Source organism: Natator depressus, chromosome 4 (assembly GCF_965152275.1).
Source record: "Natator depressus isolate rNatDep1 chromosome 4, rNatDep2.hap1, whole genome shotgun sequence".
Taxonomy (NCBI): domain Eukaryota; kingdom Metazoa; phylum Chordata; order Testudines; family Cheloniidae; genus Natator; species Natator depressus.
Window position 1 is genome coordinate 41,068,838 of NC_134237.1, and position 72,089 is coordinate 41,140,926.

The 72,089-nt window shown below is 40.9% G+C and overlaps 2 protein-coding genes across 3 annotated transcripts; one reads left to right on the forward strand and one right to left on the reverse strand.

The window, feature by feature from the left end:
* Positions 1-15,441: 15,441 nt before the first annotated feature.
* LOC141986387 (uncharacterized) lies at positions 15,442-26,717 on the reverse strand. Of its 2 annotated transcripts, XM_074950822.1 has the most exons (6): positions 26,533-26,717; positions 26,209-26,233; positions 23,808-23,963; positions 20,992-21,120; positions 20,765-20,902; positions 15,442-17,397 (listed from the first exon to the last, which is right to left on the reverse strand). In XM_074950822.1, exons 1-6 carry the CDS (start codon positions 26,700-26,702, stop codon positions 17,308-17,310), a joined length of 708 nt encoding a protein of 235 aa, XP_074806923.1. In that variant the 5' UTR covers positions 26,703-26,717; the 3' UTR covers positions 15,442-17,307. The 2 variants fall into 2 exon arrangements, with proteins under 2 accessions (XP_074806923.1, XP_074806922.1); XM_074950821.1 differs by lacking the exon at positions 26,209-26,233 and having other exon boundaries at positions 15,447-17,397; positions 26,480-26,620.
* An 85-nt stretch (positions 26,718-26,802) lies between these two features.
* On the forward strand, positions 26,803-39,213 carry BBS12 (Bardet-Biedl syndrome 12). Its single transcript, XM_074950820.1, has 2 exons — positions 26,803-26,921; positions 34,018-39,213. The coding sequence occupies exon 2, from the start codon at positions 34,024-34,026 to the stop codon at positions 36,196-36,198; it is 2,175 nt and encodes a 724-aa protein (XP_074806921.1). The 5' UTR covers positions 26,803-26,921; positions 34,018-34,023; the 3' UTR covers positions 36,199-39,213.
* The last annotated feature ends 32,876 nt before the right edge of the window (positions 39,214-72,089 follow it).

The window sequence follows — 72,089 nt, forward strand, 5'->3', positions numbered from 1 at the left end:
AAACAGATTGAAACTGAATCTATCACTGCTTCCATTCTTTCAAAAACAATTTTTTTCTGGAGCAGCTCCACAGAGGGCCAGCTATAAGCAGTGTGTGTGTGTACTCAGAGCACATGAAAAAGTTCTCAACAGTTGACAAGAGGGGGTGAATATCAAGAGAGGGAAAATTATTTTTGTAGTGACCCATCCACTCCTAGTCTTTATTCACGCCTAATCTGATGGTGTCCAGTTTCCAAATTAATTCCAGTTCTACAGTTTCTTGTTGAAGTCTGTTTTTGAAGTTTTGGCTCCCTACAAAAAGTAATTTTCCCTCTCCTGATACTCAGACCTTCTTGTCAACTCTTGGAAATAGTGGACGTCCACTTTGATTGCATTGACCTCATTAGCACTACAAAAGTAATTTTCCCTCTCTTGATATTCACTCCCTCTTGTCAACTGTTGAGAATAGGCAACTTCCACCTTAATTGAATTGGCCTCATTAGCACTGACCTCCCACTTGGTAAGGAAACTCCCATCTTTTCATATATACACACACACTGCTTACTGTATTTTTTACTCCATGGGTTTTAGCCCATGAAAGCTTATACCCAAATAAATTTGATAGTCTCTAAGGTGCCACAAGGACTCCTTGTTGTTTTTGCTGATACAGACTAACATGGCTACTACTCTGAAATCTTTTCTTTTTGTTTAATCATTATAGTGTGTTCTTGCTTTCTGTCCTTCCTAGGAAAAGGACAAATAGGTAAACACATGTGTAAAAGTCAGAGTTGTTGGCTGCCAGGCTCGTAATGAGAGGAAGAACCAGATCAATTAAACTCTGCTGGAGGCACAAGTGCAGCAGGTTAGCAAATAGGAACTAGATGCACTGAAGCAGGGCAAAAGCCAGAAACTTCAAGAGAAAAGTCGGGATAGGTAGGAAAGTTGTGTTTCAGAATTGGCTGGGAGTCTTTTTTGAGCCAAGTGTCATATACCATTCTTATATCCTTTGTTTTGGTTCTTTTCCCTGTAGTGGAGAGGACAAATAAATTCTATTTTTACCCTGACTATTTTGGAGCATCGTTCTCTGTAAAAGCTGACCAGGCCACTTGGCCTCTGAGACAGCCCTCAAAAAGCCATAAGATACCAACGTTGCAGTGTTTCTGCAGCACTTCTGTAGTCTCTGGAGTGTGATATTCCAATGGCTCCCTTCCTCCTATAACTTTAGACTGTTAATTAGCCTTTCTACTCCTCCTCCTCCTCCCTTGCACAGTAGGGGGCTTTTTGGAGGAGATAAGAGGGACCTATAAGCTCTTTGGCAATGTCTTCAGTTACCTTCCCAGCTCAGAGCATGTACTTGTATATTTGCCATTTACATTACCTTGTAAAACATTGCAAACCTCAAGCGTTCAGATGTCGTGAGCCAGGCACCAAATTATTAAATTGACTTAAAAATCATGATTTAAACAAATAAATCTGAACCTATAGAGTGCACTCCACATTTTAAAGCTTGTCTCTACAACCATGAGGGCTGCTGCTTCTTTTCTTTTTTTAAACATATATAATGAATGTGGAGATTATCATGCAATTTCTTGATTTCAGGACCTCGGGCTTTAAGAAATACACTAAAAATCATCACACATGATAAAATTGTGAGACCTGGCAATACTGTGCTGTGTCTTCCAGTATCAAATGTCTTCAAAACTGTCATGTTACAAGTATTAGATCATAGTTTTAGCAATTTGAATATTAGTTGTTGAATTCATTACCTGATGAATTTACTTACACCCCTCCCCCTTTTTAAAATATAATTCAATTCATCAATTTGACCAGTTCTCATTATAGACCAGTTATTCAGGACATGGGGTTATTTTTTCCCCGCTGTACATAATATGAGTTTATAGTGAAATATAAAAGGTCACTTTCAGCACTAGAATATCTGTAGTCAAATCTACTCAAGCAGTTTTTAAAAAGTAATACCTCACTGAAACCTTAGAAATAAGCTTTATTTAGATAAATGTATAATTACAGCTCATACTTAATAAGGGTATCTGCAGGAAAAGAGTAAATCTGTTCCTTTAGAATCTGTTTAGTCATGCAGATTATTCCTCCTCTGAAGTCCTAAATTTATCATAATCCTTCCCAGAGCAACAAATTGTGATGTCAAAAATAGTGTGTGGGGGGGTGATTCTCGTCTCATTTAGGCCCAGATCCTGCAAAGGCTAATGTATGTGTTTAACTTTATGTGCTGTGAGTAAACTCATTGATTTCACCAATATCTTTTATCTGGTGATAGAGACAAGCTTTCAAACTACAGAGAGCTTTTTTCTTCAGGGCTGGGGTCCTGCACCACAAGAAGCGTTGTGTGTAGCTCAAAAGCTTGTCTCTTTCACCAACAGAATCTGGTCCAGTAACAGATACCGCCTCACCCACCTTCTCTCTCTTATATACTATGTTTATAATGTTAAGAATAGACCCCAGAGAATGACAATCAGGCCCCAGATCCAAGTATTAGGTGTAGCACATGTAACTCTCAGGCTCAAATATCTGTCTTTAAAAAGTGCCCCTCAGACCTCTGTTGACAGCCGTTCAATTTAATAAAGGTACTCTTGCTGAACTCCCTCTGCGATGTTAGAACCCCTAGTGGGATGTACACTAGGAGTCTAGAACTGCTTGGATCTGGAAGATGGAAGCAGTACGCTCTTATAAGTGGAAAGGTGCATAGACCTGGACTGAAGTATAGTTTTATGTTAATCTTACTACTTCATTCATTTTCTGAAAGAATCCTACGTACCCTGGCGACAGGACTTGTGTGTGTGTGTGTAAATGAAATCACCCTTCAAGAAGCTTTAAAGTGCAGTACCACTCGGAATGGTGATTAAAAGTGGCATCATGAGGCTCCATGTTTGTTATGTCTCAATGACTTTTACATTGTGTGTGTGTGTGTTCAGTTTGCAAGTTAAAAAGAATTTTCCCCCGCTTTACTGTCAGCCCTGTAAACTAAACCTCAGATCTGCAAGGCAAATTGGGTGCTTTCCTTCTCTTGTCTCATTGCTGCAAAGGTTCTGCAGTCCTCGTTAGGCCACCAGAGACTCCTCTCCCATCCGTTTGCCTTCAATGGATTGCACAGATGTAACTGATTGAAACTAGTAAACAATTCTCTTGCTGCCATTTTTTAAAAAAGGAATAGTATCTAGCTGACAGTCAGGTGTGTTGGCTCTGCAAGACTAACAAGAATAAAAAGCAGTAAGCACTTTGTCACTAAAGTCATCAAGATATAACTGCTTATACACAAAGGGCCTAGTTCTTCATTAATTTCCACCATTTTTACGCTGGTGTAGCTCCACTGACTGAAAGCGAAGGTCAGACAGAACTCCAACTTGTAATATAGCAATCTTCCTTTTAAGAAGACAAGGCTACCATCAGACTGCTGACCTCCATGCTCCATTGACTGCAATGGAATTACTCCTTATTTACACCAGTCTGAGCAGAATCAGGCCCACAGTGCAGGTATGTTAGTGCCATTTTTACGTTCTCCCTTTACAAAGTAGATGCATACCCTACCAGGTACAATCAACAATTTTTGAACAATCTGGCACGTTTTTTTCCTCCACCTTTGCTTCTAGCAAACGTAGTATATGGTCATTATCAGGAAGCTTCTATTTTCTTCTAACTTCTGTAATATTTAGAGTTCTCAATTGTGCCTCCTACACTACAGTCTCTCCGTGTAGAGGGAAAAATTCAATTTAAAAAATATAGGTATTGTTTGAAAGGTTGACGGTCACTGTTGCTTCCCCTCCAAAACATACATCGTTAATGTATTCTCTAGATTAGATGTGACACATTACTTCTCACTGTGGCTTTGTCTACCAGTATTTGCAAATTTTCACTTATAACCTGGCAGTGATGGCCACCACTCCATTTTCTATTCCTAGTTGTAAGATGTAATGAACTTCCTAGCTGTTAGGCCTAGGACGTGTGAAAAGCCACAAGATCAGAAGATGTGAAAACTGGGATTCTGACTTGTTTGTTGGTGTTCACAGCATAACAGTGTAAGTGAGCTAACTCCTCCATATGTGAATCAGATCAACCCCCAATAAGTTTTTAAAATCTTTTTATCAACTTTTTTGTTTTGGTCTTAATTTTATCACAAATAAAGGAATAAACTAATCTTACTAGCGGGAGATACCCTTATTTGTTTGGAGAAACAAAAACATGATATTTTTGTATTAAAAAAATCTTTTATTCCTTTCATCATAGTCATTTCTGCAGAAACACAGTCAGAAATTTCTGTGTAGGAGTATGGATTTCTGGTAACAAGGCCACCTACACAAATTCACTGCAGGAAGTAGGAAGCCTATAAAGCTTCACTCACTAAGGACACAATTTTGCAAAATACTAAGTACCCTCTACACCCGTTTAAGTCAATGAGAACAGAAGGTACTGAGCCTTTAGCAGTACGTGATCAGGATTGGACCACCCTAAATTTTGACTTGATGAGTCGCAGAGCTGCATATATTTGTGTTTCTCAATAAAATTCAAGTATCTGCACAACCTCTCCCCAATCCCACCAGAATAAACAGGATCCTGTTTAATACATCTATAAAAGTTGTTTTGGTATTAGAAGGAATAATTTGTACTTAATTGTTTTATTTTTCTCCTAGAATAGGGGTGGGCAAACTTTTTGGCCCGAGGGCCACATCGGGGTGTGAAACTGTATGGAGGGCCAGCTGGGTAGGGAAGGCCGTGCCCCCCAAACAGCCTGGCCCTCACCCCCTCCCACTTCCTGCCCCCTGACTGTCCCCCTCAGAACCCCTGACCCACCCAACCCCCCTGGTCCTTGTCCCCTGACCGTCCCCTCCTGGGACCTCCCTGCCCCAAACCACCAGCCGCCCCCAGGATCCTACCTCCTATCCACCCCCGTCCCCTGACTGCCCTGACTTATCCACACCCCTGCCCCCTGACAGGCCCCCCCGGGACTCCCATGCCCTATCCAACCCCTCCCTGTTCCCTGACCACCCCAGAACCTCCGCTCTATTCGACTGCCCCCCGGGACCCGCTACCCAACCCCCCTCACCACCACACGTGTGCCGTTGCCGCCCCCTTACCATGCCGCACAGAGTGGCAGGAGCTCACAGACCCGCTGCCTGCATGGCGGTGTGGCTGTGTGGGAGGGAGAACAGCATGGGAGGGGCCGGGGGCGAACCTCCCGGACCAGGAGCTCTGGGGCCGGGCAGGACGGTCCCACAGGCTGTAGTTTGCCCACCTCTGTCCTTGAAGCTGTTTCACTTCTGGGGAAGGTTCAATTAATAACTAGATAGGGAAAGATTTCTCAATTCATATTTTCTCTTCAAATTTTAATTTTACAAGTCAGACTATACTATCAGAAAATCTTATTGTAAGTAGTATCCAAGAGAGCACTTTGTCTTTGCAGCAATCCAGTGCAACATATATAAAGATGAGATTTCATAAAGAATATTAACCTTCTACACACCATTTTTTAACAGAGGAGTGTTGTTCAAAACTGTCAGCAATTTTGATAAATGTTCAGTTTAGTGGTTTAGGAAAAAAGTTACCACTGAAAGCATATATTGAACTGAAAGATTTGACTACCATTTTTCTGCTAAAGAACTGCACACATCCAGAAAATATTGTCAGTTTGTATCTTATTTGCTTTGGTTTCAAATACATTTTGAAAATAAAACTGTATGTTAATCAAAACTAGAATGTACCCAACGTTAAAGGTACACTGTCAATTGGAAAAATCTCACTTCTGAATATTGTATCTACAATAATACCTTAGATTATTATAACTGAGAAGTTATTGGTCTTTCAGTTTGTTTACTTTGTTCATTTGGCAGAATTTTGTGCATAACTAGTTAACAATGGAGAAACTCACTAACTGAACAGAGCCTTACAAATGTCAACTGGTGAGGCGAAAAGCACTTAATTTTTTCAAGGAAATTAATTTAAATTTAATGATAAATTATATATGCTATTCAATCAGGGTCCTATCAGAAACTGGAGAGAGTCCAGGAGCAACACAAATGATGCAAGGTCTAGAAAAGCTGACTGTGAGGCAAGGTTAAAAACTAGGGATGTTTAGTCTTGAGAAAAGTCTGAGAGGGAACCTGATAACAGTATTCAAATATGTTAAGGGCTTTTATAAAGAGGACAGTGATCAGTTGTTCATGTCCACTGAAGGTAGGCCAAGAAGTAATGGACTTAATCAGCAGCAAGGGAGATTTAAGTTAAATATGAGGGAACACGTTCTAACTATAAAGGTAGAAACTATAGGCTTCCAAGATAGGATGTAGAATCCCCATCATTAGACGTTTTTAAGAACAGATTGGATAAATACTTGTCAGTGATGTCCTGCCTAAATGCAAGGAGCTGGACTTGAGGACCTCTTGATGTCCCTTCCAGCCCTACATTTCTGTGATTCTATGACTTTCATATAATTCCTCCCTCCGAAGGGGATGTTCTGTGTGCAAATAAAACTGTCTTTTCAAGAGACACCATCAGGTGGTCTAGGTCCAGCACTATAGGCTTAGCTTGAACAAAGAAAAAAAATCAGTTAAAAAAAATCTTAATAGAATGGTTCTGATGAAATGTTTTTTGAAGTCAGTGAAAACTTTGGATCGAAACAGCCCAATGCAGTGTTTACAAGTCAGCTTTATTAGATCTGTACTGGTTGTTTTGCCTTGTTTTAAATAACCATGATGATTAGTTCTTGCATAGCACTTTTCAGAGAGGAGATCGTTATCTTCAATTTATGGATGAGGAAATCAGGGCAAAGAGAGGTGAAGAGGAAAGCATACTGGAAAAGGTCCATCTAAAAGACTAAACGCCTAGAAATTTTATTGGTGATTAGGCCAATAAAGGGAAGATTTCACTTTCTCCAGTATTAACTGACTAAGCTTTTGACCGCCTCACCATCAGAAGCTCTGATGTAAGATGATATGGGGCATTCCTTTACCAAAGCATGTTTTGTTTACCAAGGAAGCCTATATTCTTATCTAATGTTTTTAAAAATCAGGATTTATTTTATTAACAGCTTGTGCTTCTTGTGTTTCAGCGCTGTGCAATGGGGATCTCTGCACAGGAAGAATGCCTCAATCTATAGAGCTACTCAATGCTTGCTACTCTATCCCTGAGGCTGCAGGATCTCCCCAGTCTCTTGAACATCCACTCTGTGGGGACAATGGCTAGAATATCTGTGTAACAGTAGATTCGCCAGTCCCATCCCTGATGTGATTATCATAGCAACAAATCCCCCTGCAACAAGCTAAATAAATAAAAGTGCAGTCTCAATATTTCACATCTATGCTTTTGAGTTTTTGCATATGTACATGCCACTTGGATAATTAGGCGTTTCCTCGATTTTCATGTACAAGTAGCTTGTGTGTACAAGTCAGAAAAAAAGTAGTAACTGCATGTGTAACTATTAAATTTGTGCCAAGAATTTCACACATTTACAGGTGGCTTTTGAAAATTTGATCCCTGAAGTCTTAACTCACCAGTGACAGCCTTGTTATATTTTCTCCTGGGTACTTAATTCAGATGAGCAACAAATGACTTGAACATTTACAGGTTCAGTACTTAGTGAGAAACTAACTATTGATTTGATGTTCTCAGTTGGAGATCTGTAAGAAATTTTTAATCTCTTTATCTGATCTCTTAATTCAAACCTCAACCAAGCAAGCTACTTTTTCAAGCTAATTCATTTTAGCCTACTTTCACTAGTCATTAAAAGCCACTGGGGAGGGAAAGTAGCATCACTCATCTTTAACCGTAGTAACCTGGATGCCCTCTAGTGAGACTGTCAAGTTCTTTTTTCTATCAATTCTTTATCCTCTTACAGAAATAAATGGAAGGGGTTGTACATCACTCCTTTAATGTGAAAACCGGGGAACAAGTCTGACAACTGATCTTGTTGTAGAATCCACAGTGAATTCCAAGAGTTTGGTGGGGAAATGAGTGAACAGAGATAAAGTAATTGCCTTCTGTTCGTAGTAAGACCATATGTTTACTTCTGATAGATGACCTCCAATTCTCTCTAATATCCAGTATGCAGTAAGTACCTTTCTGCCTTGACTATCAGCTCTGGCTGCACCATAAGCACTTAAAAAACTGAAGTTGTCCTCAAGTTTCCTACCATTATTGCCTGACCTTAAAGCTATTCACTAAGCAGGAAAGTGAAGCTAAGAGGGCAGGCAACTCAACAACTTTATATTGTGGGATATCCTCCTAATGGTTAAGTCAGAGTTTACCCTTTTCCACAGGATGGATAGTATGTTTGGTTGCCTATGCCAGAAGGCATCATAAGATGCCTGCTGATTAATTTATACAGGAATGTGTTTGTGGGTATTTGTCATGTCCTCAACTATTTGGTTCCATGTTTTTAAGTGCATGAGTTTTGTAAACGTGATAGGAAACTATGGCTTCGTTTTGTTAACACCCTTTATTCGCTTTTGAAACTGTTTATGAAATTTCTTGGGTCTGTATTTTTACATCTTTTGTGTGTGTGTAGTTAAATAAACCTTTAAAAAATTAAATACAAAATAATCTAGTGATTTTCTCCATATTAAGTTGAGTGAGAAGAACTGCCCATGCTGCTAGCTGGAAACGAAAGTCAGCATTCCTCTGGTAGTTTTAAAATTGTTGGGGTTTTGTGAGGGAGCGGAGGGGAGAATGTCAGCAAAAATGCACTGTCAATGAGCAATATCTCACTCCAGTGCGTTTGCAAAGATTGAGAACAGCAGTAGTTGATTAGGTGATTGTATAATACTACATTACCCCACCATCTTTGCTTTAATCATGGAACAATTTCATTCAAGACATATTTTCATTGAAGAAAATACATTTGACCAGTTTTTTCCATTTCTCCATCAGTTTCAGTAATGGAGAATTGTGTCTAATTATCAGATGGCGGCAGTTTCTTAAACATGTTACTATTTCTGCCCTTGAACCCTGCCGCTTGCATGAGCCAATGTCAAAATTTACCTGTTGACATTTCCTGTACATGAATTAAACAGTGAGGCTGCCTGGCAGTAGCCAGTGAATTGTACTCATGTTTCAAATATTATTATGTAATGTGGTTTCACTCGAAAGATTGAGGGATAAAGTTAGCTTACAAAAAATTAAGTAAGCTATTTATATATTTTAATAGCAAGTGTCCAGTCAATTTATTCCAAGTTTTTGAGATCAAATTCTAGTTGTCAGTAATACTCTGTTCTAAAAATTTGAACGCATGTAATTTTTTTCTGCCCTCCCCTACCTGCTTTTAGAATGACAAAGATGACTAAAATTAGCCTTAACTAAGGAGAGGCTATTATCTCTCCAGACTAAACTACATACCTGCAATGTCATAAATAGAACCTGCTCTCACAATTCTAAGAGCACAGATCCCTGCCTAGGACTAGAGCAACTGATACTGAAGGACCCTCGTGCTTTTGAGGCTACGGATGAGTCAATAGAAGACAGCATGCTCAAACATTTATATAGGACTCGATCCTCCACTCCATGCATCTTCTGTAGGCATAGCCAACTGAAATGTAACAACAAAAAGGGTGTCAAACATTACGTGTTGAGAATGCAAGCCTTTTACACCCACTTTGTACAGGGGTAGATAATTACAGAAGGTGAAGGTGAAGGCCAGTAAAGAATCAGGCTTGCTTCTGCTCCTACTACAGCTGATTGCAAAACTCCCATTGACACCAACTGGAGCATGATTAGATTCAATAGTGTCCAAAACAAACTTAATCACTGTGCTTAAAGAGCCATATAATATTATTAATCCCTTTTCTCTAAATACAGTTGATGCAGAACTTGATAAGGAGATTTAACCACCTAGAAAGCCTGAAGGAATAGTAACCCATTTTACATTTCCCAAGTTAGAGGAAGACAATTAGGCAAAAGTCAATTTCAAAGCAAGCTAAACTTTAAATGGCTTGAAACTTATTTTGTACAAAATTGTCTCTCCTCTTCCCCTAAAGGTAGGCTAGACATTTTTCTGTGACAAATCAATGTTCAAAACTAAAACAGCTGGAAGCTATTTGCAATCTAAAGTATGAAGAGGCTGTTGCCTCTCAATAGCACTTTACATTTGACAGATATCTAGATATTAATCAAATAGTTTCTTTTTTAAAAATGAATTCCTGACATGTACATTATCCAAACACAAATACTCAGTGAAAACCTGATCCCACTGAAGTCCATGGGAGTTTTGCCACTGACTTCAGTGTGGCCAGAATTTCTTTCAAATCATACAGAAATGCAAGTTAAAGAAGAACTCCGTAATACATTGAAAGTATTTCAGGCAGAACCACAATACTACAGTGTCATTTGCTGCTATAGATGCTGAAGGATTAGTCATGTTCAAACAACACAGTTGACCATGAGTGTAGAATGTCCCTGAAGTAGAGTTGCAATTTGTATTGTAGTGAAAGAACATAAGACTCTTGTTCTATTAGTTGCCAACCTATTGTGGAGCGCTTTAAATTAGTTTAAAAGGGGAGAAGTGACCTTAACCAAGGGTTAGATGTTGGGGGAGACAAGGAAAACTACAACAGAGTCATAGGAGCAACAAGAGGAAAATCAGTGGAGGAATCTGCTCAACATCTTTGATGTCTACACACAAATGCAAGGAGTATGGGGAATAAACGGGAAGGACGGGGCATAAGCTAAATTATGACTTAATTGGCATTACAGAATTACTCCTGGGGGAATTTTGTGCCATTGCGCATGCGCAGAATTAATGTCCCCCTCAGATTTCTTTATTCCCCCACAGAAAAATGACTTTCTGACAGGGAAGCAAAGGGAAGCTGTAAGAGCAGTCACGCACCACTCCCTAGCAGCGCAGGCACATTGTTTCAGGCACCCGGAGAAACCAGCGGAGAAGTAAATCACCATGGGGCTGGGAACACCCCAGCCACTAGCTCCACCCTGAGCCAGGATCTGCTGCTAGTCCTGGCTGGGCTGGAGGCAGGAGAAGACGGGACTTCCTCTTCCCCTATCTCAGACCCACCCCCCCAGAAACCTCCCCCAAAGCTCAGCATCCTCCCGTTTCCTGCCCCGTCACTCCTCAGCTGTGGGGGGATGGGTCACTGTACAGGAAGCTGCTCCCTGCATCCACCCAACCCCGTGCATCCAGATCTTCCATACCAAGATACCCCTGCCAAGCCTCACATGGTACATCCAGAACGTCCCCTAACCCTCCATACCCAAACCCCACCCCACTGAACCTCAACCCCTGCACCTGGAGCCCCCCCTGCACCCCATCTCTGCGCCCAGACCACCCCCTACTGAGCTCCCTGCACTCAAACCCCCACCCTGATGCCCCACTCCCTGCACCACCCTGAGCCCCCACATCCTGACCCTCATGCTACTGACCCCCAACTAGCTTCACCCAGACCCCCACCAAGCCCCACTTCCCCCAGCACTCAACACCCCTGCTGAGACCCCCACACCCAGACCCCTCTGCTGAGCCCCAGCCGTCTTCACCTGGAGGCCCCTGCAGAGTCCCATTGCCCCTGCACCTGGCACCTCCCCAATGAGCCTGTGCAGCCAGATCCCCCACCCCACCTAAACCTCCCCCTCGAGCTGCCTTCACCCCGATTATTCCACACAGACTCCACTCACCCCACATCTAGCGCCCACCACACATGGATCCTGCCTGCCCCACATCTGGTGTGCCTGGAGCAGAGGGGCAGGCCCAGGCCTTGTGCTGCAGCAGGGTCAGCCTCACCGCTGAGTCCCTATCTTGGCGTGGGGGGGGGGGGCAGAATGGGGTGCTGCAGAGTGATCTCCCACCTTCACGCAGGCAGTGGCCTGTGCTCCCCACTGCCATGCTGGAGCCTCTGCATTTATTTATTGAGAAATGCAACCTGCAGCATTTTGCAGAATTTTAAAATATTGTGCACAGAATTTAATTTTTTCATGCAGAATGCCCATAGGAGTACAGAATGTGTGTTATGACTAGAATGTTGGTATAGCAGGTTCAGAAAGGTCAAGCACGGTTAAAAAGGGAGGACGTGTTGCATTATACAATCAAGAATATATACACTTGTTCTGAGATCCAGGACATTGGAGCAGACAAGCTAAAGAGAGTCTCTAGATAAAGGTAAAAGGGGCAAAAACCAGGGGTGACATCATGGTAGGGGGTGTACTAGAGCCCACCAAATCAGGATGGGGAGGTGGATGAGGCATTTCTAGAACAAAATAACAGAAATCTCCAAAACATGAGAGCTGGTAGTTGTACAGATCTGTAGGCCTAGAACCCAGGTCTGCAGAGCGTGGGGCAGCTGATCTATGTTGCCATTGTGATGTCATACAGATTAGGCACAGGAACTGCTGCCCAAAGGATCCAGAAAGACAGCACCCTACAGCCTTCTTATTGGCTCATGCTCACTATTTAACCCTGGAGGATCTCCAAGAAGTTGTCTAGGCAATCATGCAGATTTTTGGCTTGCTGTGATTGCAGACCTCACCTTGCTTTCTGATCCCCAGTCTCCCATTTCAGCTGCCTCTGACCTTGAGTCTTGCCTCCTGATTCCAGCCTGGTAATTACCTCTGATCACTGACCCCAGCTGACTCTGACTCCTGCCTATTGATCCTGTTTATAGTGATTACTCTGATTTCTGCTTATTGACTGCAGCCTTGTGACTTGTGGACACCAACCTAGCTGTGACTGTTAGGCCAGATCACCTAAGCCCTGGTCCCTTATGGTAAGTAATGGGGGACTTTAACTGCCCAGACAAGTGTTGGAAATGTAATATGGCAAAATACAAAATTTCCAGTAAGTTCTTGGAATGTACTGGGAACAATTTAATTGTTCAAGAAACTGGAAGATGTATGCAGGGAGCCAGTCATTTTAGATTTGATTCTGACTAATGGAGAGGAATTGGTGGTGATTCTGAAGGCGGAAGACAATTTGAGCAAAAGTGATCGTGAAATGATAAATTTAGTAATTCCTAAGAAAGGAGTGAGAGCAGAATAATAAAGACAATTAACTTCAAAAAAGGAGACTTTAACAAACTCAGAGAGCTGGTAGGTAAGGGTCCCATGGGAAGAAAATCCAAGGGAAAAAGGAGTTCTGGAAAGCAGGCAATTTCTCAAATAGACAATATTAAAGGCACAACTGCAATCTGTCCTGAAGGAAAGGAACAGTAGTATGAGGCCAATATGGTTCCAGTAGGTGCTCTTTAATGGCCTGAAAATCAAAAAGTAATGCTACAAAAAGTGGAAACGTGTACAAATTGCTCAGGAAGGGTACAAAAGAATAGCAAAAGCATGTAGGAACAAAATCAGAAAGGCTAAGGCACAAAATGAGTTAGTGCTAGCAAGGTACATTAAAGGCAATAAATGTATTAGGAGCAAGAGAAATAAGGAAAGTGTAGGTTCTCTACTTGGTGGGGAAGGAGAGCTAATAACTGATGAAATCAAGAAAAATGATGTGTTTATTGCCTATTTTGCTTCAGTCTTCACTAAAAAGGTGAATGGTGACCACCTTCAACACAATTAATATTAACAACAAGGGGGAACACAAGCCAAAATAGGGAAAAAACAGATAAATGTATTCAAGTCAGCAAGGCCTGATGAAATTTATCCTAGGGTACTTAAAGAACTAGCTGAACCAATTTTGGAACTATTACCAGTCATTGCTGAGAACTCCTAGAGGATGGGTGAGGTTCTAGAAGACTGGAGAAGGGCAAACATAACTTATCTTCAAAAAGAGGAACAAAGAGGATCTGGGGAATTAAAAACTAGTCAGCCTAACTTTAATATCTGGAAAGCTCCTGGAACATAAGTACCTGGAAAATAATAGTCCATACTCAAAGAGTAGTTATCAGTAGCTTGCTGTCAGACTGGGAGGGTATATGTACTGGGGCCCTGCAGGGATCACTTCTGGATCTGGTACTATTGAATATTTTTGTTAATAACTTGGATAATGCAGTGGAAGTATACTTATAAAATTTGCAGATGACTCTAAGGTGGGAAGGGTTGCAAACACTTTGGAGGATAGGATTAGAGTTCAAAATGACCTTGACAAACTGGAGAATTGGTCTGAATTCAACAAGATGAAATTCAATAAAAACAAAAGCGAAGTAATTCCTTTAGGAAGGAAAAATCAAATTCAAAACTACAAAATGGGGAACGACTGGTGGTACTGCTGAAAAGGATCTGGGGTTATAATGGATCACAAATTGAATACGAGTCAATGTGATGCAGCTGCAAAAAAGGCTACTGTCATTCTGGGGTGTATTAACAGGGATGTCGTATGTAAGACATGGAGTTAATTGTCCTGCTCTACTCAGCACTGGCAAGGCCTCAGCTGGAGTACTGTGTCCAGTTCTAGGCTCCACATTTAAGGAAAGATGGGGAAAAATTGGAGAGAGTCCAGAGGAGAGCAACAAAAATGACAAAAGTTTTAGAAAACCAGATATATTAGGAAAGGTTACAAACCTGGACATATTTCTCTTTGAGAAAAGACTGAAGTGGGACATAACAGTCTGCAGATATGTTAAGGGCTACTATAAAGCGGACCGCAATCAATTGTTCTCCATGTCCTACTGCAGCAAGAGTGATTTAAGTTAGAAATTAGGAAAAACTTTCTAATTCTAAGTTCTCAACTAGGCTTCCATGGTGGTTGTGGAATCCCATTAACTGGAGGTTTTTAAGAACAGGCTGGATGAACATCTGTTAGGGAGGGTGTAGGTTTACTTGGTCCTGGCCACAATGCAGGAGCTTGGATTTGAGGATGTCTTGAGATCCGTTCTAGCCCTACATTCACTAGAAGTAAGATCTACTCCAATTCAAAAAACTGTCCAAAACTTCAGATTGCCCACATGCTCAGGGTTCAACTGATAGCCATATTTGGGGTCGGGAAGGAATTTTCCTCCAGGGCAAATTGGAAGAGGTCCTGAGGGATTTTCGCCTTCCTCTGTAGCATGGGGCACGGGTCACTTGCTGGAGGATTCTCTGCACCTTGAAGTCTTTAAACCATGATTCGAGGACTTCAGTAGCTCAGACATAGATGAGAAGTTTTTTGCAGGAATGGGTGGGTGAGATTCTGTGGCCTGCATTGTGCAGGAGGTCAGACTAGATGATCATAAGGGTCCCTTCTGACCTTAATATCTATGAGTCTATGAGACTGAAGAGGTTAATTAACAAGCTCGTCACTTTAGCCAGGCTACAAGGTTTCAGCATGAATAAGTAAATCTATATATGTTTTTCCTAGCTTCAGAATCAATCTATGTTTCACTGTGAGTAATGTGATTAGGGCAGGAAGAAACTAAATGCATCACAGGTAAACAAGAGTCATTACCCTTTTCCTGTTGCAACATTCAAAAACTGTACAGTCACTCTAACAAGTTCTGGGATTCCCCCAGTCTTCTAGAGGCTGAAATTTCCCTTTTTGAATAGAACTGCTTAGTGTAAGAAACTTTTAATCAGCATGCCAGGGAAAAAAAATTTATTTGACAGAATATTTAGAGGCTATGCATTTCTCTTTTGGAAAGTGTTATAAAATACAGAATTAAAAGTTTGTCCAGAATTGCTGTACACACAAATCAAAACAGTGATATTTAGATAGTACATTCAATTTCCTGAACTCAACTCCACAAGTAGTATACTTGCAAAACTGTTTTATTTCACTTTATACAAAGTTGAACCATGTATTTTAAAAAAAGCTTACAGTGCCATAGGTCACATCTACTGCAGTAGAAAAAGTTAACATTGACTTGATACAAATTAATGGTCTAGTTCATATAGGCTCAATTCAACACATAGGGCCATCCATGGATTTGAGCCCACCTCTATATAAGCTAAGTGTGGCTCAGCTTATACAGAGGAAGATCAGTACAGAGCCCAAAGCCAGAATGATTCTAACAAAACATATCAGCTCTGCATCTGCAAATCAAGAGTTCACATAAACTAACTCTCCCCACTTCCTTAGCTGGGACTAGGTCTCCCCTGCTGGGGCCTTGCAGCTGAAAAGCAACTGCAAGTGTTACACTCCCCCTTCTGAACTCCATTTAGGAGCTGTAATCAAGAGACACAGTTTAGGTTGTATGGCCTCCTTACAACTTTTCATTTGGTTGTCTGACAGTGAATCAAGGATGATAATTCCCTCTGGATTATGTCCTTAGATGACATGTTAAGCCTTACTGCCATATGCTTGTGTGCAGAAAGGAAATGTTGAGAAGCACCAGTTAGGCTGAAATTGGCAATACCTGGACATTCTCAAAATGAGGCCGCCTATAAAATAAAAATTAAAAAGCAGCTCCCATATGCATAGAAACCTCTTAATTTGCTAGTTCTTGACATCTGTATAGTATAACAAATTATTTCTCTACTTTCAAGGTGCTATCAGATTGTATGAAAGAGTTGTAAAGTTACTCTTGTGTACACAGCCTGGCCTTCAGTGGTGCCTACAGATGAATTTCACTCCAAGTACTTAAAAGAATAGTAGAAACTCAGTAATGCTTCAGACATCAGTACCTGGGAACAAGACAATGATTATATAGTACAACTTTGATAATCTAAACAAAATGAGAGAAACCAAGTTCAGACAAGCCAGATTTCAGACAATCATTGGATTGTGAAATGAAACAACATCTAGAGATAGCAAGGCATTTGGGATAACAGGAGTTGTACTGTACATGGCTATCTGCTACTACATACCTGCCACAGGGTCCCAACGCAACCAGCCACAGGAACAATAAAGATGGATATGCAACAGATTTTAGATTCCTTAATGGAAAAAAACATGGTAGCCACCAAACCTGAAAGGCTTACAAGAACAAAAATATTGGCCTTGTGCCTTTGTTTCTTTTGGAAGTATAAACTCAGCCTATAATTTAATTTTAATGCATTAGAAATATCAAAGAAGTCAACTCAGTTCATCTCTAGGTTTGCTGGAGAACATGTTGTATTATCGGCTCTCACATCTTAAATGAAGGGGCATGGGTGTTTCCAACAATGTCCTTTCTCTAAAGTGTTAGTCACTGAACTTTACATACATTTAAAAACAAAAACAAAAAACTGAGTAATAGTTTGACTAACTCTTCTTCTCAGCTTTCACTCCTGGGATGTCTCATTTCACTAGTTCTTCTGTCACCCACAGTCGTCTAGGCTATATAGACCCTGCATTTTTATCATAAAAAATAAAAGAAACACTATCCAAAAACGAAAAGAAACAAAAATACATCCCCTTTTAGGCTTTCTTTATATATTATGAAACATCAAAAAAGGGTGAAAGCTAATTTTTTTTAAAGTCTTTTCCAAGTCACCTTTTAAAACAACCCTAAGGGAAGGCAATAGCAAACATTAATATAGGCTTGTCTTCTTCATGATTCTCAAAAACTCTTGCTCATTTACTTCTCCATCTCCATCTCGATCAGCTTCATCAATCATTTCCTGTAAAGAACATTTAAGACTAACAACCAGACTCAATATACAAGACCTTTTATTTACTTTAAAGTCTGGCTGTCAAGCGATTTAAAAAAAATTAATTGTTTAATCGCGTGATTAATTTTTTTAATCATACAAGTAATCAAAACAGAACAACATTTAAATATTTTGGATGTTTTCTACATTTTGAAAAATATATTGATTTCAATTACAACCCAGAATACAAAGTGTACAGTGCTCACTTTATATTTATTTTTATTACAAATATTTGCATTGTAAAAAAACAAAAGAAATCGTATTTTTCAATTAACCTAATACAAGTATTGTAGTGCAATCTCTTTGTCATGGAAGTTGAACTTAAAAATGTAGAATTATGTACAAAAAATAACTGCATTCAAAGATAAAACTATGTAAAACTTTAGCGCCTACAAGTCCACTCAGTCCTACTTCTTGTTCAGCCAATCACTCAGACAAACAAGTTTGTTTACATTTGCAGGAGATAATGCTGCCTGCTTCTTGTTCACAATGTCACCTGAAAGTGAGAACAGGCATGGCACTGTTGCAGCTGGCGTCCCAAGATAGATATTTACATACCAGATGCGCTAAAGATTCATATGTCCCGTTATGCTTTATCCACCATTCCAGAGGACATGTGTCCATACTAACGACAGGCTCTGCTCGATAACAATCCAAAGCAATGCGGACCGATGTGTGTTCGTTTTCATAATCTGAGTCAGATGCCACCAGCAGAAGGTTGATTTTCTTTTTTGGTGGTTCAGATTCTGTAGTTTCTGCATCGGAGTGTTGCTCTTTTAAGACTTCTGAAAGCATGCTCCACACCTCATCCCTCTCAGATTTTGGAAGGCACTTCAGATTCTTAAACCTTGGGTTAAGTGCTATAGCTATGTTTAGAAATCCCACATTGGTACCTGCTTTGCATTTTGTCAAATATACAGCGAAAGTGTTCTTAAAATGAACATGTGCTGAGTCATCTGAGACTACTATAGCATGAAATATATTGCAGAATGTGGGTAAAACAGAGCTGGAGACATACAATTCTCCCCCAAAGAGTTCGGTCACAAATTTAATTAATGCATTTTTTTTTTTTTAAACGAGCTTCATCAGCACGGAAGCATGTCCTCTGGAATGGTGGCCAAAGCACGAAGGGGCATACGAATGTTAGGCATATCTGGAACGTAAATACCTTGCAATGCCGGCTATAAAAGTCCCATGCAAACGCCTGTTCTCACTTTCTGGTGACAATGTAAATAAGAAGTGGGCAGCATTACCTCCTGTAAATGTAAACAAACTTGCTTGTCTTAGCGATTGGCTGAACAAGAAGTACGACTGAGTGGACTTGTAGGCTCTAAAGTTTTGCATTGACTTGTTTGAGTGCAGTTATGTAACAAAAAAAAATCTACATTTGTAAGTTGCGTTTTCATGATAAAGAGATTGCACTACAATACTTTGTATGAGGTGAACTGAAAAAAGTTTCTTTTATGGTGCAAATATTTGTAATAAAAAATAATATAAAGTGAGCAGTGTATACTTCGTAATCTGTGTTGTAATTGAAATCAATATATTTGAAAATGTAGAAAAATATTGCATTTTGCACTCAACTGTCAACATGTGAATGTCAAGGCTGAACCATTTTATAGGTGTTAAGAGATGAAGGAGGATTTAGGAGTGTGGGAACAGTTTCTGATGCATTGTAATAGGGGGTTCTTTTTGGAGGGAGGAATGGATGATAGAGGCAGTTTTAAAGATTCACTTAGATGCACTGGGAGGAGAATAGGTTTTGGGGTATTTTACCAAGGCAGCTGGTGTGCTCAGAAGTAGCCCCTGGTTAGATACAAAAATGGATAGTAAAGGATGTAGGCTTCCTGAAATTTTTTCCCATTTTAGTGGCAGAGACTATTTGGGGAATGAATTTCGCAAACAAAAGAGTGCATTTCTGGAGTGACAGCATGTTGGTGTTACATGTTAGTAAGCACCAGTCCTCCAGATTGCCCAGGGTTATAAGGTTGACTAGAGCATTCATCCTGCAGTGTTTCAACTTTAACATCTGTTTTTCTGCCAAAGATGTTCCCAGGATTCATAATGGAATAGACAATGCATTGTCTTGATTTCAAGTGGATGGATTTTGGGAGCTGGTGCCAGGAGCCAATAAGGAAACCGAACAGATGATGATGGTCCCGTGGGACCTTGTCTCATGATGGCTCTTGGGGCAGTACACCGATTGGTAGAGACACTAACATTCAGGGCTTATGACAGAAGCTTTAACAATTTTGTGTAATTTCAAGGAGGGACGGCCTCCCTGTGATATGGCCTATTCCAGAGGACCAGATACTTCACTACATGTTTTTTCTGGCAACCCATGGGCTGACATTCTCTACCTGCTCCAGTTGCCTATCGGGCCTTATATTTGCTAGTAAGGCAACGGGTACCCAGATCCTTGTACTAGAATCTTAGTCTGGAGGTTTGTAATGAGATGGTTTCGAGACACAGGCCCTAGGCAGGATCCTTGTTGTCCCATCACTGTTCAGATGCTTAGGGATTTGGTGAAAGTTCTCCAGCAAATATGCAAACATGCATAGAAGGTGGCCTTGTTCAAGGCTGCATTCCTGGTAGCATTTCTTGGAGCTTTTAGAGTCAGTGAACCAGTGACTGGGTTGGTAAGGGATAACTCAAGAAGAGCTTCTGAGTACAGTGATTTACAGTGGGAAGAGAGATCAGAGGATGTTGAAAACAGATCGGGAGAGAGAGGGCAACATGAGTCTTTCATGCTACAGGAGGGGGATGAGGTAAGGATTTGTCCGGTAGAGTCATTAAGGACTTACGTAGCCTTGAGACAGGTGGGGGGGAGCCCCTCTTTATGTATGATGATGGAAGATCCCTCGCATCCAACCAATTTGTTACCATTTTAAGAAAATGGCTTATAATGTCCCTTACAAAAGGGACACAGTTATCAGATAAAATGGATTAGAAGGGAATTTAGAGGAAAGTTGGAGAAGTGGGGTTTGGGGAACCTAAAATCTGGTACAGCAGGGAGCTAACCCCTGTTTCTTTTCAGCCCCCTTCAACTTTATACGAGGTGAGGGCTGCGGGGTCCCAGCAACTGGCTGGCTGGGACTAGGTTGGATGGAGAAGGGCTTGACGGCAGCCTCCGAGATAAGTGGAAACAATTACGAAAATAATGACCCACACTGTGTGATTTATTGCTCAGATATTTTAGGTGAATAAAGTTGTGGCCTAATTAAAACATATCTATTGCCTCCTGTCTTTCTTTCAGAGTGACCTGACATTATGCCTGACAGAGCTAAAGGACTGGCCCAAAGTTTGTTGGGAAATTATTGGTAAGGTCAGAATTTACCTGCAATTCTTCATCTGTTAAATTCTCTCCTAGCTCCTTGGCAACTCTCTTCAAATTTTTGAAAGAAATCTTTCCTGTCCCATCATCATCAAATAATCTGAAGGCTTTCAAGATTTCTTCTTTTGAATCTTTCTCATTCTAAAATGAAATCAAGAAAAAATAAAAACCCATTGTTTAAATGTCCTCATTCATTTATCGCATTTGATTTTTCAGATGAAGTAGATTACCATTTTTTGGGTCATCATGGCCAAAAAGTCTTCAAATTCAATGGTGCCACTTCCTTCTTTGTCGATATCTGTGATCATTTTTTTAACTTCTTCTTTCTTTGGCTCAAAGCCTAGTGCACGCATTGCTACCTGTAACAAAGAGCAATTCAGTTAACATACGTATACAACAAGACGCCACTAGAATTATACTTAAACCATTTGCATTAAGCAGTGTTTCAGTTCTTTTCCTCAAACTGCAACGATAACTTAAACCATATAAATCACAAAGAAATTCTTATCTACATTTCTCATCCTTTTGGTAATGGCATTTTTCTTCTGGAGTTGAGTAGTTTTTTGTGACTAGAACACTCACCGCTCTAACAAAAACAACATAAATTTCTTACCTTGAAAATCAATATGTAAGTTATTTTATAGATGAACTGAATTGCTGAACTGGGACTTCAGTGAGAACAAGAGACCTGCAGAGGCTTGATCCTACTCCTATTGAACTGTATGGCAAAACTCCCACTAATGTCAAGGTAAGCTACTATTCTACTTATTGATATATAAACAGATAAAAGGAATCCCCATTCCTAGCTCTAGGGACTTTTGATATTTATTTAAAGAGAAAAAACAAACAAACCCAGAAATGTAACAACAATTGGGTATTTAAGGTCCTTTAAAATCAGTCAGTGTGACAGTCAGAAAACAAAATCCCCGCCATTTACAGGCCACAAACAAAATACAAAACATAACTTTACAAACGTGATATTTAGACTGTCATAGATGGAGTGAACATGAAGGTATTTTTAAAATTAAATTTTGTACCTGCAGTCTTTCAGCACCTTAGAACTATGCTTGCTGCTACTCAAAAAAATTATTTATATAGCATCATCAGCGTGCTAGGTGCCTGAAGCAAATTTAATTTAGAAAGATTACGTTCAGTTTCAAAAATACTTGGATTGGAGTGGATTTTGGGTATAAACACTCATTCTTTCTGAGGTTCAGGTAAAGGAAATAATTAGAGCTGGTTGGACATTCTGACAGAATGTTTTTCCGTCAGAAAATGCCAGTTAACCAGAAGTAAAACATTCTGTGGAAAAGTGTTGCCTCTGATGAAAATCTGTTTTGAAATGAAAATTGAAAAAAGCATTTCAATAAGGTTGAGACGTACCATTGCAACCTTTTCCAAACAGAACAGTTCTGATTTTTCCATTTTAAAACTATTTTGTTTCAAAATGTTTTTATCTTGTATACCAAAATATAAAAGGAATGTTGAAACTGGAATGAAGCATTTAAGTTTTGTCAAAATGAAATATTTCGATCAACCAAAAATTTGTTTCCTGGATTTCAGATCAAGGAAAATTCGTATTACTTTTTCTTTCCATGTCAGAATGGAAGACGTTTCAGAGTCATGAAACTCCTCCCAAATTGAAAAATCCAGTTCCCAAACAGCTCTAGAAATCATGAATGCATGTGATGTATTGAATTATTTTACCTAAGAAATATATTGCAAATTTCTGTTATCTTAGAAGCTGTTAAATTTATTGGTTCTAAAATTAACTTTTACATATTATCAATATTAATTAGACCAGCCAGATTGTGCTGACAAGGATTAGTGTTTAAAGTCACTGAAGTCAACAGGAGCTGAGAGTAACTCAGCACATCTGAAAATCCAGCCTGAGATTTCTCCAGTTGGGGACCAGGGCTGGATTAATGCAAGGGTTGTAGGGGCTACAGCCCAGGGCCTCAGGCAAAGGGGGACCCCGCAAAAATAAACCCATAATTGTATACAATTCGTGATCGACGGGTAGGTGACCACTGATTGATCCTGGAGCCTCTCCCAGTCGATCGCAATCTCCAGGCCGCTAAAAGTCCAGCGGCACAGCAGGGCTCAGGCAGGCTGCCTGCCTGCATGCCATGGCGCTCCCAGAAGCGGCCAGCTGCTGGCACGTCTCTGCGGCCCCTGGAGGGTGGGGGAGAGGCACCTCTGCGTGCTGTCCCTGCCCACAGCACTGTCCCTGCAGCTCCCATTGGCTGGTTCCTGGCCAATAGGAGCTGCCAGGGGGGCACTTGCAGGCAGTGCATGGAGACACGCTGTCCCCTTCCCCCCAAGGGCACGCAGAGATGTGACAGCAGCCGGCCGCTTCTGGGAGCTGCGTGGGGCCACAGCATGCATGCAGGCAGCCTGCCCGAACCCTGCTGCACCACTGGCCGGGAGCCGCCTGTGGTAAGCGCCTCCCTGCCGGAGCCTGCACCTCACACCCCCTCGGGCACCCCAATCCCCTGCCCCAGGTCAGAATCCCCTCCTGCACCAACCTCTCTCCCAGAGCCCGCACCCCTCACCCTCTCCTGCACCCCAACACTCTGCCCCAGCCTGGAGCTCCCTCTTGCACCCAAACTCCTTCCCAGAAAGAAACTAATATAACAGCTGGTCTAAGGTAAGAAGTAGGCTATTTTGAATTAACTTAACTATGTTCTACATGTTTTAAGACTGAAATGTAACCACAGAACAGCTTTGTTAATTAAAAGGCAAGTTTAGTATAGCGTTAATAGCCTCGATGCCATAATTGTGATCATTTCGTTTTAAATTAGAGAGAGACTTGTATACAGGCGCACCAAAAAATCTAATAGCCCTTGGCCCCAGGAGAGTTAATCCAGCCTTGTTGGGCACCCAAGCATTGGTTTACATTTTGTAAAATCTAGCTCTCCGAAAACAAGCCATTTCATATATTATTTGTGACTGACAATGCCAGCCTACAACTGAGTTTGGACACTGGTGAATAGAGCAGGTCAACAGCTACAACTTTGAAAATAAACATAGAAAGAGTTAAAACCTTCAGTTCTTTTACATCAATGCTTCCAGATCCATCAGTATCAAACAAATCAAAAGCTTCTCTGATCTCCTGCTTTTGTTCTTCAGTTAGTTCTGGTTTCAATCCACTTTTCTTCCGCTGGGAAGCACCCAAGCCAGCTTTTCTGTAGTTAGATGCCTTCAATAAATGGATGAAAGACAAAAGTTGGTAAAGACCCATTTCAAAAAAACAAACCAAAAAATACTCCGCAATAGTAGAACAAAGAGCACATCTGTTGCTGCAACTAGTAGATGTTGGCTCAGTTCTGGCCAGCACCCAGAATCCTTTTGCTCGGACTATCAGGAACCACCCCAAAGAGAAAGTGTTGAGCTTTAGGCAGCATGGGATAAACACACTAGCTAGATGTTTCTGCCAGAATAATCACCAATTAAATAATTAACACTGTTTACACAAACTGACATCTTTCAGTGGCAGTGTTAACACACCACTTAGATGACTGAGGATGTTTACGTTTCTTGACTACTGCTTCAGTCTGTCTGCAGACAGCATGGCATATATTTAACCTTGAAAACATTAAGAGAAATCTATCTTCACAACCATAATTGTTAGCACTATAGGCTTCAACTCTGAGCATGACTCAAGAGTACCTCAATACTTGTGTTCAGCACAGAAATGGGAGTGCTTATTCTGGGATTATCTGGGGCTCTCCCTTGCCCCTGGTTAAATTAGAGCAGCTTCTGAGCTGCTGTAACTTGTACTCTGCTTTAACTGGCACCCTGGGCCACAGAAACCAGAAAATGGCAAGTATAGTGCCTAGCTCTAATACACCCCTAAGTCACTGGCAGTCAGAGAGAGGAAAGGGGACTGGCTATGTAGGAGCCACTTATGCAGGGTGTATTCCCCAAGTCCCTATTACATTGCCAGAGTAGTGTAAAGGGGACATATTTCAATGGAGAATTGCATTCCTTCCCCCTCCTTTTTTTTTTTTTTTAAATTTAAACCCTAGAATCTGGAGTACAATTCTGCAACAGGAATGGCAACTTCCACCGCATCTCTGAACACAAGAGGCTTCAGACTGTCTTCAGTGCTGGTTCTTGACTCTGCCTGGGTTCACATGAAGACAGTTGTCTTCAAAAGTTCAAACTTTATGGGCAAGAAAAGTGAATAAAAAGTTATTACAAGGGAAGTCTAATTTTGCACTTAATAGGAAAAGTTTCTTACCTATAGTAAGAAATTAGACTTTTCAGGCCCTGTCCTAACTTTTTGCCAGTAGGAATGCCACTAAGGTAACTAACATTTTTTTTTTAGATTCTATTTTGGGTTGGAATTTTATTTTTAACGTGACTCGTCCATGCCAGGTTAGCTTAGGAACCCATTACTCCAGCAAATCTCTCTCACATTTCATTCCATTAACACAGCTGCTCCAGATTTTTAATATTTAAAAAGCCCTAAGATATATCACATTTAAGTAATAGAGGGACTCACAGGGAGACTCTCTGATGGAAAAGGAAGGATAAGTTGTTATACAGCAGAGGCCCAAACCTTGTGTCTTTCAAACTTTCCATACATCCAGTTGATCAAATGTACACTACTTATTGTTCTTTCCACACATTTAAAATTTTAACACTGCACAAATTCTTCAGTGCAAATATTTCATTTACATTCTTTTCTTGCCCACACAATTGGTGTATGTGCTAAGTGACAGTCAGACACCAGAACAGGCTAAATTAATTTGGAGAGTCCATTTACCCAGTGTGAGCGGCACTGTGTGTGTTCCCTGCATGTTATCACACCCAAAATTCAAACTGCAGATTTGCCATGTTTGGTATTTTATCTCTATTAGACAAAAGACTGACATCACTATGTCACCCTGAAAAAAGGAATTTTTACCTGTCCAACTGGAATTAAATTTGGGTAGGTTTATTTTAGCATCCTGCAATCTAGTCAAAATCAATAATGCCCCATAACATAAAAAATAAGTGGAAGAGGTGGAAAACCTGAACAGACTAGTTTTCCAGGGGCCACGTGGCAGCTCTTCAAGGTGAGCTCAAGTATCTTAGCCTCTCGGTGTAGCTCGGAGAAACAACAGAGCTGATTCAGACAGGTGCTTGCCAAGGGAAGTGTGTATGGATTAGTGGTCACAAGGGGATAAGCCACTCTAGGGCATATACAAGCAAATACAGGATACCCTGTAAAGTTGCTGATTTGGGGTCTCCCTATAACAACAAAAACAAAAAGCAGCACCACACCCACTCCTTGAATCAGCAACACCACAGGCCCAGAATCCTATGCACGCAGCCAGAATCTAGCAGCCTGTCTGACCAGAGCTGAAGAGGGCTCCCATATTAACCCTTTGGCAGGATGTCCACGATTTGATGGTAACCGCTTTAAAAACAAGAGAGCCAGCGCTCAGAGCGAACACCACCCGCATGGCAGCTCGTCTGGAACTAGCCCTGCACCTTCCCCCGCCATCGCAGCTTTGCCAAGGGGGCCCAGCACTGGTTGCTGCAGCAGGGCTGGCATCCCACCTAGTCTTCACGCAGGGCGGTGAACCTCGCCACGCTGCCTAGGCCCGGGGGTTGGCAGCTTGTCTCCCTGGGGAAGGGGTCCCGCGCGCTCGGATGGTGGGGGCGGATTTACCGCTACCAGGCCAGCCCTGCTAGGGGCGGGGGAGGGGCGCGTGCACAACTCACCATCCGGCCCACAGGGCGCTCGGTGGGGCTGATGCAAACCGGCTCCCCCCCGCCACGGGCTGAGACGGGGTGTCAATTGTTCTGCCACCTGCACACACCGAGCGCCTCTCCTGGGCCCGGCAGCGCGGCCCGTCCAATGACCAGCGGGAATGCCACCGAAGCCCCGCCCATACCCGGCACCAGTCAGGTGCGACGGGCATTGTGAGGTCACACCGAACGCCATGTTGCCCGTTGGCTTGGATACATACTACAAACGCAGGCGTCGTTGTCCTGGCAACAAATCCCTGTTTTAGCGGCTCCTGGGAGCTTGGGCGCATGCGCCTGCCTAGAACGACGGAAATCCCGCGCTGCGCCCCAAACGGGAGTGACCCTCCCCCGTAGGCGGCCCAGGCCCTCCCCTGCGCGCGCGGGAGAGCGGGAGCGGGGCTGGCGGCGGAGAGCGGTCAGTAGTGCGGGCCGGGCGAGGTTCAGCGGCTGCAGGGGGTGGCTGTCCCTGCCTCCGTTGAGGGCCCAAGCAGCGGAACCCGGCTTTCAGCTGCTGTGGCGAGCGGGTTGCGTCCGTCTCCCAGCCGGGGGTAGCGCTAGAAACTCCCGCGGGAATCCGCGTGCTGCTGCAGCCCTCTCTCACCCCGCTTCTGGGACAGCACCTGTGGGGGGCGTGGCTGGCGGGGTGCATGCACGGGGGGGGCAGCGGCTGGGCTGCCAGGAGAGCCTCCCCGCTGAGACACCTTAGCAGTGGTGCCAAGGGGCTGGTCTAGGAGGAGGCATTCCTGGGAGAGAAACTGTCGGGGGGGGTAATGTAGTTTCCTCATTGAGACTTGAGTACCATACAGTAACTCTTCGCTTAACATTGTAGTTACGTTCCCGAAAAATCCAACTTTTAAGTGAAACGATGTTAAACGAATCCAGTTTCCCCATAAGAATTAATGTAAATGTGGGGGTTAGGTTCCAGGGAAATTTCTTTCACCAGACAAAAGACTCTATTATATAGACATACACACACAGTATAAGTTTTAAACAAACAATTTAATCCTATACACAGCAATGCTGATTGTGAAGCTTGGTTGAGGTGGTGGTGGAGGAGGGTGGGATATTTCCCAGGGAATACTAAATGATGAAGTAGCAATCAGCTGAGCCCTCAAGGGTTAACATGTTGTTAATATAGCCTCATCCTCTACAAGGCAGCACAAATGGAGGGAGGGGAGACAGCATGGGAAACAGAGATGCACACCATGTGAGAGAGATGCATTGCCTCTTTAAGTATGCTGACCCCACTCTAAGTACATTGCCTTTTTAACAGGTTTCAGAGTAGCAGCCCTGTTAGTCTGTATCCGCAAAAAGAAAAGGAGTACTTGTGGCACCTTAGAGACTAACCAATTTATTTGAGCATAAGCTTTCGTGCGTGCGTCCGATAAAGTGAGCTGTAGCTCACGAAAGCTTATGCTGAAATAAATTGGTTAGTCTCTAAGGTGCCACAAATACTCCTTATTGCCTTTTTAAGTAGATCAGCAAGTTGAGACAGCAGCTGCTGCTAGCAAGCTCCCTCTGTCCCCCCCCCCCCCCCCCGCTCTACATGGAAAAGGGGTAAGTGGGGTACAGGAACAGGGCAGAGGGGAAAACCCTGACAGCCCCCCTCAATTCTCCTCCCCTCCCCCCGCCCCCAAGCAAGTAGAAGGCTCCTGGGAGCAGCTCCAAGGCAGAGGGCAGGAGTAGCACATGGCAGTGGGGTGAGAGATAGCTGAACTGCCAGCAATTGATAGCACAGGGAACTTAGGGGAGGGAGCTGATGCGGGGCTGCCAGTCCACCCTGGTTCCAAGCCCCCACCAGCTAGCTGCTACGGGCTGCTCTTTCTGCAAGCAGTGCACAGAGCGGGCAGCTGCCAAACAAGGTTATAAGGGAGCATTGCAGAACTTTAAATGATGATCTCTAATTGATCAGCAATGAAACAATGTTAACTGGGAAGACTTTAAGTGAGGAGTTATTGTACTTGTACTTAGTTATGTACTAGTTATTGTAGTTATTTAAGTGAGGAGATAGGCCATGCGCTTGGCAAGACTAGATTGGGGGAGGCGTCTGCTAATGAGCAAAGTCTGTTCAGCCAATTTGCTCCTTCACTGTCTTTCTGTGTGTTTAACAGAGCTGCAGACTCTTCTTTAGGGAAAAGGAATGCAGGCTTCTGAGACTCAGTTACTGGCCACAACAATTTATGAGAGGCTGTCACACGCCCTGCAGATTGAGCTTGTGAAGAATACCTTCCTTACCCGCAAACAGGCAGAGTCAGGAATGCAGCTCTCAAGGCAGTCTGATGTCTATGCACCTAGTCAGGGCACAGTGTGTTCTGAGATAGGGTGACTAGATGTCCTGCTATTACTGGGACCATCCCGCTATTAGGGGTTTTATATGTCGTTCCCCCCCCCCCCCAAAAAAGTGTCCTGATTTTTCACACTTGCCGTCTAGTCACCCTAGTTCTGAGATGCTGTGGAATTTACCATGTAGTAGGGTAGGTCTACACAACTGCTGGGAGCGTGCTTCCCAGAGTGGCTAGATAGACCTATGCTAACTACGCCCTAACAAGATGCTAAAAATAGCAGGGTGGCTGTGGTGGCATGGGTGGTATCTTGGGCTAGCCACCCAAGTACATAGCTGCCCAACCCCCCAAGTATGTATTAGAGTGAAAAAGGAATGCAGTCTTTTAAGACTCGGGCTTGGTCTACACTGCCAGCTTATGACTAAATAATAACTACATAGTTGAGCAATGCAATTATACCAACCTAATTCCAAGTGTAGACTGTGTTATGGAAGGTGGAGTACTCACACTGACCGGAGCAGCTCTTCAGTCAGTGTAGGCAGCATCTTTCCTAAGCACTGCAGAAGCACTAGTACAGCTGTGCCACTGCAGTCCAGTAAGTATAGACAAGCCCCCTGTCTCTAGCCGGAAAATTTTTTGAGAGACTATCAGTCTCCAAATAGCAATATGCTTGAGGTAGATGGGATAAGGAATTGCTGTTACTCTGCATGGCTCATAGTAAACTAAAACATTTTTCAGCTACCTGTTTTCCAGTAACTATGCTGCTGCACCAGGGCTAGCCAATGGGGTGTGTGGGTGGGTATGTGCACTTATGTATAGACAATTCAGCAGTTTTTACTATCACTTCATGATAATATACTAAGAGCTGGCAAATTGATTCAAAATTTTATAGTGAAGACCCTTAAAGATTAAGATGCTACTGGGGAAAGCAAAGTAATACAAACATACAGTGTCTCTCTCTCTCTCTACTTCAGACTGTAAAAATAAACTGCACATTTTAGGCCAAAAAAGATGATGCAGTGAAACATACTCTTTCTCTAGAAAAGAGTTTTATTCTGCTCAGCTGTTTACAGAGGATAGGCTTTCCAGTGGAGTTGGTCTTGTAAGTCAGTGTGCAGGTTGGGTTGGTAGAAACCCATTAAGGAAGTCAAAGGGTCTCAGGCTAGTTAAAACATCACACCTACTAGGTGACATAGGTATGCCGGAAGAACCCCCAGCGTAGATGCAGATGTGCTGACAGAAGAGTGCTTCTGTCAGTGTAGCTGATATCACTCGGAGTTGGCTTTCTGTTGGCATATACCAGGGGTTCTCAAATTGGGGGCAGGACCCCTCTGGGGGTCATGAGGTTATTACATGGGGGGTCATGAGCCTCCACCCCAAACCCTGCTTTACCGCCAGCATTTCTAATGGTGTTAAATATATAAAAAGTGTTTTTAATTTATAAGCGGGGGTCGCACTCAGAGGTGTGCTATGTGAAAGGGATCACCACTACAAAAGTTTGAGAACCACAGGCATATGCTGTATCTACACTACGGGTCTTTGCCAGCATAGGTATACCAACATAGCTATGCTGGCAAAGCATTTTCAGTGTAGACAAGGCCTTTCTTTATCTTACAGGGTGTTCTTCCTCCTCTTCTTCACTCTTCCCTGGCCTTTTCTGATGTAGGTAACTTGAAAATATAACCCCAACTAACTTCTTGTTTTGGATGGGTGGAGAAAGAAGTATGAAATGACAAAATTCTAAATGCAATGTCTTGTACTACATGTTGATTTCCTGTGTTACAGTCACTTGTATGTTATGGTTATTACCAATATACATGTACGCGTGATGGAAAAGAAAAAAGTTACAAGCTTTTACAGCTCAAAAATGCAAATCACTAGATCTTTTACGTAAAATGTCTCAAGCAAAAGATACCCAAATTGCTTTATGAACTGATATACAAGTTATACGTAGCACTGTAGGGATTACTTCACATCTCTAGTATATCCCATAGGCTGAACTGAAGCATCTGTTTTACAGCAGCAGTCCAGATTTAGGACAGGAAGTGAGGATTACCTTTTTCAGTTGAAATATCAGGGGAAACTTTAGGTGAACAGCCTGTAATTGACAGTGTTGGAATTGACCATAGTGCTGGTGTGAATGTCTCTGTTTTACAGAAGGTGCCACAGTATCTTTTATCACAAATCACAGAGCTTTGGTTTTTCATCTCGTCTGATAGACAGCACCATAGTGCCTCATAGTGCAGAAGCATGGGTTCAGTACTAATTCACAGCTTCCTCAGCTGGTAGAAAACTTGATGGGACTGCTGGTTATTGGGTCAGTCCCAGTAGAAACAGAGAGAAGAACACTCCTGGAGGGGTTGCAGGGGTGGCCCTTCCCCCTCTAGAGGCTTTATCTACTCTTTGGCCAACTAGAGAGGAAGGAGCTGATTGGTTTCTTGTTTTCTCCTTTCATAGTTTAAACCCTAGCTTTGCCCATATGGAGCCTCTTTTTGCTCAGCAGCTCCACCCTGTTACCTGTAAGTATATTTTCACAGCTGTGTCTTGCAGGTGCTGCAGGTCTGACCAGTTGCCTGTCTGGGGATCAGGAAGGGGTTTTTCTTCTATTGGGGCCAAATTCTCATAGTTCTGATAGTTTTCTTTCCTTCCTCTCAGCATCTTGGAGGTGCACTTAGGTTAAATAGGATTGAGGCCAGGTCTACACTAAAATGTTGCTCAGGGGTGTAAAAAAGCCAACCTAACCCCAGGTGTAGTCAGTGCTAGGTTAATGGAAGAATTCTTCTATCAACCTCGCTACTGCCTCTCGGGGAGGTGGATTAACTACAGCGACAGGAGAACCCCTCCCTTCACTGTAGTGAGCATTTATTGCTGAAGTGCTGCAGCAGTTTAAGTGTGGACATAGCCTTGGTAGTTGATAGGGATGTTAGTTTGTTGCACCTTGCAGCCACTTTCCAGTGCATTTAAAAGGCTAAAATTAACAATTCCCAGAAGTAGAAGACCTTATGGCCTTTACGGGCTGACGTCTCCCACCATTTAGTAACGTCTGTCCCCCTAATGGGTCTTGGGTGTACTGATAGGATTCAGAAGAGTGAGCTGAATCCAAGGGATAAGATGAGATGGTCTGCTCTAAGTTATTGGTTCATATGGTAGGCGACTTGTAACTCCTGCACTGAAACCATTTAAAATGAGGGTATGGGTATGTGAGGGTATGGGTGACAGGACAACAAGTGCCCCACAAGTTTAATGAAGTTTCAGTCTGCTGCTTAAAATTCATCCTTGTGTCTGTCTTCATTCATCACTGTGTCTGGATAAATAAAGAAATAATTGTGAAACTGGCAAGTAAAATTGTTAAGGATTCCACTAATGAAAAAGGAGGATTGTTTGTGAAAAATACTGATATATAGCTTGACAAGCTTAGATTATTACCACAAGAGGCTGCCAAGAAAAGTTCTTTTTTTGGGTGCACATTCCCCTTCCCATCCCTCTTCAGTACAGTTTCAGAAGTTAATATGAGTTGCTTATTTAAAATCCTACTTTAAAAATAATCACAATAATTATAGACATGTGGAATAAAATTATTCTGAGTCTGTGATTCTCTTGGAACTGACTTAAGTTTTACTGACTTTGTCTTACTAAGTAAATTAAAAGAAAGTTCTGTGTTCAATTCAAACTTCAATGATTCCTTTAAGCCTTAGTTCAGGCCTACAAAGACATTGCATGGAACAAATATATGATAAATGAACCTGTAAAAATGTTGGTGTCTTACATGCAGGACTTGAAAAATTTTACTAGGCAGCCTTGTTAATAGAATGGAAGGGGGACAGGGGATGTCATGAAAAGGGACAAGGATGAATAAATGGTAAAGGCAAAGTTATGCGGGGACAAGAAGCTTGATCTTGACTGTGGGACAGGAGGGTAAGTCATTGGAGGAATTCATAGACAGGGCGACACGGTCAGAACAACAAACAAGGCAGATGATTTTAGCAGTGGCATTTTCTATAGTCTGGAGAGGGGATTATGTGGGTGTCAGAGAGGCCAAAGAGTAGAAGGTAATAGATTAGGCTAGGAGGGGTTGGACAAGAACGAATTTTAGCTAGAGGATCAGTGGGAAAAGTTTGGATCTTGGGGCATGTCTACATAGGGATACTCAGAAAAGTTCAGATAAATTAACTAAACTTGTGACTTTAAATTGCATTAGTGTAGGCATAGTACACCCCTGTGATGATGCTCTTGGTCAGAAGTAAAGTGGCCTTCGTTTGCTTTGGTTTAATTCACTGTGAATTAACTTGCCCGAGTGTTCAGTGTAGACATGCCCTTAGAAATAGTGTGATGGGAGAAGCAGTATAATTTGTACATGGCCTGAATGTTTGGGGCAAGGAAGGAGGAGGAGTCAAAGATGACTACCAGTTTATGGGCCTGAGTGATAGGACTGGAAGGGACTTCAAGAGGTCATCTAGTCCAGTGCCCGGTTTCAACACTGAAAGAGGTTGTGGAGTGGAGAGGTTATATAGGGAAAGAGAAGGCATTCAGTTTTGACATGTTAAAGTGTTTTAAAATTAAGTTCATTTCTCTGAGCAGTGCCATTGAAGTCCAAGCTGTAAAATCTTTGTATTTTATTCATGAGGCATAAAAAAGTGTGGCTTTAGACCGTTTTTTCATGACTATGTTAGGAGAGCCTGCCACTGAGTGGGAATGAAATATCTTCATGGTCAATATGGTAGTTGGTCCCTTTCCAGCTCAGTTTGAAGTCAGTGGTATCAGTAAGGGTAGTAAAACCTATGCCTACTAGTGTTTGCAGACAAGATATGTTTCCAGCCCTAACAACATGCGTTCTGAATCAGACAAATGCAAGACTTGACATAAGAAAAGAAGTCGGAAGAGGAATGGTTTGGGTATGGTCCTAAGGAGTGGTGGTCTTTTTTTATTATTAAATCTGATCTGCTTTATTAAATCAAATATATTTGATTTATGGGGTAAAATTAAAATACCTTTTAATTTTGGGAAAAAATCTTCTGTAATGTCTTAGCAGTGCAATATTTCAACAACTGCATGCGTCAGACATGAACAACATCTTATAATACGATATATGCAGTGTAAAGTTACTTCACCCAATCTGTATTCAGTTAATTTTTGTTAATTGTATACTGTGTACTGTTAACTTTTTGTCAAGAATGAAGTCTTGCGCAATAAAGACAGAAGCAATAAACTTGTATTTTGTTTTGTTGACAGCTGATCATGGCTTTCAGAAATGTGAACAGAAGACGTCACATTGGACTTCAGCAGCTTTCATCTTTAGCATCAATAGGAAGAACGCTTTTAGGGCCAGTAAAATCATATAAATTTATTGTAGATGTAAGCACCAGTGAGAGTGTTTTGACTTGTTCTGCAGTTAGACTTCTTGAAAGTTTGGATTTAACTAGTGCAGTGGGACAGCTTCTTAATGAAACAATTCAGGCACAGAACAAAGAATATAAAACTGGGATGACTACCCTGTTGTTTCTTGTTGGTGCATGGAGCAGTGCTGTACTTGAATGCCTTCAGCAGAATGTTCCTTTTTCGCTAATAGTATCTGTGATGTCTGAAGGATTGAACTCTTGCAGTGAAAAAGTCCAGTGTCTTCAGCTATCAGTACATGATTTATATAAAGGGCCCGATTCTGTTCCCATTCACTTCAGTTCTAGCCGTCTGGGGCCCCAAATTATTGAAAATAAAACTTCTGGTATTGGATCTAACAGTTTTTTAAATCCTCTTGTGCATATTCTTAAAGAGGTTCCTGTATCTAAAGAGGAAAGTATTCCAGAAGGCCTTCATTCTCCTCAAGCAAGCCCTTGCGATCCTCATAACAGGTGTTTGAATTCACACCTATGCACTACAGACTATATAACACCCTTATTGGATGAACCAGTGGGCAATAAAACTATGCCTGCAGTTCCTGGAAGCAGTTTGATTACATCCAGCTGTAACAAAAGAACAAGATTAACTCATAGTAGATACTTTAACATTCCAGGAAAAAGCCATTGTTCACTCCAAGTAGACAATTTTGGGGGTCCTCCCACTGGGCCTGCAGCATGTCCTTATGAATTTAATGATTTTGGACAACTGGCAATGGCTCTTAGCCATGGGAATCAGTCTAGCATGAAATTGGTACAGGATATTGTCAGGTGCCAGCAACAAGTAGCTGATCACACAGGTTCTTCTCAATTTAATATTGCAGAAGTTGTGACGTGCTGTTTACCAGGATTGTCTGAACATTATTCTTGTGTGTGTCCGGGGTATATCACTTTAGTATCACCAGAGAAAGTCACTGTTACCAAGCAACTTCAGGATAGACCGCTTCAGATTCTTCTTGTAGATGGTGATCTAACGGAAAAGTATCGTCACTTGGGATTTAATAGACCATCAAATGTCAGAATAATATCGGAAAATGTAGGTTTGCAAGAAAGTAGCTCAGAAAGTTTATGGATAAATTGTGCGTTAGATATTTTAATACAAGCAAAAGTAAATTTAGTTTTGGTAAAAGGAAATGTGTGTGAAAGTTTAATGGAAAGATGCATCCTGAATAACATATTGATAATCAATCCAGTAACTCACAATGTGCTACATGCTTTTGGGAAGAGCACAGGAGTGCAGCTGGTGACATATCTTTCCCAGGTAAATAGTCATTGCGTGGGTAGCGGTGTCTGGGTGGATTTCTGGAGAACTGGTGACTTGAGCACAGTGGAATTGGACAACAAAGTGCCAATCAGTATCAAAGCTGAAGGAATTCATCTGGTAACAGCTGTGCTTAGTAGCACAGTAACTGCAAAGATGCAAGTCACTGAAGATCATTTCTGGACTTGTGCTTATCGCCTGCATCATGCTCTAACTGACCAGAAAGTTTTTCCTGGAGGTGGTGCTGTTGAACTGTTGTGCCTCAGTCATCTTAAAAAGCTTGAAGAACAATCTTTAAAGCAAGCAGATAAAAAACTTTCAGGAGATTTTTCCATGTCTTCTTGTTGGCTGACAAAATCATTCACACAGTATAAACCAGTTGTGCTTAAAGCTCTGGCAAGTGGTTGGCATCAGTACCTTTCAAGACTCATGTGTAACACTGCTCATTATGCATCAGAGTTTGAAGTAAGCACTTCCATCGAGCATCACCTCAAAAAAGCAGCAGACTGTGGTTCTCCTTCAGCATATATTCTGAAAGAGTTCAATAAAGGAGATAAGGTCATGGTGGATTTTGGTCTTTCAACTAAACCTGAGGAGGCTGTAAAGATATATGACAATGTTACACCCAAGGTGGAAGCATGGCGCAGAGCTCTAGACTTGGTGCTATTAGTGCTTCAAACAGATGCTGAAATTATCACAGGTCCTAAGAGAAATCAGTTATTAAATTCACATGTATCTAGTGAGTTCATATTTTTATAGGACTTGGTAGGTTTTATGTATGACTCTAACTCAATGGGTGGAAAATTTGCAGGTACACGGAAATGTTTATACAGCTATAAAGCAAACTTTTAAGGAGTTATGCCAGTGATATTTACAAATAAAATTCAGCACATGGATGTAGAGACAAACTAGATAGTGCTGTAGCTTTTAATTTCTAGAAGTGGAGTTTGCATCTGGGTATCCACCCAATCTACACTGTGACGAGGTCAAACTGATGCATGAGAGAAGTATGAAGCTACTAGGTGGAGTGGGATACTAATGGAAATGAGCTCACTGTCTCTAAGCAACAATACTGCCTGTTTGTTTCCATGCTCTCTCCATTAACCGCCTCCCCACCTCTTATACTACGTTGCATAGGAAGCAAAAAATACAGCTCCAGACTCCTCAGGTGGAGAGAGAAGGCTGAAATTTGGTCTGGGTTTCTGGCGTGTTTGTGCTTTGCAAAACAATGGGCTGGGGTGGGAAAGCTGAGGGCTTCATCCACAGATTTCCCTTTACTACAAAGTCAGTTATTGTCCTTATTCACCTGCTACTAAAAAGGAGTAGCACCCTCCTGTCTCAACTGCTGTTTTTTTGGGTGTTCTGTAATTTTAAGGGGGCTTTGCTTTCTGTCTACCTTCTAACTACCTTTTGATGGGGGTGGACCTACTAAATTCTTGTTTCTTCTCCATGACTGAACTCGCTGACAGAGTTGTCACCTCAGGCTGAAAATCACTGATTTAGGAGAATGCTCCTGTGTTCCATGGACCCTGGGGGTCCACAGCCTATGCCTAAGATTTCCAAAGGGGTCCACACCTCCATTTGAAATTTTTAAGGGTTTTTCACAAATGAAAAAAGGTTGAAAACCACTGTCCTTAATCAACAAACTCTCTTTAAAGGCAACCTACAAGAGTGGGGAAAACAGTATGCGCTCCCCCTTTCTATCCTTTGTCTTACAGTTTATAAAGAAGGCCTGGAAGATTTTTACAATTCTTATTTCTAGTGGGGGTTTTTTCACATGAGAAACTTCAGGTCTTGTCTGCCCTTTTCCTGGAAGAGTGTAGAGGACTCAAAAACTAGTGAGATTGACATCACAAGTAACAAATGTTTTTTGCCTTTTTTTTTTGGTGACCACTCTTTCCCCAAATGCCTGATGCTGTTGAGAGGGACGATTCAACACTTCACCCCTTTAGTTAAGGATTGAGACAGCTCCTTCTCTGTTTCTCTGGATTTTTATGAAGAGCTCAACCAAAAACAGGGAAGAGAAGTCTTTATGCACAAAGTACAGTGAGGAAAACCCCACATTTGTGCCTTCTGTGTGGATGAGGAAATGGGCACTCTTTCTTTGCAGGTCCCATTCCAAGTGCTTCAGAGACTAGCTATTGTCAGTTGCGGGGAAATCTGCTCTTTGTTTGGAAATCCGAGAAGGTAAGAAGTATTAAGCATACTTCACTGAATATTATTCCATGTAGTGAATACCCAGGATCAGCTCCTCAGCTGGCCTGGATCAATGTTGTGATGTTAACTTCAGTAGGTTCATGCCGGCAGAGGATCAGGCAGCAGACTTACTATCAAGAAGTGCTCAGGTGACCATATAAGACATTATACAATTGTTAGAGGGGTAACTACTCCCTTGAAGGAGGGAGCTTCCCTATGCCTCTATTTAGATAAGGTGCTGAAGAAATAGCAGTCATATAGTATCTGTAGGCAGATACTATATGCTAGATACTTCCTGCTAGAAGAAATAGCAGTCATATAGTATCTGTAGCCAGAGTAGCTATGTTAAAAGTGAAATCACAAGTGTTACTAGTTAAGATTGAGGTACACTGGAAAGAGCTGACTGAGAAAGCTCGAACTGTGCCTGGCTCAAGCCATTGCCATTACCTTCCTTTTCCTAAGCGTTAAAATTCACTTAAATTTGTAGGAAAAATAAGAAATGTTTTGTCTCTGGCGAGAAGGGAGAATAGCTTTCATATTATATTATATTACCCCCCAAAAGGTTATATTTCCATCTTTTACTAAACAGGAACCTGCCTAGGGCCTATATTATAGTCTTGGGCATGACAATTTACCTCTGTGCCTCATTTTCCACGTTTTAAAAGGGGGATGATAGTATAGACCAGTGGTGGGCAACCTGTAGACCATCAGGGTAATCTGATTGCAGGCCGTGAGACATTTTGTTGACATTGACCATCTGCAGGCACTGCACCTGCAGCTCCCAGTAGCCGTGGTTCTCTGTTCCCGGCCAATGGGAGCTGTGGGAAGCGGCGCTTGCAGGTAAGGGGCCAGAGGGATATGCTGGCCATCACTTCCCACAGTTCCTATTGGCCAGAACAGAACTGTGGTGTGCCTGCGGACAGTCAACGTCAGCAAAATGTCTCATGGCCTGCAATCAGAGTACTCTGATGGGCCGCATGTGGGCCACAGGTTGCCTATCACTGCTATAGATCTTATTTATAAAGTGCTTAAAGAGCTACTGATCAAATATAGCAAAAGACAAATATTTAGATTTACACATCCTTTATAACCCTTTTCATTTTTGTACCAATTACTTTGTGAAAGTACATTACCAGTGATTCATGATCAGTGTAATATAAAAAACTATTTGAAAATATCATCTATATTTTGAACCTGTACTGACAGTATAATGTGTGTGTTTTGGCGCACTACAAAAAGCTTCTGTATTTTTAATATTCTTTAATGCTAAGAGAAGACAGGGAAGTAGGAATCATTCATCCATTTTAAATGTGTATATAAAATGAGAATGTGTATATGGATATGCCTTTCAATATACTGCTAAGTCAATTTGTACATACTGCAAATTCAAATTTAGTACTCTAGCCTGCAGTAGATTATATTCTTGAGTAGTACTACGTTTGGTACTGTTTGCAGGAAGAGACCATAATTTTGTGTTTATAAATAGGGCATAAATTTCTTATTGTAAGAAATATATACTACACATACTGTCAAATCTTGGAAAACGTCTCACTTGAAACAACGCTTTTGACAATATTTCCCCCCTCTAAATAAAATAAAATTAAAGTCTAACTGGTTTCCTTTGGGTTCTTTTGGTTATCCCTTTTCAACAAAACAAGGGATGACGCTTTACAGACAGCATTCTGTAGTGCTTTCATTGTGGCAAAAGACCAAAGCTGAGTCTGGATAATTTAGTCAAGAGTCATTTTACCATCTAACAGCATTTAAATAGTAAGCCGAGCCCAGATGGAATTGGTATTAGTTGTAACAGAAAAGCATATAACTGTGGAGATGAGTTTCTCACACTAATACTTTGAGTAAACCTCATGGTGAATGTCTCATACTTTGGGTGAAAACAGAATAGAAAAAAGACTGTAAATGGTGGTACTAAAACTAATTCCTGCTCTTGAGCATTTTTCTATCATCACAGTAATGGCTGACACCATTTGGATTAAATATGATTAGATTTACTCATCGTAACCACTGCTGCTGTTTGTAATCTGATTCTATACATTTCTTTTGGGGCGGGGTGTGGGCATGACATTGGAGGCCAAGAATTTTCTAGGGAAAAAAAGCTGTTTTACTGTAAGTCCTGGCTCAGTAAAAGGGTGGTCAGAAATCAGAGCAGTTACTTAAAAATACTGTAAATGTGGTGGCCCTTTGTCACTTCCTATGTATTGTTCTGGCTGGATGTCTCCCTTTTCCTCTAGGCTCCTCGTCCCCTGTGTGTGTGTCTCTCTAGAGAAGGTATTGTGGAGCAGAGGGATGAGCTGGCTCAAGCATCTCTGTCCAACTACAGCCTTCCCACTTACTCTAATGGCTTCTTGACCCCTTTATTCATTCTGCAGCCTTCCTGCTTCCTGTCATAGACAGCACCATACCCAGATGCCTTGCAGCCTTCTGAAGCTCCTCTGAGGGCCCATCCCCTCAGGCACCTCAATTAGTTTTGTCAGCTCCTGATGACTATAAATAGCTAACGCTTGTGGGATAAGAAGTCTGTTAATGGGCTCCAAGTGTATGGCACCAGACCTAATCTAAACCTTGGGCCCTTCAAACTAGCTCATCTCCCTACCTTTCCTTATCTCCCATGTATTTTGGCTCTCCCACCGCCCTTTTCCCACCCACAATTCCAAAACACTTCACTTATCTCTTGCTCTTGTAAAAAAAAAAAAATCCCACTTCCTCATTTCCACCTGAAATAGCCCCTGGCTCCCACAAATTACTAGCCATTCTTCTGCGGTAAACCCATTTTCTCCCTTTCACAACACATTTGGTATTGTTGTGTCCCCACAGCCTACGAATACTTCAAGGATTCCCACAGCAAGCCAGATAGCCAACTCAGGCCCTAAACAAACCTTAGGCATGGGTTGAAGACAGGGGTCCCTGAGGAATTTCTCCTGGTCTTCAGCTGCCCAGAGGACCATTGTCACTACTCACATGACATGGGTCCACCAAATGTCCTTTATGCCCTCTGCATAATTTGGATGAAACAGATCCTCAGTTTATGTAAATTGATGTAGCTCCTTTGACTACATTGGAGTTATACGGCTTTACTCTAGCGGAATATCTGGTCCAATGTGAGGTATACAGAGAGGAATTATAAGGCTAATAACATTTTCATAGATAATATCTATTATAGGAAATGCTGCTCATAGCTATGTTGTTAAGGTCATATTGAGAGTCCATATAGCCATGAAATACAATCTGACACACACATTCCGCTAAAATAATTGAATGAAGCTGCTATTATGATTTTTTTTGTGATTAAAGGAGCAGATTTTTTTGTTGATTTTTCAAAAATGTCAAATAAAAACTGTAAATGGCAGCCCTAAATGTAAGTCTACTTTGAAAAGTTAAAAAAAAATCTCCACATTTATTTGGCTTTCTCTAACATACAATTCTCTATAAAATTCAGAATTCAGGAACAGGTAAATTTTGGAACACTCTCATGCCTAGTTTAGGTTTTTAGAATTTTAGTTTTGAAACAAGTTACTAACACTCTTCAGCAGAATAGACCAGATCTCCTTCAGCTGCTTAGTGATTAAATCTTTAATCATCCAGAGATTAATTTTTACTTGACTATGCAATTTGCACTTACCAAGTTATTAACTACATTCCAGAAATATTAGGCGGTTGGAAGGGAAGAGCTGAGTGATTCAGGGGGCACATAGGGAACTGTGAACCCTGTGAACACTGCACATAAATGTAAACAAAACCACCCACCAAAGTGTTTGTAATTGCGTAGTCAAGTTTGGCACTATTTTTTTTTCTTGTTTTTGGTATTGCATAACCCCAATCCTCAGAAGAGATCCAGTTACAATTGATTTGAATAATAGGCCTCAGAGGATTGTGGAAAAAGCTGCGTAAGATAATTGTGTTCAAAGTGTCCAAATGTCTATTACAGAGCTCTTAGACACTGAAAAGAATAACGCAATAACTACTGATAGAATCCAAAATGATGTAAAATTTCCAATAGTGCTTTTACAGGCGTATAATGGGGCATTTAAATGCTGTAATGTAGATCTCTTCTGAAAAGGTTTCAGACTTCATTTGCAAAAAGAAAAGCAGTACTTGTGGCACCTTAAAGTAAGGTGCCACAAGTACTGCTTTTCTTTTTGTGGATACAGACTAACACGGCTGCTACTCTGAAACCAGACATCATTTGGTAATTAAACATTTGCTTTTTCATAAGCTAGGCAAATAGAGATACAGTACTCTATATTAGCTGTAGATAGCGTATGCTATATCATTGACGGGCTCTTGATGCTACCTGCCCAATGATCCCCTCTCTGCCCCTAGCATATTGATCCATTGTACTTGTAATCACTGATACTGAGTAATGTTGACATTAAAAAACCCAGGAATATTTGCTCACAAAAAACATTAACGCACAATTACAGTTGCTCAAATCATTTTCTGTCAATGTAATCATTAAAACTATAATCCATTATTTGTATATTAATTGGTATGATGTCAGAGTTAAGGTTGTACATTTGGGGGAAGAGAATGTTTCATGAGGGAGAGACACAACATACATTGGTGGGAAGCTGGGCAGCGGGGCTTATCACTGACTCCCTGGCCCTACTGTACTTGTGTCATGAGCCCCACATTAGAGCCCAATTGCCTGGCCCCAGTGGGCACCCTAGTTTCATGATCCCCCAAAACACCCACTCCTAATCCTTGTTCTTATGTTGTTCTTTGATTCTGCTGATTTGTATTAATTTTATGAATAAAAGTAAATGCTAATAAAACTGAATGTAAACCAACATAAGTGGAAAAAGAAGGAAGAGCTTCATTTTGGATTGAGGGTTAGGTGAGACAACAGAGGCATTGGGCCAGAGAACTTGGCTTTGCAGTGGGAGTGGTGACAGGCATACAAGTGGGTTGGGGAGTCACTCAGGAGCATCACAGACCATCCCTGTACCCTCTGCCAACAGTTATGCCTCCCTGCCCATCTGTACCTCTCTGTGATACATTAAGCATGGCAGTAGGAGTCCCAGTTCAATAGCCCTACTGATATCTATCACAGCAAGTGGATCCTTGTCACGGAGTGTGCTGTAATTTTAAGGACTGCCTTAGGTAGTACATCCCAACTTCAAGTTCTTTAAGGAACAGTATTGTGGTGATTAGAGTCTCCAGAAGGTCATCTGCTTGTGAGCTGTTGCAAGGCATGCTGGGGAGGAGTATCAGTGAATATAAGATGCAGCTGTCTGCTGGGCAGCTGTAGTTTCAGTACTAAGGAAACATTAGGTGGCAGAGGAGCTGTGCTAAAGTAGTTATTATAGGGTAAGATTGGAGGGGACTAATGAAGGGAAAACCCTGTAATACTGAGATACAGGTAGGGGTTTCAGATTGTCTGTTAGCACTTGTCCTTGTTTAAGGGGCTTCCAGATAGGGTTAGAAGAGACTGCATTTTCCTTTTTCCAAAGCATATCCTTAGAAGAAGGCTACTGAGCGAATGAAGCTGAAAGATTGATTGCTCTTCCTGAGAAGAGAGGCTTGATTTGATCGGAGAGCTAAATCACCTGTCAGCTCAGGGAAGAGAATCTGTGAGGATGGCCCGTCTGAAGAGGTATGATATCTGTAACAGTTCTCCAAGGGGCAAAACTACCTACATAGTGGCTCTCCTAACCGTTGTGGTTCTTGTTATGGCTTTAAGTGAACTAAGCACTATATGGAGCTCATGGGATACTTCCATTTATATATCTTGATGCATGCATATTAGTGTGTCCATCTAGGGAAAACACTGCTTTTATGTTCCCTTGCAGAGCATAGGATGTAATAGATGTCAACAACAAAAGGGGTTAAAGAAGTATAAATAGCATTTGTGTATGTACATATTCATGTTCTCGGAATAGAAGAAAACCTTGTCTACAAAGATGGTATTGTACCTGAATAGCTGTAGCTGTTGTCAGTCCCTGCGGTTTGTCAACTTTGTTGATTTTTTCACATCTAACATAAGCGCTGTTGCTATAATGAGCAACAGCGAGACTGGTTTCAAGGTGGCTCCATATGGCCCCAGGAGTCTACCTACGTTTGCTTTGAAGCAACAGTGGGACTTTAGATTATAGGCTGTTTGTGACAGAGGCATATTTTTTGTCTTCTATTACCTAGTGTACTTTAGGTGCTATTAAAATGGTAATATTTTATGATTAGTACCTTCTGTACATGATGCATGTAAATTCAATTGGTGGATTGATGACCCTTTCCCTCTGGCTCTGTTCCCTAAAGGATTAAGTGAATGCAATATATTAAGGAGGCATAGTTATCAACATTCCTTGGTGCATACTGTAGGTTTGCCATGTCTTTGTGTATTGTAAAGAGCAGCTATTATCTGGTGGTAATACAGTGGCTAACACAAATGCCCAGTTATGCTTGTTTTCATAGTTTATATTAAAATATTTAAGAATTATTAAAATAGAATAACCTGTTATATAGGATAATCAGGATAATATGTCTGATTCTGCCACCAGCTCTAATAAGAGTATGCTAACCTCAAGATGGTAACTTCAAAATAACTAAGGCAAAGCAAGTTCTTCATAATGCTGTACATCAGCTTCAAAAACTCCCATGAAAATCTACTAGCACAGGCCTAGAATCTACTTACTTTCCTTACCCTGTGGTGAGTAATACCTTGTCAGGTAAATAGTGACACGTGTTCTGGAGGAAGTAGCAAAGAGTGGACAGTCAAGAAGTCCTGTGTTCTAACATCAGCTCTGCCATTGACTCAATGTGGCCTTGAGCAAACCATTTCATCTGTCTAACTTTTACCACATGCAGAAATGGGAATAATGACAGATCCCTACTTCACAGGGTTGTGAAGATTAGTCAGTTTGTATAGTGCTTTGAATGTGTAAAAGCACAATGTAAGTTCGTGGTGGTGGTGTACTCTACATATTTTAGCCAGCAGATGGCAATCTTCAATTCCATTTAAGGGAAAATTCTTCTGTCAGAGCATACTAAAATTAACATTTAAGAATACTTTTTTATTTTGTTGATCCGTTAGTAAGCCAAACAGTAACATACAGACTAAAGAGAGAGATGAATATCTTCATCAAATGGTGAACAAACAAAACCAATCTAACCCAGCCAACAAAAGCATACATAGCTTGCCTGTATGAAACAGCAAATACTGCCTTGAAATACTCATGGGAACTAGACCAAAAAATACAGATAGATCAGACCATACCTCTGAATTATGCCAAACTTAACACTAAATACTCTTTCCTATTTCTTTCGTGAGGGTAGAGAATGATGATGTTTTCCAAAATCATAGCTCTGGTATCCTTTAAAATGCTGTCTGTCCAGAACACCACTTTTTTTTTTTTTTTTTTTACAGCCATCTAGCTGCATTCTTCTATATTTTGCTTTCTGTGATTCTCTCTAAGAGGTTTGAAAGATGTGAGAGAGTCATTTTTTCATGGTTTCAAGATCCTGATTTTTTGGGGTGGGTCCTGTGCTTCACATTCAGAAACGTAAGTCTGATTTGCACCTTTAGTCACAAAGATCAGGCTGATACCTTGACATTAACTATAGAATCTGACAAGTGGTAATGAAACACTAAATTACCTACATTGACTCTGGAAACTGATGCAGACAAACTTTGAATCACAAAATATTTTTGAAGTGTAGGACTACAGTATGTTGAGGACTACAAAGTATTATGTATGTTCACGCTATCTTCAATGAAATCTGTCTGTTAGTACAAATACTAATATTAGAGCCTAGCAAAAAGAAATCATATGAGACTCAGGAGGAGTTGTTGGGTTCTCTTTTTGGGGGGAAAGAGGGGGCTTTGTCCTTTTATTTCCTCTTTAGCATTTTGATTTTTCTTGGCTGATATTGTATTAGAACAAATGTTTCCAACCTGTGCTCCTTTGTGCAGTGAAGATTGTTTGTTTAGGTTTTTTGCTGTGGATGAAAAGTAAATAGGGAATCTTGCAGTCAACTAACAGTGCACACAGGCTGGCATTATTACTATAAAAAGTAGGCCAGCTTCCTGTACTAACCTCAGAGCAGAAGCTATAGAAGGCTTGTGTGTAACATGCTTTCAAGGCAAGCTTCCCCTCTGAAGTAAACAACAAAGAGGAAAAAATATTTAATGAAATTTTTTTAAAAATAAAAACCTTAACTCTTTAATTTTTAATCTTTATTTGTGCTCTAACTTTATTTGTTTCACTTGTGCAGTTCAGTGGAATAATCTCATCATATTTTTCACTGAACTACATCAATTTATAAGTGCATGCTCATCCTAACTGGAATTGTAGTGGGTATGCTGCCAAGACTATTAGTGCTATTATTGCCTGGTGCCTTACTGATTGCAATTTGCACCAATTACCTCTTCCTGGCCACAAAAATAAGGGTGTCTTTTATGCAATAAAGAAAGGAAACTATAAATGAAACATCAAGGATTTTGTCTTTAGTTGTATGAAATCAGTGGAAACACTTGTATTAAATTAAAATACTCTTAATAAAATAAATTGTATCGAAGGTGACAGCATTATTTGCATTTTAAATAACTATAGCCGACAATATATACTCACTGTTTTTTATTTATCTGGTAGTTTTGATGGTGTTGAGAAAGTCAGGAGACCATGCAACCTTTGTGACACCTGTGTAACTCGATTAGTCTTAATAATTTTTTAACTTAAAATTGAGTAAACTCTGATCTGGTGGTTACTGACAGCCAAACATGGAACCTTGTGATATTTCTAAGATTACTTTTCAGAGTAGAACCAAAGAACCACAACTAATTAACTGTACTTGAAGACCTCCTCTCCATATTTCTCCAAGTTTGTTTGTTTACTGATATTCTGGGATAAACCAATCCCTGGAGATAACCGACAAATTTAGTTGATTCCAATTGGAATCCTGTCTAAATTACTCACCTTAAAATTGTCAAGAGGCATTATAAAATCCACTACCTCATATCTGGAAATCAAATCTGTCCAGACTCTGTCCCTCAGATGTGCACATGCCACTCCCATTGACTGGTGTTATAGTCAAAGGGCAGAATCTGGCCCGTAATATGCTTGTTAGTCTAATGCTATATACTAAGCATATTGACAAAAACATCCTTCAGTATTCACTATCAAATTTTAATATAAAGTAACATAAGTCTGCTGATCAGGATTTGAAAAATCCACTCACCAGTTGCATGGTGGGGTATGTGCAATTGGTATTGGTAAATGTCTATTTCACTGTACACACACTATCAGAATATTTCCATTGAGAATCAAGTTACACATGGGCAAAGAGGAAAAATGCTGCTTGATAAGTTATTCAAATTTAAGGATATTTACTTTGTATATTTTTGACATGGGATGTTGGCAATAAGGTTTTAACTTTTTTAATCTTTTTTTTTTTTTTTAAGCCATTACCAGCTCTGCAAGGCTCTGGCACCTCTGAATTCATACGTCCTAATCTGTTGGATGCTTAGTGCAGCATGGGATACAAAACCCCAAAACTAGAACTGACAAAATGCAAGCGAAAATAAATAAAATAGAAGGAACATCAAAAACATGATCTGACAGCAGCTGTCTTTGTAGATGTTGATACCTTGGACAACCTAATATCTAGAGAAAAGATTTGACAAAAAGACTGAGTCAAGTTCTATTGGTACTATCATCATAATGCACCAACTTTTGGAATAGACTTGATTCTTCCCTATTGACTGTAATGGAAGTTTTGCCAGTGATGGTGCAGGATCAGACAAAGATTTTTTTTTTTTTCTAATATGGGCTGTAGCTCATAAAAGCTTACTCTTGGAAGCCAAGATGCACTTAAAAGACCTGAACCTGCTAACACAAACCAGGTCATAGGGGAGAAATCTCTTGCGGGAGGAGGGGGTGAAGGAGGAATCATTTATTGATATGGGTACCATAGCATAATTCTGATTCCCTGCCAAAGTAAGAATTTGAAAGGATGTTAAGGAATTCTGTTTTCTCGGACACAACACTATTACAAAACATTCAAGTGTCAAACTACTGCAAGGGTATGCAAAAGACAGTGGATGCGAACACCTGCAATGGACTCTAAGTCACCTCCCTGGAAGACAATAGGAAGAAAGTATTTGAGGAAATATTTATTTCAATCTCAGACACCAAGCTACTCACCTTTTTGTGGGGTTGCTTGTTTATAATATCTGCCCAATATATTATCTTACTATAATCTAGTTGTTTAAAGTCTAGTTGTTAGCAGTGACTTTTTTAAAAAAAATCTTATTCTAGTGCATAATCAGTCATATCCTGACTGACTAAAGTAAGATGTTTACTACCTGTTAGTAAGGCAGAGCCAACACAGCTACAAAAGAACAAGCGGAACTCTTATGCTTCCTCAGTCAACAAGTGCTAAATTCTAGTTGCAGAACTTTGAAGTAGACAGGAACCAAGGAGCCTGGCTTGCTGAAATGGAACTCTTGCCCTATTTTTGTCAGGTTTTTTAATGTGGTCCCCTTAACTGCATCAAAAAAGCCCCAGGCCATATGGAGAGATCCATTTATTTCTTAGATATTAATACTTCACTAGCCTGAACAAATTAAATCTCTTTAACATACAGTTAAAGTTCTTAATCACTGTACAGTTCTATAGTTGATTAGTACAGAATTAGATTTATTTAACCTTTTCACAGTTCTAAAAAATTACTTGTGCTACCATCTCTTGTGTGCACTAATGTACTAAGGGCCAAATTCTCCTACAGGGAGACACAGGGTCTCCTGCAAAGATTTGAGTGAGCAACTGCACCAGAAAACTTGGTGATTATGTATGCAAATAGCAATTTGCACGTGCAGTTACCCATCCTGCATTTGTGTTCATAATTGCATCCATACCTGTAACTGTACACACAAATATCACAATTGCATGCCTGTAGTTATAATCATACTGCTTATGCTGTTCAGAACCATTATAAGCTTTAATGCTATCAGCATTTTTTTATACTAATATAGCTACATCTACCCTAGGAGGGTTTTGCCAGTTTCATTATACGGTAAGCTTTACTGCTATAAAACTCTGTGCTATAAAAATTTGCCAGTCTGCTCATGTCATGAGGCACAGTGCATCTTCTGCACCACCACTTTCTTGTGCCTAAAGGTAGTAACATACCTAAAGGCAAAACCTTTAGCTTTCTTTTTTCTTATTAGCTTACAACTCCAAACTGTAGTTGGAAAAACCATCCAAAAGCGCATTACTGGGATTCTTCTTGTTCTTGGCTGTGACGTTGCACTACGTATGTTTTATGGAAATATGCTAATGAGTGTGACAATAATTTAACTGGAATATGTTTCATGCAAAAGGTCTCTTATAAGGTATCATTACAAAGCTTATGATCTACTGAGTGTGTTCATCCTATTTGTTTGCACGTATTTCTGTATCTGGTTTTTAAAAAATATATAATAATATATAAACTTGGCTTCCACTTAACATGTTTACATCAGTAATACATTAAGGGTGCTTCAGAATCAATGAACTGTGAATGGGTTTGTTTACCTGCAAGCCTTCCTATGTATGTGTCTTCCAGCTACTAAGTAATGAAGGAGGTCTTACAGTGACATGTGATCATGTCACCTGAACTGGAATCCATCTTAAACCTGGTGCTTTTCCATTTAGAAGGAAGGGTGGGAACCAGAGAGTAACACAGGATTCCTGTCTTGTGCCAAAGATGTAAAAGGGGGTGGAACAGATCAAAAGGGGCTGCCAGTCATGAGAGATCCCCTAATTACCACCTGAGCTGGAACTGACAAGGACTGTACCAGGCAAAGGATTGGGCCCAGACTAAGAAGGAGTCTTGTCTGTGAAAGAAGCTTCTTGGAACATTTCTGAGGGTGAGATCTACCTGTATTCAGTTTCTTAAATGTATTAGGGTTAGGCTTGTGTGTTTTATTTTGCTTGGTAACTTTGTTCTTTCTGTTGTTACTTGAAACCACTTAAATCCTACTTTTTCTACTTAATAAAATCACTGTTTATTAATAAACCCAGAGTAAGTGATTAATACCTGGGGAAGCAAACAGCTGTGCATATCTCTCTCTCAGTGTTATAGAGGGCAGACAATTTGAGTTTACCTGTATACACTTTATACAGAGTAAAACAGATTTATTTGGGGTTTGGATCCCAGTGAGGACTGGATGCTGGAAATGAGTTGCTGATTAGTCTGCAGCTTTGGGGGCGTCGACCAGACCTGGGTCTGTGTTGCAGCAGACTAGTGTGTCTGACTCAACAAGGCAGGGCTCTGGAGTCCCGAGCTGACAGTGGAAAACAGGCTCAGAGGTAATTCCAGCACATCAGGTGATGGTCCCAAGGGGGTCTCTGACAGAACCCATCACATTGGCCACCTGTTCTCAGAACCTTTTAACTGTGACACCATTGGTGGATGCTTGAGCCTGCAGGAGTAAGAATTACTTTGCAAAACAATGGAGCTTTACTGGAACAAGTAACCCCCTCCTAAAGTGAACACCTCTAACTTTTTTATTTAAGTACCAACCAACAAAAACTAAATGGCTTTTCAAATGAGTCTGGTTTTGCACATACTCTAGCTCAAGGTTCTTGAAGATCTGTTACCATTTCACAGAAGTTCTGTAAATCCGCTCCTTAGCACTTTTGCCAAATATCTGTCCAGCAATAGATATATATGAAACTTATTTTCCTAACTCCTTTTTAATAGGGATTAGTCAAATCACAGGTTCCAATAACAGATCTTTCTTAAACTGAAAACACAAGCATGCTCTTCAGCAAAAGGTACACACATACATTCACCAGAACCTTGGAAACTTAAAGAAATGGGCTTGTGGTGAGGGAGGCATATTACATGACGCTGGAGTAAAGAGTCTGACTTTATCTTAACTTCTTATGACCCACCCAACTCCTCATGTGAGTGCTTGATAGAAGGGATGGAAGAGTGGCTGGAAAATAGAGCCTGGAATATTTTTTTGCTAGAGGTCTAATCCTATTGGTGATAGCACTGGCTTGAACTGCAAACTGGGCCATTTTTTTTTAAACTTACAATTATGGGATATGTGCTTTTTATGACATTTGCCAATGTAGTCCTAAGGCACCATTCTTCCCAGAGCTCCCAGTTAAGCGGAGAGAACAAGCCCAGTGTGAGGTCCAGACTCAGTCTGGGCCTATGTATTTTGATTTCTTGTTAATACTAATTCTTAAAGAAAAGACATTACTGATTTACAGGATTTCTTACTGCTGAGTGATTTCAACAGCTTATGGGCCCCAAACTCCTGGCTCCAAATGTGCTCTGGCTTTGGGGATATTAGGTTTGGGATCTCACACCAACTGGTAGTTCTAGTTCTTCTGTGCTTAAAAATCACAACATAAAAGACATTCTAATGTGTAGAAAAGCAGAATGAAGGGGAATGGTTCTCCTCCCCTCCCCCTAAAAGGAAGATAAATTCCATGCCAATAGATTCAGGACCCATGTGTATTACAACCTTTCAGAGAAACCTGGTTACAGTACAGTTGACCCATTATGGCTAAGGTCTCTTCTATGCTACAAAATGAAACCATGCTTGAAATGGACTTTAATACAACTACAAATGTATTCAGTGGGCAAGCCCTCAGCTGGTCCTCTCTTTTAGTTTAATTCTCTCAGGCCATGTCTATGCTGCAAAACTATGTTGACTTGATTTGTGTCGGCATACAGCCACTGCAGTTAGTAAATCCATGTGTGCATGCACTTGGTATCTTGTCAGCAGTGTGCATCCTCGCCAGGAGTGTTCATATAGATTGCATTGTGGGACAGCTCCTCAAGGTCAGTGACAGTTGACATAAGCAATGCAGAGTCTACACTGACACTGTATCCACCTAATTACATTTACCGTGAGTCCACACTGCTTGGGGAGGAGGTATTACTAAATCGGCATACAGAGGCACTTAAGTTTGGCTCCTGCTGATGTAAATGAAGACACTTCCACAGTTAGGTCAACACAAGGCAGATTACATACACCTCACCATGTAGTGTAGAGCAGGCCTCAGATACAATGGTTAAGGATCCTACTCACTGCAGTTGAATAAATGAGTCATTGTAATCCAAGTAGGAAAACAATAGACAATGCACATGGTATATCATGTTTTCACTGGAAAAAAATCTAAATCACAGACTGATTAATTTAACAGACATTGCAGAGTGACTTAAACTTAGATTTTTTTCCAGGGCTCATTTGCACTTGTCCAATTCTGATTAAGTAAGCTGCTGGGCACAGCGTCAAAGGCTAAAGGAAGGTCAGCCAAAATATGGCTGCTAATGTAACAGTAAGTGAATAGTCTTTTCCAAGAAATCACTTTAATTGTGTTCACTTATCTAATACAGAAATTCAGACTAATCAAAGATGTTTGACTTCATCTTCTTGGCTTATGCCTTGAAGGTGTGACTATTGTCTGAAATTGGAGAACTACTAGTTGTGGTATGTAACTGATCACTTAAATGAGCCTCTGTACCAGATGACTGGAGGGTAGCTAATGTAATACCAATTTTTTAAATAGGCTCCATAGGTAATCTTAGCAATTACAGGCTTGTAAGCCTAACTATAGTAAAGAACAGAATTATCAGACACACAGATGGACAGAGTTTCTTGGGTAAGAGTCAGCACGGCTTTTGTAAAGAGAAATCATACCTCACCAATCCATTAGAATTCTCTGAAGGGGTCAACAACTATGTGAACAAGGGTGATCCAGTGGACATCATGTACTTGGACTTTCAGAAAGCATTTGACAAGAGCCTTTAGTGTAGGACATTAGCAACATAACCAGTTATGGCACAAGAAGGAAGATGCTCTCATGAATCTCTAACTGGTTAAGAGAGGAATCAAAGGATAGGAATAAACAGTCCAGTTTTCACAATGGAGAGAGGTAAAGTGAAGTGCCCCAGGGATCTTTACTGGGAGCAGTGCTTTTCAACCTTCATGAATGATCTGGAAAAGGGAGTAAACAGTGCGGTAGCAACGTTTGCAGATGACAGTTACTCAAGATAAAGTATAAGGCTGACTGCAAAGTTACAAAGGGATGTGACAAAACTGGCTGCTGGCAACAAAATGGCAGATGAAAATCAAAGTAGATAAATACAAACTAATGCAAGTTGGAAATTTAATTTAGCTGTACTACTCAAGAAAGATCTTTGGCGTAATCATGGATAATTCTCAGAAAACATCCACTCTATGTGCAGCAGCAATCAAAAAAACACAAAATATTAGGAACCATTAAGAAAGGGATAGATAATGAGACCAAAAATATCATAATGCCATTATATAAAGCCATGGTACTCCCACATCTTGAATTCTGCATGCAGTTCTGGGTGCCCTTCCACATGAGAAGAAATTTTAAAAACAGACTGTTCAACTTGGAAAAGAGATGACTAAGGGGGTGGTGATATGCTAGAGGCCTCCAAAATCATCAATAGTGTCGAGATAGTAGATAGGAAAGTGTTACTTACCTCCTTCAAATAGCACAATAACCAGAGGTCACCTGATGAAATTAATAGGCAGCAGGTTCAAAACAGACCTAAGGAAGTATTTCTTCACACAATGCACACTCAACTTGTGTAACTCATTGCCATGGCATGTTGTAAAGGCCAAAAATATAACTGGATTAAAAAAAGAATTGGGTAAATGCATGAAGGATAGGTCCATTAATGGCTATTAGCCAAGATGGTCAGGGATGCAATTCTATGCTCTGGGTGTTCCTAAATCTCTGACTGCTAGATGCTGGGACCAGATGACATGCAGTGGATGACTCGATAATTGCCCTGTTCAATTCATTCCCTTGGAAGCATCTGGCATTGGCCACTGTTGGAAGACAGGAGACTAGTAAATATTGCCAAGTACCCAGGTCTTGTCCTTTTTTCCTTTTCCCTACCTCTTTAAAATGAGAATATGCTCTAGATCCCTGAAATCCACATACTGACTGTCAAAGAAGGCAGGATTTCATTTAGACTACTTGATTCAGACAAACATAATCTGTAAAATGTTTTGGTCTGAGATTTTTTTTCCCTTTTGCAATATTGTGCTATTACGCAATCTGTCTGCTAATGCTAAAATTTTTTGACAAGAAACAGATGTACCTAATTCAAAATAAAAAGTATTATAAAATTGTTAGGAGTTAAGCACTTCCTTTAGAACAATCTATTTCATGAAAGGTCAAATTCGGCTTGCCTCACTTACAAACTTGCATCTGTTCTGGGAACTGAAAATGAGTAAAGCAAGTGGGATTTGGCGAAAAATGTCTCCTTTAAAGGGGGCAGGATGTGCATATTGCATATAAATATTTCATAAATGCATATCTTGACACTTGTTTAGGATGTCCTGCATAATTAATCCATGTCTCTGCTACCTAAGTAAAGCATGCTTCCTAAACTAATGCAGATAAATCTTTGTCATAGATGTAGCAAAGTGTCTCTTCTCCCCCCCCTTCACAAATACGGTTATATTTTATCACCTATTTTGGTTCACAGTGGGACTAATTATGAGAATCTCCAATCTATTATTTTGGTAAACATATATACTTTTTTTCAGGTTTGAATGCTGTAAATAGGGATTGTAGCCAATCATAATTACTAGGAAGGAATCTTTCTAGTGTTGCAAAGTGATTTTTATTGCAGCTGTGATCAAAATGTCTGGCTTTTGTTCTCCTTTTACTCGCTCTGCAATGCCTATTTATCAATAAAGATAGACTTGGAGTGAAATTCAGGTTCTATTGATGTTAATGGCATATTTGCCATTAACATCAATAGAACCTGAATATGGCCAGGATTTCACCATTTAATTTTATCTTGTTCTTTTTAATTCTTGTACTGTTCCCGAAACAAATGTGTAGAAGACAAATATATGCAAAAACACCCAGTTCTGCTCACCATAACTGGCACCAGTCCATCTGATGGTTCTGTCTTGATGTCCATATAACATTAATACATACTGATGTCTTTTTTCATAAAGACTTTCCAGATTATTTTTCATTCTGTGGGAGAGGTGGCTAAGTCTGTCGCTTTCATAAGTCTTTTGTAAAACTGTATAGAGGATCACTTCCTACACTAGAAAGAATGAAACATTTTTCAAAAGAGAAATGTCAAGCGCACAGTATTAATGAATGCATTAAACCATCTTGAATTTCAGTTTAGGATTTCAGAAACATAGGAAAAAAATGTGATTTTTATTTTTAAGTAAAATCTTTTGGGCCTTAATTTAAACTCTAATACTAATTTTGTGCCAGCAAATTTCTATTCAAATTAATGGAACTTTACTCCAGTTTTATGGCAGTAACACAGGATAGAATCATGCTCTGCCTCTTCATCTAAACTACAGTATGCTTGCAAAGTCAAGCACTCAAAAGTCAGGAAAAAATTCAGATTAAGTTTGCCTGTGCAACTCTAATTTGGCCCCCTTGGGCATATACTATGTATATGCCCAAATTAAACAATCTCTTCTACAAGCCACAGGTTGCATTCAGTGAGTGAGTACTTACTCAATATTTCATCCTTACTCAGTGCATGGCTCCCCAACCTTATTTAATTCTTGGCATCCAAACCCCACACTTAATTTAAAAAATTAGTTTTCTTCATGAGCAATTCTTAGCAGTCTTTAGTGTCTGAGTGCTTCACAAACATGGATGAATTGATCTTCACCACACCCCAGAGAGATTAGGTGGTGGAATCCCCATTTTCCAGATGGGGGTAATTTGAGGGATAGAGATTAAGACCAAAATTATCACCACTAACAGGCAAGGGTGACCCCCAGCCAAACTTCATAGCCCTTCTCTGGTGTAGGGAGGTGCTGCAGTATCGCAACAAAACAGTTGTGTGTGTGTGTTTTTGTTTTGTTTTTGTGTATATTTTATTTTTACGTGAGCAAAGTGTATTCCTCTATTATCAGAAATGGCTAGCCAGTTTTGGTTGAAACTTGAAGACTGAGGTAGACCCTAGCATGGAACATTCTGGCCACTGAGTTTATCAAAGCCATAGGCAGCTGAGAATAGGGTCTTCTGATGGAAAGTATTGGACACCCTGCACTGTAGTCTGTGCTAGCAGTTCTGCCTGTAACACTAATGTCCAGGCTAAATTGTGCCCACCTGAGCAGGCCCCCAAGGGATGGCAGAAGGTGAAAGCCTTTTCCATATTGGGCTCTTGTATTGGGACCAGCTGTGCACTCTCAGGGGACAAGAGGCACTCCTTTTGGTTAGGAAGTGAAGACTGGGGAGGAGTGTAGAGCCAGACTTTCCACTCTCAAGTGTACAGGTGAGGAGAGGGGCAATCACACTGAACGCTTTCAAGGAGTCCCCCTGCTGTGAAGACAGTCAATGGCTCAAATTCACAACCTTGGGGGTGGGGGAGATTTCACAACATCCATAATGACTATATGTAAATCTGTAGCACAACCACTTCAGACTCTGCTGTATGTCCTTCAGTAATTAATGTAAAGCAGGCATTGATCAGAAGTTAATGATGCATATAACTTAAGGGAGGAGTATTAGAGTTGATTCTGAAGCAAAACCTCAGATATAAATGTCCCCAAATCCCCAACAAATCTAATTGTGGTGATATTTTGCATTTGAACTCTCTACCTCAGGCCCCTCTCTAGTGAATATCAAAGTGCACAACCAAATGTTTGTCAGACACTGACCATCTTAAAATGATGCAGAAGGAAAATTGATTTGAATAAATGTGCCCTGAAAAGAGTGAAGCAAAACCTTAACTCTGCAAATATTACCAAATGATACTTTTTGGTGGGGCATTTCCTCTATTGACTCGTTAAGGGCTTTGTAAGGATCCCCTGTTGTACGGTATTTCTAAACTGAGAGAATGACTGTAAAATGCTCTACAGTGTGCAAACAGATTCATACTGCTTGCTTTAAGAGCTCCAATATACCAAGGGATTTGTCAAACACACAAATCTCTGGGGTTCTTTTCTGTGCTGCCTGCATATCCAGGGCCACTGTGCAAATGTCTGCTTTTACAGCACAAATGGCGTCTTAGGGAAGTTTGTTGCTGTGGATGAAGAGTCACATTAATGAAAACACCTTGGACCACATTATACCACTTACAGTTTGACCTTAGATAGTGCTCTTATTGCTAAGAACACAGTAGGTGCCATTGAATGTGCAGGGTGAGACATTTGAATGTTTGGGCACTTAGGAAACAGTGGTGCACTCTCAGATCAAACTGAAGGAGAATGCATAGATGCAATGACTGCTTTCAGAGTAACAGCCGTGTTTAGTCTGTATCCACAAAAAGAAAAGGAGTACTTGTGGCAGCTTAGAGACTAACACATTTATTTGACAATAAGCTTTCGTGAGCTACATGCTCAAATAAATTTGTTAGTCTCTAAGGTGCCACAAGTGCTCCTTTTCTTTTTTCATAGATGTAATGTCAGTCAGTAAACATCCTTGAAATGTGAAGCCCAACACATTCAAGGAAAAATCCTACCTTCTGCTGCACTGGGCAGCAGAGGGAAAAGAGGGATCCCGATCCCACGAGCACCCTCTAGAGCAGTAACAGGAGAGGGTTCTATTCTTGTACTCAAGATAGTGCTAGGGTGAGAAATAGGCTAAAAGGCAGTCTACTTGTATGATAAAGGAACAGGTCACCAGCATTCCTGCATGCATGCATGCTGTGCTTTGATCAGCAACAGGAGCTGGATAGTTGCAGGCTGTGCCTTCTTTAAAGAGCAGTAAGTTGTTTCCCATTCTTTCTGCTCCTGGCCCATCTCTCTTCTTGTCCTGCATCTGCAAAGTGGTGGTAAGACCCTTCAGTGTTAACACACTGCTCCTCACACCAGCATGGCTCAAAAGGCGAAGACAGGATTGTGCCTTAAATTTCTGTGGTCGATCTGTAACATCCTTCAAAATCTGAACAGCTCCAGGCTTGATGAGCAGTCTCAATTTCCCACTACAGAATAAACTGGTTACACACTTGTTCTGCAGTTATGGGGATACAGTCTAAAGAAACATGAAGTATGTAGTGGGAACACTAGGGTTTTTCTGTATTTAAAAGCATGTTTTCATTCTGCAGACACATGAAAGAAACAAGGATTAAAAAAATGTATGTGGGACTTAATCCAAAACCCACTGTTGTCAGTGGGGGAAACTTCCACTGACTTCAATGGGCTTTATATTAGTCCCTTATCAAGCCAGTGTATTGTCATTTTAGAGGACTGTACAGCAACTGCAAAAGCAATGCAGTGTCTTTATTTTTTTAGAGCAATCTTTATAGCCTCAGTAATATATTTTGCAATCGACAGAAAGATTAAGAACTTTGCTTCATTTTACTTAAAATCCTTGTGGCAAGTACTGACTGTCTTCGTTGTTTGTACGCTACTTAACGGAATAGGGACTCTGGACACTACTATTACATAATAGAAGGAACAGGGTGACATGTTCCTACTTCCTTCACCAAGAAAATAATCAAACTGCAATGTTCTGGACACCCTGTTCTCTCCAAATTTTTAGACTATTGGCTGAAATTCTGGCACCACTGAAGTTAATGAGAACTATTATGTCAGTCAGTATAGCTAGAGAAAGTTACCTGTGACCTGGCAATGTGTACTCTGATATGAAATGAGAAAACATAGCATTGTGCCAGAACAGTCAGTAGTCAATAAGCCAAGTGACTACCAGGTACATCATTTTACTTATGACACTAATCTTGGTGATTGGAGAAGGTTTGGGATGCAACAGCAGGATAGTTTTATGTGCTCAGTAGGCAGTGCGATAGTACTGTGTGTATATCGGAGTTGGGGAAGATGAGCTTTATGGGAAGGAATTGGAAGGACTCTGCACTATTGGCAGGGCCGGCTCCAGGCACCAGCTTTCCAAGCAGGTGCTTGGGGAGGCATTTAGAATGGGGCAGCAGTCCGTGTCCCACGGCGGCAATTCGGCAGCAGCTCTGCCGCACTTCCTGCTGCAGCGGCTTGCGGCAGCAGCAATTCGGCGGCGACTGCTTGGGGCGGCAAAATTGGTAGAGCCGCCCCGGAGCATTGGATCAATGATAACCATTTGTTATCAGGAAGTCATATCATGCTGTTACAGTCAGAGTTGTAAAGTTGCTACAACATTACCTACATTATAGAAAGAAGACATCCTGGTTCATTTATATCAAAATTACAATTTAAAATGTTGCATATAATAAAGATGGCAAGGTGCAGCAGGGTTCATAAGGAACCAAAATAGATGGGAAGCCTGCAACCGGTTCAGAGGGCCTGAGTGTGGGTTTTTTCTATAAATGGTAGGTTTCAGAGTAACAGCCGTGTTAGTCTGTATTCGCAAAAAGAAAAGGAGTACTTGTGGCACAAAAGCTTTCATGAGCTTATGCTCAAATAAATTGGTTAGTCTCTAAGGTGCCACAAGTACTCCTTTTCTTTTTTCTATAAATGTTTTTGTTTTTGATTAGGAGGGATAAATGTGCTTGGCTAAAAATACCAATTTTTTCCTAGGTGTTTTGGCAAGACTGTAGCCCAAAATGGTGAAAAGTTCATGAGATCAGCTGACTGGACTTTTCCAGCTCAAATGGGAGGGAGTAAAATTCCACATTCTTATTCCAGTTCTCATGAGACTTGAGCCACATCCAAATGGACCCATTCTAGTTTTTGGATCTCATTTAGAATCAGAATGACAGACGACGGATCCAGGAATTTGAATCCAAACCCCACTACATTACCCAAATACAGAAGGGTTTCAGGTTCAAGGCTCTAACGCTACCCCTTACTGATAGCACAGTGCACTTAAGTCACCATTCCTTGTAGGGGACTTCCTGTCCTGTAGGGGATTTTTTACTGAATGAGTTCCTGTGAAAGGCAATCTCTTCAGGACAGGAGAAATTTGAAGTGGATAGAACTGACTCTCTAGCAGTACATATAGTAATACCGTCAGACTTTACATATTATAGTTTAAGAATAAACAGCAGAGGAATGTACAGTACAGTAATCAAAATTCAGGACTATAACAGGGCACTGGGCTTTGGGGTACACGTAAGGCCCAGTGTTATGGTCTGTTGATCCTTTAAAAATGTGCCCTTCAGGAAACAGTATATCAAGTTTCTTGATCTAGTCTAATAAACCCAATTTGAGGAAAGGGATGTGACCCTGAACTTTATTTGGACTGCCCCAGCTGGTGAATCTTCCATTACAATTGCATTAATTGGGCAGCACATGCCCATGGGCATTATACCAGACTAAATTATAAACACATTCCTTTGAAAGTCGTCTGGAGTCGTTTTTAATTGAAAATGGAGGCCAACTCAATTGCAAGTAATCCCTTGCCATTACATCAGATGTCAGTCTGACAGTCATCTGTTTGGTTATATTTTAAAACCATGTGGACTTCATATTTTGCAGACGCTGCATTAATCTGAAGCAACTCAATTCAGCAGTACTTTGGGTTATTGGGGTTTTTTTTGGTCTGGTGAGACAGCTAACCATTTTAAGTCTAACCATGCCTGTTCCACTCTTGTATGTTGTTTTTCATTTTTAAATCTCACAATTGAGTTATTCCCATAAAAAGCAAAAGGAAAATGCAGACCAGCTGCAGCACTAAGCATTATTGAATGCTGTAACCTTGCTAATAGCTGGGCAGTAAACCAGAATAGGAGGAATAGTTGAGCCAGCATGAGATACATAGGAGAGAAATAAGAGACCTGTGAATACAGTTTAAAAAAATATAATCTTCCAAACATCTGTTTCCCTCTGGCATAGAGATTTATTCGCCTCCAAGTTTAAAAATAATTGTGTTGTGTTCTGGAGTTGGCCTGGTTTTATTTATGTGTAATCTCCTAATATGGCTGCCTCAAATGAAATACCTAAATCCCTACTGATACCTCAGTTGGCGTTTTGTCTTACATAGGGGCTTGATCAATGGGAAGGCTCCCGTGGACTTCAGTGTGTGTTGGATCAGGCCCTAGTGGTCAGCTTTTCAGAGATACTGTGGACCTGCAGCTCCAGACATTCAGCACTTCTGAAAATTATGGTCCCCAATCCTGCAAAATGCAGCATATCCCTGCATCTGTGGGAAGCCTCATTGACTTACATGACACTCAATGAAGAGTAATATTTTGGTATATATCGTTTTACACTGCCACTCAAGACACTAGATAAGAAAACTACGTAAAACTGAGCCTAAATAGATTTTTTCCAGAGTATTTGACCCTATTTAATTATAATGATTAGAAATGATGTATTATCCAAAGAAAACTTTATGTAAAATCTATTAGGCAAAAGCTTCCAGCACTGGATCTGGAGCTTCATGGTAAATGACTGAATACCATGCAGAGGAAGCAACAAACTCACTTGTGACGGCAGCAAAATGATTGTAACACCAAATGATGTCAGTCACTGCTATCCACATAGTAGAAGCTACAGTGAATACTACATGTGGAAAACTTTAGTAACTGAAAAAAATCAACAGTCAAGTATATTAATTCCAGCAAATTATGGAATTACTACTTTTTTCCCTATAAGCCCAATTTTGACACATTTAAAATCTGCAAGCAAAGGAATACTGGTCTCAAATTTGGTAGATTGGATATGTCCGAGGTAGAATTTCTCTACCAAAAATAGAAGTAATCACCAGAGTTCAAGACCTCTCTTCCGCCATTGTGTAACAAAAAAAGGAGTGAAGTAAAACTTGGTTTACTGGACTCATCTAGTTCAGATCTAGCACTCAAGACCAAAGTTTAGTTTATTAAACTCTAATTTGAAGTCAGTAAGATTTTAAATAGTACTGGATGAATGACCTCTTCGATCAAACAAATCTAAAATATGGCACCAAATGACTTCTGGAGTCCACATCTTTCATTTAAAAAAAAAATTAGCCCTATTTTTGCTATGTAGATAATCCTGAATATACAACTGGCTGCTAGCAAACCTTGTCAATAGGAAAAATTGAACAGAGTTCTTTGCAGAATAGGACCCTTAGGTAGGAGTGAGGAATGGTGATTTTCATCCATTCCTGGTTCGATGAGTGGTACAATATGTTGAAGTAATTTGTGACAGGGCCCAAAGGGATTTGCTGCCCCCTTGCTAGAAGTTCTCACTGCCTTAGCATACTGCAGCCTGAAAAGGTGCCCGGCTAGAAGGGAAGAGCTGGGAGGTCAGACCTCCAGGGATTGCCTAGAAAGGCTTCCCATGATTTGCTGCAGGCAGAGCCAGCAAGAGTTGGTCCTCTGGCATCTACAAGATCCAGGAGCAGGAGGTGGCCAATGAAAATCCAGCAAGCCACATAAAGAGCTGGCTACTTCTACTAGGGGCCAGTTTTCCAAGTGAATCCAGGACCAGGACAGAAGGATCTTGCTGCTCTGCCCCAAGTAACCTGGCCTTGATCTCCATAAAGGACCAATAGTTACATTATGGACTCGAAGAACCAGGTGTCTATTTTGAGCTCAGATTTAATTAGCTTTCTGTTAACGCCAGAAGGGGACTGGGCCGGGCCGGGCCGGGCCATGGAAACAGCAAACCATTGTGAAACAGGACATGAGGGGGCAGTAGAGTGGAAGCACCCCTACAATGCTGTGTCCTGCCACAAGTGTGGCACACTGGTGATGCGTGTACTGCAGCAGTAAGAAGTAAAGGTGACTGGCTGTGCCAACCACAATTTTTTTTTTTAAACTGGAAACATTTAAAGTTTTTTGTGGTCATTGATCAGGTGAAAAGGTCATGGATAGGGTCAGGTGACTTTTTATTGATTGATTGCAGGGTATTGCTATGGAAACAGAGTTCAGGTAGTTTGTATACCTTAACTGTGAACTTCTGTGCTTCTGAAAACTTACAAGAATCCTAAATATAACTTAAACTCTGAACTTTCTAGCTCCTTAACTGTTGTGGTTTTTATACTAATTGGAACACTCTAGTGAAGATTGTTTGCCTGATATATATTCTTGGCTTCAACTTTATCTTAAAGTTATTTTGGTCAGAAATATTTATAAAACTTCAGGCAGTTCAACTTTCCTCTGTATTTCATTGTCAGAGTATCTCCTTCCTTCAAATCCTATTTTAAAAATGTGGGGCGGGGCAGAGCCAAAATGACTGAAATCTGTCTGAATATTTTATCATTCTTCAAATAAGTAACACACAGACAAATACTGAGTGTTCAGATCTGGATCCAAATGTCTCATTTGAGGCTTGTCTCAGATTTCAAGTTAGAAATGGGCAGATGAGTGGTGATGCACTCCACATATTTATGGAAATATGCCTGAGTGTAAATATAATGTAACTGGAATATACTTTATGCAAAAGGTGTCCTGTAAGGTATCATTACAAAGCTTATAATCTAGTGAGTGTGTTCATCCTATTTTATGAATATAGCCTTGCATCTGAAGCTAGAAATATGGAGTATTATTCTAAAGTCCTATTGTAACTATGCAAAGTATGAGCCATTTATAGTGGCTTGGAATCTTGATGGCTCCCATTAACTAGGACAATTGGTGGTAAATGGCTCTGCTTACTTGTAAGCCTTCCTGAATGCCTGTGTGCCAGCCAGTGGGTAATGAAGTCTCACAAGACATGTGAACATGTCACATGATACTGGTGCTTTTCCATTTAGAAGGAAGGGTGGGAACCCAGAGAGAGAGACAAAGGATTCCCATGTTGTGCCAAAGATATAAAAGGGGGTGGAACATAACAAAGGAGGCTGCCAGTCATGAGATCTCCTAGTTACCATCTGAGCTGGAACTGACAAGGACTGTAACAGGGGAAAGGATTGGGCCCAGACTAAGGAGTCTAGTCTGTGAAAGAAGCTTATTGGAACATCTAACGGTGAGATTTACCTGTATTCAGTTTCCTAAATGTATTAGGCTTAGACTTGTGTGTTTGTTTTGCTTGGTAACTTACTTTGTTCTGTCATTACTTGAAACCACTTAAATCCTACTTTTTCTACTTAATAAAATCACTTTTGTTTATTAATTAACCCAGAGTAAGTGATTGATACCCGGGGGAGCAAACAGCTGTGTATATCTCTCTATCAGTGTGTTAGAGGGCAGACAATTTGAGTTTACCCTGTATAAGTTTTCAGAGTAACAGCCGTGTTAGTCTGTATTTGCAAAAAGAAAAGGAGTACTTGTGGCACCTTAGAGACTAACCAATTTATCTGAGCATAAGCTTTCGTGAGCTACAGCTCACTTCATCGGATGCATACTGTGGAAACTGCAGAAGATCTTTTTATACACACAAAGCAGGAAAAAATACCTCCCCCCACCCCACTCTCCTGCTGGTAATAGCTTATCTAAAGCTATTACCAGCAGGAGAGTGGGGTGGGGGGAGGTATTTTTTCCTGCTTTGTGTGTATAAAAAGATCTTCTACACTTTCCACAGTATGCATCCGATGAAGTGAGCTGTAGCTCACGAAAGCTTATGCTCAGATAAATTGGTTAGTCTCTAAGGTGCCACAAGTACTCCTTTTCTTTTTGTATAAGTTTTATACAGAGTAAAACTGATTTATTTGGTTTGCATCCCATTGGGAACTGGGTATCTGGGTGCTGGAGATGTTGGTTAAAGTCTGCAGCTTTGGGGGCATGGACCAGACCTGGGTCTGTGTTGCAGCAGACTAGCATGTCTGGCTAACAAGGCAGGGTTCTGGAGTCCCAAGCTGACAGGGAAAATGGGCTCAGGTAGTTTCAGCACATCAGGTAATAGTCCCAAGGGGGTCTCTGATGGAACCCATCACAGAGAGCCTCAATCCAGTTTTAGTTGTGTGGCCTGAATCACCTCTCTAATTTCTCTATTAGAAAGGAGGCTTTTTTGGTATTAACGTCCTTCTCTTTCCAAGTCTTCCATTATGATCCCTTTGACCTTAACTCTGCTAGATTTCCTAGGGAGATATATTTGTTAAATATCCCTCCATACCATAACTACCTGCTCTACGCTCTTCCTCCTTTTCCCTGAACATATGTTTGAGCCTCCCCCTAAAAATATAAATATATAAATTATTTCAAAGTTTATAAAATGTTGCTTTGATAGTCCTGAAGACTAAATCATCTATCCACTGAACAGGGGCAGCATGAATGGAGCCCTTCCCATGCTGGTTAACCAGTTTACTGAGCCCTGAATTGGCCAATTGTTGACATTACCAATAAAGGAAAACAGCTAGAGCTAATTGCTGCAGTGACACTTGTGAAGTGATTGCCTGTCTGCTAGGAACTGGACTGACACGACACACAGCCCCGATAACATTTTGGGCACTGAGTCTGGATTTGAACTAGCAACCTAGAGGTAAAAGACTTTGAATCCCATTTAATTTCCCCTTTGGAGTCCCCCAAAAGTTTCTTGAAACGGAATACAGGGAAATTACATAAAATGTCTGACTTTTACAGCTGACCAGCAGATTGGGGGGGGCAGGAATTAATTGTCAAGCTCACAACCTACTCCCTTTGCTTCCAGTAGGCTGTCACTGAGTCTGAATATTGCTGATCACGTACGAGACTAGGTGGGTGAGGTAATACCTTTTATTGGACCAACTTTGGTTGGTGAAAGACTGCTTTTGAGCTGCACAGAACACTTTTTCAGATCTGGAAAAGGTAGAAGTGCTCTGTGTACCTCAAAAGCTCTCTTTTTTGGACCAACTTTGGTTGGTGAAAGACAGATATCGCCTAACCTATGCTGTCTCTCTCTCAGCCTGGGACCAGCCTGGCTTTAACACTGGAAACAACAATGGAACACTGGGAGACTCTCCATGATAACTTTCTGTAATAGCAACTGGAATTTATCATTCAGTACTTGCCTCCTCCCTCTGTTGTGTCACACAATTTAGTTTTCACAGAGGCCTAGACTGTGTTTCATTTTTTAAATGTGTGTGTTGTGGCGAAAGGTGTGCAAGGAGACTCTGCCAGCCTCTCCCACCCCAAACACCATTGATGCTTAGTCCATAAACAGGCTGCACAATTGTAGTCCCCACTGTTCTCTTCCATAATACCTCAGGAGAGTGCTCCAAGGGGTTGTCAGAGGAAGTGAGCCCTGGTTCTCCTTTCCATTCTGGCCCAGAGTGCTGCAATGAGGGGAGGAAGCAGCGTTTCCAGAAGCATGGTGGTAGCTGGTGCCCTCCCTTTGTCAGCTGGGGCACTCAGTTTCTTTGCTTTCAAATGTGTTTGGGTTTTTTAACTTGATTGCAGCTGTTTTTGAGCTGTGCATTTATTTTATTTTATGGGTGGACAATGAAGAGTCATTTCAACTCAAAAAAACTGTAAAACCACAGGTTCTATTCAAATGACGTGTTCCATGCATTTTCTCATGTGAATGTCCAACATTCATGATCTGTAACACTTCTGTGAATGACTCGTGATGATTTTACATTTTATTAGGGTTGTACAAAATTCTCCCCCCTGACTTTTTCTCTATATGACATAGCTGGCATTTAAGATAAACAGGAAGATGAACACCTAGGATGATATCTTCTACATATATTTTTGCTAGTCTGGCACATTGATGCAAACTGCATTATTTTAATGGTTCCCTGGTCTCACCTAGAGACCAAACCTACTCCCATTGAAATTAAAGGCAACCTCCCATTGATTTAAATGCTTGCAGGATCAGGCCTCTACGGCTCACATTCAAAACAGTACAAATAAGATCAAAATCCTAAAGAAGAATCCCTCAGAAGACAGAAATTAGTTATTTTAACCTCTGAGGGCTGGTTCCTGCTCTAATTGAATTCAATGAGAATTTAGCTGTTAACTGCAATAGTAGATTCTAGGCCTAAATTATCCTATATATCCTGCATTTTATATGCTAAACCCAATGGATCAATTAAAACCTTAGGTAAGCTAGTACAATTCCTTTGTTGTATTCCTTAAAACCAAGTGAGGAAGTGAGATAACTGGCTCTGGATATGGGGAAAGCAGTGGACATGATATATCTGGACTTTAGCAAAGCTTTTCATAGGGTCTCCCACAGTATTCTTACCAGCAAGTTTAAAAAAAAAGTATGGATTGGATGAATGGACTATAGGGTGGATAGAAAGCTGGCTAGATTGTCAGACTCAATGGGTAGTGATCAATGGCTCGATGTTTATTTGGCAGCTGGTATTGAGCAGAGTGCCCCGGGGCCGGTTTTAGTCAACATCTTAATGATCTGGACAATGGGATAGATTGCATCCTCAGCAAGTTTGCGGATGACACTAAGATGCGGGGAGAGGTAGATACACTGGAGGTTAGAGATAGGGTCCAGAGTGACCTAAACAAATTGGAGGATTGGGCCAAAAGAAATCTGAGGTTCAACAAGGACAAGTGCAGGATTCTGCACTTAGGACCGAAGAATCCCATGTACCGCTACAGGCTGGGGACCGACTGGCTAACCAGCAGTTCTGCAGAAAAGGATCTGGGGATTACAGTGGATGAGAAGTTGGATATGAGTCAGCAGTGTGTCCTTGTTGCCAAGACGGCTAATGGCATATTGGGCTGCATTAGTACAAGCATTACCAGCAGATTGAGGGAAGTGATTATTCCCCTCTATTCCTCACTGGTGAGGCCACATCTGGAGTATTGCATCCAGTTTTGGGCCCCTACTACAGAAAGGATGTGGACAAATTGGAGAGTCCAGCAGAGGGCAACAAAAATGATCAGGGCGCTGGGGCACATGACTTATGAGGAGAGGCTGAGGGAACTTGGCTTGTTTAGTCTGCAGAAGAGAAGAGGGAGCGGGGATTTGATAGCAACTACCTGAAGGGGGGTTACAAAGAGAATGGAGCTCGGCTGTTCAGTGGTGGCAGATGACAGAACAAAGGAGCAATGGTCTCAAGTTGCAGTGCGGGAGGTCTAGGTTGGATATTAGGAAACACTATTTCACGAGGAGGGTGGTGAAGCACTGGAATGGGTTACCTAGAGAGATGGAATCTCCATCCTTAGGTTTTTAAAGCCTGGCTTGACAAAGCCGTGGCTGGTGTGATTTAGCTGGGGTTGGTCCTGCTTTGAGCTGGACTAGATGACCTCCTGAGGCCTCTTCCAACCCTAATCTTCTATGATTCTAAGTATGAATTCTAGCCAGTGTATGTCATCAGCTAAGCCAACTGCAAACATTTTGTTCCCGTCTTTTCTTCTTCTCAGATTTATTCCATTATTTGCCTTCCTTACATTTAAACACATGTTTGAGAGGCCATGGAAGCTTGCTTTTAATCATACCACATATTGGTAATCCACACACAATCCATACCACACTGTCATTTTAAAAAAAAGCAGTATTCATACAAACTAAATATAAAAATCAACAGTACAAAATCAAAGCAAAGTTTTTAGTGCTGGACTGATGCGTCAGAGTAGTTTAAAAAACATAGCAGTTTCTAGTTTTGACAAACCTATCCAACTTTGTTATTCCCTAGCATATGGTATAACAAAACTAATATTCCATTCTGGCTTTTTTTCAGCATATGGCAAAATTTTAGCTTTATGCATTTGGCAACTAAAGAATCGTTCAGTTTAATTTAAAAAAAAATCAAAGGGTTCCCTATACTTCCTCTACCCCGTGCTTCTAGTCTGCTAACCACTGTGTGGAAATGGCATTTTATACAGCTATTAACTATGTTGGCTATAATTTTAAATTAACCCTTTATAATCAGTCATTCAACTGCATTTCTGAACCATTCTCCATGTTTTCCTTATGAGCATGTACTGCAGGATGGGGCAGAGGTAGCGGATGAGAAAGTTACCTGACAACTACTGGGCTAAAGATTATGGCCAAGACTTTCAAAAGTGACTGATTGCCTGATCCAACTCTTACTGAACTCAATGGAAAAATTCTGTTGATTTCAAAGGGAATTGCACCAGTCCCTAAGTTTCCTCAGTTCTTGGGGTGCCCAACTGAGATGCCTTACAGGGACATGACTTTCACAGCATGAGAGCTCTGCATCTTCTGAAAATGGGCCCCTTGAATTAGCTACACAAAATTGAAGTATCTCACATCACTACTTACTCTTAAAGTCTTTTCCATAGTGTGGAAACCAGAGTTCAAAACAAAGCTGTGCCCCATAAACTCTGCAGTCTTAAATGAACAAAAGTGGTCTACTGTACTTAACTGAAACATATAGAAGGAGGCACATTGGTGCATGTCTGCAGATTTTTCTATGCAGTGAGGAGAAAGATAAATGAAGAGAGATGTTGGAGAGACATGGGCTCAGAATAAGGGAAAAGAGTATTTGGTATGTAACTTCAGTAATGTGAACACTGAAGAATTATCCTTGAAACTAGATGGGCTGACAATACAGAAAACCATTCAAGTTTCTGGGTCCCAGAATATGAGGAAATGGACTAAATTAGAGCTAGGATAAATAAATGCTTGGCTCAAATGGAGAGTGCTAAGTGGTACAGAATGTAACAAGAACATGCAAGTAAAATTAAAAGGGAAAGTTGCTCTAAAATGGTGTTGTCCAGTTTCAATATATGGTGCTGAGTGTTGGGCAACGAAGAAGCCTGAGCAAATCTGTTCCACAGAAATGCAGATGTCTAGCTGGGTGAGTGGTGTAACAAGAGGCACCAGATGAGGAGTGTGTACATTAGACATGCTCAAAGTAACACCTATAAATAAAATGAGGGGAGTACAGGCTCAGATGAGTTGGTCATGTAAAGTGCAGTCCTAACAACCATGAGGATAAAAGTCCAACAGATCAGGACAGAAGACAGATGCCAACTGAAGTAGTAGTGGTGGTATGTCAGTCATGTTAACATGTGGTGTGATGGAGGATATGCTATTGGACGGAGAACTCTGGAGGGAGAGGACTATAGAGCTGACCCTTTGATAGGATTAATGCTAAGAAGACTCTATTAACTGTAACAGTATCCACTTTTTATATTTTTAAAAACCCCTATTAAATAGAACTTATTACTAGGGTTGGAGAAATAGTCAATTTTTGACTGATTCCACCAATGTAATGAAATATTTGAATAGTATTCAACATGCATCAGAGCTGGTTTAAACCACAAAGTATCAATTGACTAAATTATTTAACTAATATGTTTAACATTGTTTGTGGGGGGTTCTGTTTTGACTAATCAACTGCCTAAAACCCTGGCTTTAACTAGCCTCACTTTCCTTTTTGGCCTCTCTCTCTCTCGCTTCTTTCCTTACATTACCTTCAATATATGTTGTTTTCTCCTTCTCTTATTCCCTACACTTTGTTCTCTTCTCTCCAAACTCTGATGTACTTTATTTTAACATCCAATATCTTTCTGTCCTGCCTACCTCCACACACCTACACATAGAATGTGGAAACTTTCCCTGTAACCTGAGAGGGCAAACTGCTAGTCACATCTAGTTGTGAAAGATGGTGATGGGCCCCACTGTTTAGGGGAAATGAACAGATGAGAAGCCAACCTCTGCTTTCTTCAGTTGCTGAGATTCCTACTGGAGGATGCCTGGGCCCAGCTTGAGGGCTCTGGCTAGTAGGCACCTAGTAAATTTGAAAGCCTAGTCTCCCTCAGTCCATTTGGGCTGCTGGGAGGAAGAAGGAGCACTTTATCACTCTTCTTCCATTCCAAAACCTCCTGGCTGCTATAATGTTAAGACCCTCTGCTACTTTACACTTTCCCCAGCTTCCAGGCTGCTATGGGGTTGGAGATAGTGTCTGCTATTTGTCCCTTAGCTTGTTGGTGGATTTTTCAAGCCATGATTTACTGTGTGGTGTTTGCTCTGCTAACCTTGTGGTCACCAACTACTAAAAATAGTTGAGGAGAATGCTAGCACAGTATTGAAAATAACACTATGTTGTGAATGAAAAATAAGAAAATCTGGAAGGAGTAAGTGATTAATTCATTAGCCTAATTCTTCTGAGTCTGGGTAAATGGCTGGATTTGCTCACAACAGAATGAGTTTGTTGAAAACTTGCTTTGGATGAATGTCTACCTGGCTCAGGAACAGCTCACTGAAAACTTTTGTGGGAGACCTATGGGGTTCTTTATTGGAAAAGCAGTGAAAGCCTGTGGGATTCTGCGGAGACCCAAATTTTCTCAGTCTAAAGTTTCCTGCTCATGATCTAGTAAAGATCAGGTGCAGTTGAGCTGATCAATTTGATTTCTGCAAGGCATGATTATACTAAAACAGTCTTAAAAACTAACATTTGATTAAGGGAATACTGCATTCCCACTTCCTAATAGTTGTATGTCCTTCAAGTACTCATCTGCAACATAAGGCAGGCCTGAGTGGTAGAGACTGTCAGGTGTCTAGAAACTACCTACCAGTGCCAAAACAAAACTTACCAGCAAATAAGTATTCTTAGCTATGAATTTACAAATGCAGTCATTTTTAATTCAAACAAAAGTAATCCAAAGACTAATTTTAAAAAAAGTGGTGTCCCCATTTGAGTTATAGCCCTGATTTATAGCACTTATAAAAATTAACTATAGTGTAAATAGTTGCTCTCCACTGTTTCCCCCACATATGTCTGCAATTGTACATTATTCACTGTTCCTAATATGTTGTTCATTTCTTCCATATATAAAGTAAAAATCTTTCAGTTGCCAATAACTTTCTTATGGTTACAAACTGGATTGCTGGAAGTCTCAATAGAGAGGCCAAAGACCCAACATACATTTTTGCATTGTTTAAAATGGTCCCTCTAGATCACCCTTATAAAAGTACTTTAATATTCTGTAGCAATGGTCCCAAACACTGCAATTTACCATAGTACTGTTTATATTTGGGATTATTGCAGGATACTGTATCCTGTCTTTATTAAAGAGATGCTTCTGAAACACAACAGCACAACCTGAAGTACATTAGTAGGGAATGCTGAGGAATCTTGCACTGACAGCCTGATCAATACCTGTTTTGTAGATGGAAATTTCTCTCTACTCATCTATTTTCTGCACCTTTCACAAAAAATACCTACCTTCACTAAGAACCAAAACCAGAGAGCACCTCCATAGAGGCTACGGTGCAGGGTTCCATTTTGGAACCTCTTGGTAACTTGCCAAATGGCTGAAGTAATCTACACAGAGACACAAGGTGGATGAGGTAATATTTAAGTTGGTCCAATAAACTTCTCTTACCAACAGAAGTTGGTCCAATAAAAGAGATTCCCCCCCACACCTTGTCTCTAATATCCTGGGACTATGTAGCCTACACAGAGCATTTACCAAGCCCTCACAGAGAAGAGGGATGAAGTTTCCTGCATGCCACCATGTGGGGAGTGATGGGGGTATCTGCATAGCACCTGGGTCCACACTGCATCTACAACTTCACCTTACAATTGGATTCATCCCTAAGAAGATAAAGGAACTGTTTGATCACTTTCTCCTTCTTTAATTCAAATCTCAGAATTTATTAAATTCTCTTGCATCCGTATATATGAACAGAAGTTGGCCTGAAATGTTTCATGCAGACATAGTTGGGCTAGTGGACCATAATCTGCTAAAATTCCGGCTACGTCAGAAGGTCCTTATCTCCTCCCTCTGCAGCCATCCCCCCACCTCTTGTCGTATTTATGTATTTGTTGTCCATAAAGTCTGCAATGTAGTTACTTGCA

Bases quoted from the DNA above. Each gene is read 5' to 3' on its own strand.
- BBS12 (XM_074950820.1), top strand. From the start codon at position 34,024: ATGGCTTTCAGAAATGTGAACAGAAGACGTCACATTGGACTTCAGCAG.
- LOC141986387 (XM_074950822.1), bottom strand. From the start codon at position 26,702: ATGGCGTTCGGTGTGACCTCACAATGCCCGTCGCACCTGACTGGTGCC. The intron at 21,121-23,807 runs GTTTTAACTCTT...TCTTTGTTACAG, and splicing joins TTGATGTAAAAGAACTGAAG to GTAGCAATGCGTGCACTAGG. The intron at 20,903-20,991 runs GTAATCTACTTC...ATTTCATTTTAG, and splicing joins CCATGATGACCCAAAAAATG to AATGAGAAAGATTCAAAAGA.